Source organism: Chironomus tepperi, unplaced genomic scaffold (assembly GCF_022539635.2).
Source record: "Chironomus tepperi strain 1889 unplaced genomic scaffold, CSIRO-AGI_Ctep_v1 contig_445, whole genome shotgun sequence".
Taxonomy (NCBI): Eukaryota; Metazoa; Arthropoda; class Insecta; order Diptera; family Chironomidae; genus Chironomus; species Chironomus tepperi.
This window is the reverse complement of record NW_027226567.1, coordinates 4,042,023-4,100,259: the sequence shown is the minus strand read 5'-3', so window position 1 is coordinate 4,100,259 and position 58,237 is coordinate 4,042,023. Positions and strand designations below refer to the sequence as shown.

The 58,237-nt window shown below is 30.7% G+C and overlaps 1 protein-coding gene across 5 annotated transcripts; it reads left to right on the top strand.

The window, feature by feature from the left end:
• Positions 1 to 9,966: 9,966 nt before the first annotated feature.
• Positions 9,967 to 53,460, top strand: oc (homeobox protein OTX2). 5 transcript variants are annotated; one of them, XM_070650494.1, is made up of 4 exons: positions 9,967 to 10,522; positions 29,901 to 30,144; positions 44,589 to 44,743; positions 50,550 to 53,460. In XM_070650494.1, exons 2-4 carry the CDS (start codon positions 29,976 to 29,978, stop codon positions 51,525 to 51,527), a joined length of 1,302 nt encoding a protein of 433 aa, XP_070506595.1. In that variant the 5' UTR covers positions 9,967 to 10,522; positions 29,901 to 29,975; the 3' UTR covers positions 51,528 to 53,460. The 5 variants fall into 5 exon arrangements, with proteins under 5 accessions (XP_070506595.1, XP_070506593.1, XP_070506594.1 ...); XM_070650492.1 differs by having other exon boundaries at positions 44,574 to 44,743; XM_070650493.1 differs by having other exon boundaries at positions 29,901 to 30,153.
• The last annotated feature ends 4,777 nt before the right edge of the window (positions 53,461 to 58,237 follow it).

Genomic DNA, 58,237 nt, shown 5'->3' with positions numbered 1-58,237 from the left:
TTTATAGGAAACAATGAATGTATGTACACAGTGGACACTGGAAGAGGAAATGAATGATTCATGCAGTTTAAAGACCGTAAAAGTTGTGATTTCATGGTCAGTTTGATAGATTGTGAGAATAAGTTTGGAGTTCTGATAGAATTTTTTGGAATTGACAACAAATTTGCTGATTTTTGCATCAAAATCTATAAAATTCTCAACTTTATCAATCTGCACAGCTCTTAAACCCCCCAAAGATTCCAATAAAATTCAAATATTATTTTTATCCACAAAAACACACATCATCGTAATTCCTGTTAATCGCTCACTAATCCCAAAATAATCTTTTAACCGTAAAAGATTTTTTTTCGGCTCCTAATTCTTTCCCTTTGACAAATAAAACCACAGAAAGAATAAATTCTTTTAAAATCAGCATAAATACTCAGCTCATTTACCTTTTTCGTGGTGATTCTTCCAAGGAAAAAGTGTGCCAAAGATTTATGACGACACAATTTTAAGTAAATATATGATTTTATACACATATAGTAATGCGTTGCATATCTATACACTTTACACATATATCACTGAAGGTTAAAATAATCATTTTTATGGGATTTTTTAGGGTTTCTAGATTTCTAGTCTTCCCTGGGCTGCAAACAGAAGATTAAAGGTACATTTTGTCTTAATTTTCTAGTTGAGGCTTAACACTAAGGTGTGCCGTGAAAAATAAAAAGGTTGTACATAACTGAATTAAGTAAGGGTTATCGAGATCGAAACCAAGACTTCCCAATCTCGGTATTGAGATTTGTCGAAATTTAGACTTTCAAGAATTCCCTTGCAGTCGATCTTGATTATCGGTATCAGTCTGTGTCTTGGTCCATTGGTCTTGGATGAGTTTTGGTTTTTTTATCATCCTGTTTAGGTCTTGATATTGGTCTGTTATGCTCAATAGATTAGGAATTCTATGCTAATATGTTCAAAAAATTGTATGAAATTAGCGAAATCGAGCTATATCTTATTCCATTGAATAGGAATGAACAAGTGATAGCCAGAGGAGACAGGGCTAAACGGAGAAGACATTTGCTTGCATAAGAGACAGGGGCCCTAACAAATCCTTCTTTGGCTTCGAACCTAGGCTTAGCTTACTCATAGAACTAATTAAATTATCAAAAACTTCAGATTAAGACTGTATCTAAGAGATCTTCTTTTAAGGACTCAATATAATAAATTGACAGTAAAAAAATTCACCCCTGTTCCACCTCTGCTCAAACCCTGCTTCATAACTAACTTGGAAATGCGCCTTATACCTAACAAATCCACTAAAAAATTCTCCCAAAAATTTATTCTTTTTGGATATATTGTCATGTGCTTCGTGTGTTTAATCTTCGCATTATGATAATGCTTCTCTCACATTCACATTCTTTACCTTCTTCTTACCATTTAAAAAATATATATTTTTATTAGCATTTTTTTTTGAAGAATTGTGTTAGGTTATGATATATTTTTTTATTATTATTTACCATAGTGTCTCTTTTATTTATAACATTAATGTTATTATGCATTTAAAAGATTAAGCGTACTTTAATACTTGGAAGTTTGTCTGTGGTGCGAAACGAGAGGCAATAAAAAGTAGTAAACGATAATAAGAATATTATGTGGTTTTTTTTTTCGGTGTTGTATTGACGACGAGTTTTTTTTTTTATTTTTGTGTGTAAGTATAATATGAGCCTTTTTATGAGCTTGATTTCTTGATCCTATTTGTGAGAATTTTACAGCTATTTTCATCACTTAATTGAGCAGAACTGAATTATGAATGTTTTTTTGTTTGTTGTTAAAACTTGCGTGATTTTTGATGGCTTTTTATGTAAGTCGAGCTGTAAGTTTAATGAGTTTTTGGGGATATTTTTGGATTGTTTGTGAATTTAACATCAGATGGACATTCTGTGGCTTATACAATTTTCGTTGGTAGACATACAGTTTCAAAATACGGCTTGGATACGGCTTGAATACGGCTTGGATACGGCTATTTTTCACTGAAAATTCACAAACTAATTCAAACGTTGATTTTAGGTATCAAAGATCTTCAGATAGTCGTTTTCTCGATATACATCCATTTCTGCCTTTACTCAAACTCTTACACCTACTTCAATTTTCATGCAAGTTCTTGAGTATACCCCGGGTATGTAAAAAACAGAATCTAGACCGTAATTTCTCCCTAATTAATGGACATCACTTGTAAATGTTCCAAAATTTTTGGTGCATCCCTAGAGTACACCTCGGGTAGGCTTAGGAGTACTGAATTCGTAAGTTTTAAACAGAATCTAGACGAAAATTGATCCAAAATTGATGAGAATCACTTGTAAATGAGCAGAGCCTCAAATAGAGTATACTTTAAGTAGGTTTAGCGACCACAGTTAAGTATGAATCAAAAAAGCCTAGTCTTTATCCCAATTTCTCCAAAATGGACGTCAATAGCAATAACTCCTAAATATTTAGTGCACCGTGTGCCTCTATAGGATATTTTGGTTAGGTTTAAGAGTAAGGCAGGTAAGTATGGATCGAGAAATTGAATCCTGATCTCAATTTCTCTTACACTCTTACACCTATGGACATCACTCATGAATGACTCCCAAATGACTCTCAAAAAAGCTTCTTCAACAGGTCTATCAATAAGCAGCCCCAAAAAAATTAAATTTTGGTACCCACCAAAAAAAATATTTCAAAGTCAATCTTAAAATCAGCCCCCCAAATTCCAACAGACTTAATGGCTTTACGTTATAGAGAAATATTGAATAAAAACATCCCTAATAATTCACATTCAAATTTTTATAATGAAAAGTCAATTAAACCATATACCTGATGACATCCAGCATATAAAAATTTTATTACCTAAACCAAAAGTTTTCCATAAACAATCCAAAGAAAACAATTCGTTCATCTTCTGAGAATTATTAATTTATTAGCAAAATTTCTTTCAGTTTTACTTGCTAATTATAATTAGCCTTTTACTCATCATGAAGATCCTCGACTTCCATGAAGCATTTTTTTTTCGAAAATGAAAACAAAGCATCAATATTAATGAATATTGAAATAAGTAGAAAAATGGATCTAATATGCAAATTAAATACCCAGATAGGGTACAAGACAATAATAAGTGCATACAAAAAGTCAGCGGGGATGCTCAAGTGGGTGGATGTTATCCTTTTGTTCAACATTCAAGCAAAAGAAAACATGAAAATGGAAATGAAGAAAGTCGGAGGGAATAAGCAGCAGCAAGCAGTGTAGAGTGACAAAATAACAGAAAAATAAAGTTGAAAGAGAGAACATTGGAGATTGAGATTATCCTGCAAAAGATTGTGGTGAGATTAAAGCAATGCTGGAAATTTCTTTTATTCTTCTTGAGAATGTATTTGAGGACATCTAACTCTGGTTGAAGGATGTATTGGTGTTTAGGTGTTTAGGTGTTCGTGATTTGAGTTTTATTGAACTTTTTGGACTTGGCGACTTTGAATTTCTATTTCTAGAGCTCTAGATTCTAAGCTATTACCTTCGAAGCAATCTGAAATGAATTTTGAGAAAAAAAGGTCGGGTTTTGTTAAGGAATTAGGTCGAGAATGGACATAGTTGCACTAAAATGACAGAAATTAGTAAAATATGTTCAAAATTCGACCATCATTGTCCTGTTAACGGCCATTTAAAGCCTATTTTCCCAAATTCATCACAAATTGCCAAATTAGAACATAATGTCATGTCAATACCCAGTTGATGCCCGTAGTTCTAACGAATTCTCGTCCTCCCAGAGACTACGACATTGACAGAGTCTAGTTGATCCCTGTGTAGTTCTAAAGTATCCTGTTCCTCTTAAAGACTATGACTATGTTAATGTCCAGTTGATCCATATGCAGCTGCAACGTACTCTTTCCCTACCAGAGACTATCTCGAGCGATACTAATGAAGAAGTCTCTGCCAAGGAGCATTTAAAGCTAAAATAACCTATTTTAATAATACCAAATGGAGGTCTAACAGAGCCTTACAAGCATTTGTGTCAATCGTGTATGATTGTTAAAAAAATTTCACTGACAATTGCTATGTTTTCACAATTTTCACCTAAATTCGAACCTCATCATTTTCTATCCTCATCATAAAATAGGTAGCATGCCACAAAATCAGTAGCACCTTGAGAAACAATAAAAAGGATTCTCATCTCTATAATTTCTTCAACACACTAATAACGATTGTCGGTCACAAAAAAAAAGGATGAAAAGACAATAAGAAGAAGAGAAGATAGAAGCAAAGTCTAAGATGTCCTATGAAAACAAAAAAATTTTACAATGGGCGTTTTAAAATATTTATTAACATCATTATTCTACTACTACTTATCTATTGACATGTGACGATCGTCTTCGTGTGTGTTAAACGTCGGGAGCAGGCACAAAAATAAAATTTTCATCACATTTTGTGGTCTCAAGCAGGTCAAAATTCATGCGAAAAAATTGTTAATGAGAAATTGAGGTAATAAAAATCATAAAAATTCATCATTTTTCTATGAAATGAATGAAATACCAGCTAATTATGAATTATGGTTGACTTTAGTGCAAAAAGAGGTGTGGACGATGAAAAAATAAAATTTTTGACTTTTTGATGAATTTGTAACACAAAGTCATAAAAAGTCAACTGTTCAGGTAATATCGACGATGGAGGCGACTTGAGACACTTTTTATATAAAATTATTAAAAAAGCTAGCTTGAAATGGACATGAAATATTGAAATAGGAAGGAAACATATCGATCGTGATCGGGTTTTTAATCGCATAACAATGAAATCAGGGAACTACACAAAATGTCAAATAAATTATCAATAAAAAATAGTAACGAGTGGACAATAGAAAACTTTATGGACATTTGTTGTTGCGTACATCCTTTCTTTATAGGAATGAGTTGGGAATTTAGTAGGGGTTTGTGATTAAAGCGCATTTGGAAGGGAATTATTGATTGTGTGCATCTTTTAGTGATTTCTGATGAAGATTCTGGATTATTTTTTAAATTTTTAAGAGTTGTCAAATATGTGCAGCTGATCAATCATCTAAGATTGTGTTTTGATAGCTCCGCAAAGCATACGGAGTATGTTTAAAAATTACGAAATGTTTAGAGGATCTCAGCGCCGATCCAGCGTATTTAAATTCTCACTGCGCAACACCAGGAACCTTGTCTCATTATTACTAATGTCAGTACTTCCTGACAATCAGCCAATTTCTTACACAAATCCTCATAAAACTCTCAAAAATCAGCACACAAAAAAATATGAAATGATCCTTGAAATTTGATTGGAATCGACCTTTTTTCCATCCTTCCTGACTCGTCCAACATTCAACATGATTTAATAAAGAATTATTTTCAATTAAATGCTTCAATAAGAAAAGGAATTGTAACAATTCAGGTAGTGAATTGTGAAATAAATTTTTATCATATTTATTATAGTAAAAAAAAATGCACAAAGAATTTGGAGCACGACGAACTCAAGAGAAATAAACTTTTTTGTGTGTGTGGGAAGAATTCAATTCTCCTTTCAATTGTGAGTTATATGAAGAAAATTACACAATGGCATGGCTTAATAAGCAAGTAAAAAAGAGAGTCAGAGAACAAAAAAATTGTTTCTTGAATAAATAAAAGAAATGAAATATTTCAAATGAGAATTTCTAGTGAACAAAATAAAGCTACTGGAATTGAATTGAATTTTATGTTATTTCATAGAATGCAATATTTATTGAAGAATTTCGAGTTGTTGATGGCTGAATATTTTCTTATGTCATTCAATTATTTACAATTGAACTTGATGAAGGCTTATTTACCTACAATTTGTTTGTAATTGGCAATAAAAATGTTAAGAATAAAATGTTTGGGAAGACTGCAAGGACATGAGGATTAAAATTACTTATTTTTTTGTTGATTCTGTTGGTATGATCTGTACTTGATGGTATTAAGGGACTGAGGAATTTCTTAAGAATATTAGTAAAGAATCTTGAATGAGAACTTTTCGAGGAATTTTGACATTATTTGCATTTTGAGTCGTGGATTTAAGTGATATTACATATTCCTGATGGTTTGGTGTCTTCGGATAATGCCAGTCCTAACAGACAACGAGATCGCTTTTGGATACCATGAAATATGTTAGAGCAGATACCAAAAGAACTAAAAACGTGGCCTGGAGACTGCATTATGTCAGCTTGTGTCCATATTCACGCTGAATCTGTCAAAGTAACAGCCAGATGCAATTTATTTCTCGATTTTGCTTTTGTTCTATTTTAGAATTTATAGAATTAACGGGAAAGCAAGGCTTAATTGTTTGTTTTTAGGTCAGATTGTTACTTGTGTAGTAAAGTCAGAGTTATCAAGTGTAGGATACTCTTCTAGGACTGAAGCAATATTTTCGTTGCCATATAGTTCAACAGCAGTTCTGCAGTTCAGATTCACTTCAGAAACAGTTCAAAATTCAAAAGTGCACGACTTTTTGTGCCTGTTTCCTACCAAAAAACAATTTATAGTCTATTTATTAGGATGCTGTCGATTTCTCAAGGATTCATAGCATAAATGACGACATACAGGTTGTTTTAAAGCTATATTTCATAAGGAACATTCATCTATAAATTAAATTTCAATTAATCACAACTTCCAGCTTCAAAAAGTCCTTCAATTCTCACTAAAAAATCATATTATGACATCACTCAATCTCAAATATCTACACACATACACCTTTCACCTGACATTTCAGCTCCAAAATAAAAATCTTAATTGCTAAATTCCCAAGTGCCTAATCCCTAACTCAGGCTTCAAAAAGATTTACTTCTGCCAAAAATAGAACTCACGAAAAATCGATCAAAATTCCTGCTAACCTTAACTAGCTCATATCGTTTTCTCAGGTAAATATTAAGAGCAGTAGCACCATGGCAGATTATAGATCATAATATTGGTTTCATTTGTCGAGAATAAGAAGAAGAAGGAGGAAGAAAAAATCTTGTTTGCATTCTCAATTTTTTTGTGTTGTTTTTTTCTTGTAGTTTCATGCTAAATTTGTAAATTCATTGTTATTGGCATGATAATGATTCCCTTCTTTGTATATGCCAATATTGATCCTTTTTGCTTATGGCAATAATATTTGTCAGATGAGAAGCAGAGCGCATACTGAATGCAAAAAAAAAAGAAATGAAATCCCTGCAAATAAATCCTCAAAAAAGAAAAATAACAAAAGGCTTCAGGAGCTCAAAAGGCCACCTTGTGGCTCTTTTTCTCTATTTTTGTTCTTCACATCATGTACTATGTTAGTTGTTAATGCTGATCTGCTCCCCCCCAACAGGCAATATTTCAATCATCATTAAAAATAATTATGTGGTCATCACTTTTTAAATTTACCTTAAAAATTGGCTTCTTTTTGATGTTTTGCAGCACTTGAAAGAGATGTTGATAGTTGTGATGGAGATAAGAATCTGTTGGGCGGAATGAGATTTGGAATTGAATGTGTTGAAGTTTTTTAAGGGATTTATGAGGATGGGATTGATGAGTATCAGACTTTAAGGTGTCTTTTTGATGACTTTTTTCAAGATTTTCATGTTTAAATGAGGTAAGAATTAATAAAAATAGGAATTCAGGCCAAATGAAGGATCTTGCTGAGATACTTGAACAGATATATGCGTATACTCACAGAATTGAGCATGCTCTATTATATTATTTCATTATATTAATGAAAACGCTCATTTAGGTGAATATGCACATTGTCTGTCAAGGATAGTCGGCACAAGAAGGTCCAGAACTAGCAAATTGCCAATAAACCTTCAAAATCCTGCAAAAATCCATATAATTTTAAACAAAATGATACAAATAATTAAGAATTTTCACTAAGCAGTGTCAAAATCAGCAATAAACCTTTATAAATTCCAAGATTGACTTCAACTTTCCTAATTTATTGTCTCACTCACACCAGCATATCCACCATCCAAATTAAGACCCACAAAAAGTAACATCTTCAATCTAAACTCAAAATTTATAAGACCAAAATAAAAGCTGTTTATTTTTATGCTTTAATTCATTTTAATCTGAAAATATTTAAAGACATCTTGCATGTGTTTGTATTAAAAAAAGTTGACTTCTGGTCGATTTTAAATATTTTTTGTGCCTTTTCCTACCTGAATATTGATTGAGAATTTAATTAACTTGTTAAAGGACATTCTTCAATGACTTAATTGAGTTCTGATTAAAGGAGTCGTAAAGTTGAGGATTTTAGGTGATTTCCAATACATATGCAGGTTTATGATTGTGAATATTGAGTTACTGACTTACTGACTTGCTTATTTACTTGGTTATTTGCTTACTTACTTACTTACTTACTTACTTGCTTATTTGCTTATTTACTTACTGTAACCATGTCCCTATGTGGAGCTTAGGTTTTACCAAAATGTATTTCATCTGACTTTGTTGCTGGCTCTATAACCAACTCAAACAAGTGAAGAGACCGTTATTAGGTACCGTAGGGGTTTTTCAGCACCCTGCAAGCATATTCTTTGCCTGTTAAGCCAATTTTATATAAATATTCTGTCCGCAGATTGAGCTGAAATTCTTACATCACTGATCTGCATCAAGTAGCTTGTGTTCTGTGTTTGGAGCTCCTTACCGCCGTTTCCATTGCAAATTCCAACTAGGGGCGAGGTAGCAGACTTGAGATTCTGTCCCAGCAATGACATTCTCTCTGGCATTCTTGTATAGAAGTGTATGTCCCATCCAAAAATATTGACATCTCAAGCATCATCATCCCGCCGGATTCTCTACAATTCTTCAACACTTTCTTCAAAATCCACTCAAATCATCCAAAAAAAGAATCAACCAAATACCAAATTCAATATCATCAAATAAATGTCTATAATCCCACAAATAATTCCCAGTTACCACCCCACATTCATCTAAAAATTGATATAAAATTGTACACATCTGTCTGACTTGATAATTATCGATTTTTTTCATTTCCATACCAAAAACATTTTCAAATTAAAATAATTTTACAAACAAGCCATAATTAAGTAGAATTTTTTCATAGCCGCATATATTTTATAATTCCACAAAATGTCATTCACATGATGTTCATTAAGGATATTAGAGCGCAAAAATTTCACTAATTAATTAGCGATTTAAACTTAAATTTAAATTTCCAAGAAAATTAAAATCAAGTTAAAAACAATTAAAAAAATATATATTCAAATATTTAACAAAGCATAAACATCCCGAACAGCCTCTCAGCAATTTTTTTGATCCTCACAGAAGTAATTAATTGAAATTGGTTTCCAAAAAATAACAAAAAAGAATAACTTTATATCGCCTTGTCTGTGGACGAAGAGAAACGCACAAGCACAAGCTTTTAATTTCAATTCTTAATTACATTAATGCGTCATGTTGAACAGCAACAATTTTTTTGTGTTGAGGCTTTTTTTGCCATGAACGAAAAGAAAAAAAAAAGTCCTGAAATTTTTTATTATTTCTGCTGCTTTAATTTTGATTCTTTCTTTCTATTCCCTTGGCACTTCTCCATCTCACTCTCAATATCAAGTCAGTCGAGACGTACAAATGTGTTGGTAGCAAAAAAAAAGTAGGTTTGAATTTCAAGCATAAAATAACAGCAGAAAAAAGAAGACCACGAAATAAATAACATATAAAAAAAAGAGAAGTAACAAGAATGACTGAATGAACTAGACACATACAACAAACCAACAAATTGAATGGGCGTGAAAGAGACGACACGATTGAGTGCGCAGTGTATAATGAGCAAATGAGGGAAGAGAAGCCAATCCCATTCACATATTTACTAATACAGTCACAACTTTATTGAATACACACCCAAGCATACATTTGAACGTATCAACGAACCATTGAGGGTCATTCGTCGGATGGGAATATTGTTACGTGTTGTGTGTTTGGTTTAGTCGTTCCATTTGTTTCATCACGTCAAGTTCGTTTGCCACTGTGCTCGCACATACGAGAATATATTGAGAATATATACAAAAAAAAAGTTTTTTTGCTTATTTTAAAATAAATAAAAAATTTTGTTTGGAAAAAGAAAAGAAAAACAAAAAAACGGAAAAAAAAAATTTATTTTGTTTTGTTTGCCAAAAAGAATATAAAGTCGCGGACATCCATAAATGGAATAACAATCAAAGTTTCTATGGAATATTAAACGGAAAATTTGTGAAAATTTTGTGCGCGTTTTTGTGGATTGTAATCAAAAAAATTATCAAAAAACAAAACTCAGCAATCATTGCAAAAAATAAAACCCAATAGTGAATCAAAAGGATACAAAAGAAGTGAACCAAATTAAAGGATAATCAATAAGAATTAAAATATTGTACGGATACCAAAATAAGTCACACAGTGAAAAAGCGTGGAAGTTTAAAAATTATTAAAAAAAATAAAAGTTTTTGGCAATAGAACACAAATCGCTGCTGGAGTGGAATTGCGGAACTAATAAAAAAAATATAAAAACACACCAGCAAATTTATCAGAAATCGGTGAGTATTCCAAACATTATATCAAGTAAAAAATCAAGCACATGCAGTGTATAAATTGCCATGAATATGAGAACCAACATTTCACATATTGAGCCTGCCGGTCCATGTAGTTGCTAATTGAAATCAAAGATCAATCATATTTCTAATACGGTGCCAAAGGCTCTTGGGTGAAGAATAGAAAGAAGTAATAGAATAGATAAGATTCAAGTTTTTGTTTTTATGAACCTCAAAAGACAGAATGGAATGTCCAACAAAATGATAATAAGATGCCCGTAGTCCATTATGCCCTTATCTATTTTATGCATAATAATCACGTTGTCTTTGTTTTGTTGATGATGCCCGTGCGCCAAAAAACGTTTTCAATATTTCACATCTCTAGTCGGTTCCTTTTCTTTAAGTCATCACACAATATATTCCATAAAAATTATTACTTGTCGCTCGATTTAATAGCAATTTTATGGAAATTTTTTTCATCATGAAGAATATATTACCACAATCGCCAAATGTGGAGCTATTTGATGACTCTCATAATGGATTTTCCAATAGCATCTTCGTCTCTCTGTGACTATCATTAAAAAGTATTCAATTCTGTCTTTTAATCCCTTTTATCATAATTATTGTGGCTCTTTTTTCCTAAAGCTATCGCTGCTTTTTTTCCATGTCGATCGTCGCGAAAATGAATCCAACAACAATCAAGCATGAATATGAGAGATTAAAAATTATATGTGCGATATTGAATGTCTATAAAATGTTCAATTGATGTAGGTTGATAATAAAAATATAAATGCAATTAAGATATTGATGGCTTGATAGTGATTATGGTGGGTGAATAAAAACGCAGTTTTGAGCTTTTAAGGCGGAAACTTGGTTTTGTTAGAGTGATGAAATTGGAAGTAAATTGGACATTTGGACTAGATTTAGATATTGACTAGTCTATTTTAAAAGAAATTTATACTTTTATTGCTCAAATATTCATAAAATTTGACAAAAATAGAGTAAAAGATTTCATATTTTGAGAATTTTGACATTTAATTTGCAAGAATTGAGAATAAAAATGTAATAAAAGATTTCAATGAGTTGCTAGTGACAATCGTTGTCTGAATAATAACAGTTTGAATAGATATTTGATAGACTAAATGGAGTTTTATTTGGAATAATTGGAAAATGGACTGTAAATTCAAATTCTATCAAAAATATTGATGATTTCATGTTTTAAGATACAAATTTCAATTTTGAAGTTGAAAACCTTAGTAGAATAATGTAAATTTGACAATCTAAACTAGAAACATTGCAATTAGCTTAATTTATTTCAATTTAATTAAAGTTTGTTTAAAAAGTTAATTTTTAAAAAGATTCCATCAAAATTTGTTGAAATTTGATGAAATTTGTTAGATTTTCATCAAAAACTCTTCAAAATCCTTTAGTCCGTCGCGTTAAAAAATGGTTAACAATACTTATCATAATCTATTAGTGCTATTGAATCTATAGTTTTAAAAACAACCAAAAATTTATACAAATCACCTTAAATGATCCAAAAACTTGCAAAAATCCTTACAAATTATCTTAAAAATTACAAAAATCCTTAAAAATCATCTTAAATATTCCAAAAAACATCCAAAAACCATCAAAATTTCCAAGAATCTCAATCAAAGTTTCACAATAATAATTTAAATTAAAATTTCAACATTAAAAATTTTCCAATTTAATCCTCTCTGCATAATATCAATTCTTAATAATCATCTACATTAATTCACAATAGTAATCAACATTTTTTTAATTTCACGCCATTACCAATCGTCATTTAATTTTCATTAGAAGAGCAAAATGAGAAGTTGTAATTAAAAGCTGGTGACAATGATTGTGTAAAGTTTTTAATGTGTGAGCCAATAAGTATTTTTTTGATTGTTCGATTATGTAAAGCAAGGCAACATGACGAAATCAAGTTGAACATTCAAATTTTTATTGCAATTCACTTAACCTTTCGCATATAGATTTTTTAATTAACTGTTCATGATTTTTTTTAAAATTATTGTAAAGCTTTTAACAATTTTTGCATAAAAATTGCACATCAAAAAGAACTTTTTAATTGAAATTTATGTTTCCAGACATAAAGGAAATTGATGGTAAATTGAAATTTTATTAAAGTTGTTTAATAATCAATAAAAATCTGTGAAGTGGTTTGGATGGCAAAAAAAAAAATATTTCATAAATCCTCAATTGAGGCGTACTTTTACTTTTTTTAAATTTGATTACCTCCATTGTTTTAATATTGGAATTTTGAAATGTCACTTAAGTTTCAATGAGATTTGTGGCATGTTGACCTTTTGTTATGGCGAATTTGGTGGCATTAAGTGTGCTTCTTGGTGGGCTCATATGTGGGAAGGTCGATGGAAGTTGAAATTGAAATTCTTATGAAATTAAGACTTTTGGGCAACTTTAGAAAGTTGAATAACAATTTTGAGAATTTTCTCAAAAATTTTTGAATCATTCTGGCAATTCCACATCATCATAAATTCACAAGAACTCAATAACACATCCATTTCCACCTCATTATACCTCAGCATCCGCAAAAAAAGACCAAAGATCAATCTTTAGTCATTCTTATGAAATTAATTAAATTAAGCACACAATGATTCTTTATTTAAAAATGATATTTTTAAGAGTCATGCAAATCAATTTTAATTATAAGCAGCACAACTTTCAATTGTTGTCAATTTTTTACACACATAAAAATATATTTTTCTTATGAAATCAACATTTAGTGAAAATTGTGTACATTAAACGGTCAATTTAGAGGAAAAAAGAAAGTGATAAACATAAAAAAATCATGAACAATTAAGAAACTAATATTCATCTAACCTTTCGAGTCAGTCAGTTAAATCTGCGCAAAAAAAAGAGAAAAAATTTTCAAAAAAATTCACAAAAAAAAATCTTTTTAATTTTCGCTTAATTCAAATTAAAAATTCGAATCTTCGCTTCTACAATTAGCGTATATGTATGCTGTAAAGATCAAAAGAAGCCAGAGAGTGAGAGGAACAATAAAAAAAAAGACAATATTGGACCTCAACTTCATTTTTGTTATATTTTATTGTTCAACTCAATTCTCTTATTTCGCTTATAAAGCGTTCATAAAGATTAGCAGAAGCGATAATTTTTAATGGATCACTTTTTTTTTGGACAGATCTCGTGTATGTGCGACCGATATTACATTTTCATTCGGTTACTGCCTTGCTTCATATTAAAAATATTCTTTAAAATAAAATTCTGTCAATTAAGGCCGTTTTGAACATGACATTCTTTTAGAAGACCAGCCGCACTATGTTCAATCACACATGAACATCAATTCCACATTTATTCCTTTTTGTGAGATTTGTGTATCTTAACAAATTGATATTAGGCCATAAAATGACATAATAATGTTGTTTCACTCACGGTTCATTTGCTCTCTCGCCTTCTTTTTTTGGTTGGTGTTGTTGTTGTCTTGTGGACGGAGAATATTAAAAGAAATGATCGAGGAATTTTAGTAGAAGTTAACGGGGATGTGGATGAGATGGGTTGGAGGCGCATTTGGGGAATATTGTTGGATTCAGATAGCGCAGAAGATGCAAGTTGCTTAAGTTAGGTCTCATGTTACACTGTTGACTCTAAACTCAAGCTATTAACCCGATATACAACAGAATAGTCAATTTTAAGGGAATTGTGACCAAAATATACCAAAAATTCAACAATTTTCTAGTTCAGTAAGATGCTAGGAGTTGTCCTGGCCATTTGCAAGACTTCGAAGAATTCTGTTGTTGTATCTGTCTTGGTTTTGATTTCAATCATAAATATCGAGACTTTAGCAATCCCTATCAGACACCAAGTCAAACTATACCCTCAAAAATCCCACAATCATTCCAAAATTCAAGCTTCTTAAAATCCACTCTAACTCTTTAAGAACAATAAGAAGAAATTTCCATCTAATATCGACAATCTCCCCCAATAAACATCTCTCCTCATGTTCAATCGTGTCAAAGAAGTCCGCAGCAGAACACAAAAAAACTCATTTTTATTTGATTTTTCATATTTTTTTTTATAACAAACGCTAATTTTCGTTGAGTTTTTAAGAGAAAATTTGCATAAACACGCGTTTGCTGATAAGAAAATTGTTTTCTTCTCTTTACGAATCATCAACAGAAATAACAGAACTAAGAGAATGAAGAAAAAGGCAAAAAAAGCACACTTAAGAGATTTCTTTTAGCGGCATATATGACGATGATGACAATAATGTAATGTGGATTGAGGAGAGAAGAAATAATAAATGTTTAAATTTACAGATAAGAAAATGAGTTGACGGGAATTCTTTTATTTTTATAGATTTTTTCTTCTTACGAGACGAGACTATTATTATTATTTTTGTTTTGGTGGCTCCATATGAGTGACAATTTCTTAACATTATTGTATATCCAACTTGCGATTAGATGTGGGTGATCAATTTCTTATTTTAAATAAATATTTTAATAATTCTGGCTGCTTTGAGAATTGCTTCGTGTTGAAAGCATTTTTTTGTAGACCGACGCATGATTCAATTTGACAATCGGAGTTATTGTTTATTAATAAAAATGAATATTTTTTAGTGGGTTTTGAGAATTTTGATTTGTAATTTTAAAAGAATTGTTGAGTTTTTTGCTGGATAATTAATCAAAATTGTTGAATTTTATTGAATTTGAATTTGAATTTTAATTATAATTTACAATTTTAGAGTTGAATTTGAATTCAAATTTGTAATTTTAAATTCAAACTTTAAAGAATTTTTCAAAAATCTGAAACTAAATTCAAATTTTAAAAAATTTCAAAAAATATTTGGAAGATTAAATTCAACTTTTTAAGAATTTTAACAAATTAATCCTTATAATATTCACTTCCACAAACTCACAATGTCCATCAACTTACAAAACTCAATAACAACATTTTTTAACCATTTTATTCCGCTCTAAAAATTAATTAATTTTTTTTTACATCCTCATTTAAATTCTTGATGCAACAATCTTGCATGAACATTACAGTGCAAATATATATAAAAAAACTCATGCATTAAATACTCACACGTTATTTTACTTATCTTGATGATAATTGCAAACATTTTTATATTGATGAACATTAAAAACCAAAGCATATATAATTAATTTTTAAACTCAGAACCTGAAAAATTATGTAATAATTAGTTACATGCAAGACTTTTATAGTATCTGACTAGCTGATGTAGTTCTTAATATTCTTTTTCGTGCTGAATGATGGACAGAGTTTGGATGAATAAAAAGAGAAATTGTGAATTAATTTGAAAATTGTTTCTAAGAAATTGAAATTGTTAAATATTCAAAAAAATATGAAATTAAATTTAAAATTAGGTTATTTGTAGGTTTTGACATTTTATGGGTCTAGTCAATAGAATTTGTAAGGAATCGTTTGTTTAAAGGTTTAATCAGAACTTGAAGTCGATTTGAATTAAATGTGGAAACAAGTCGAGCTATAGGTTTGAAGTACGCTCAAAAAAACAACTTTAGCAACCACAAAACCCCCAAAAACCTCAACAAGCCCTTCAACCAACACATCCACCATCCACATCCTTCCCAAATCTCCCAAAATACCCCAACAGTACTATCACAAAAAAACTGTTAAGTAATTAATACAATAGAATTGATTGAATTAGATAACACAAAATAATTATCATTTAGACTTGCAAATGAGTTTCTAGCTTGAGGTCAAATTTAAATGAGTAGCTTCAGGCCAATCATAAAAATCAGAAGTTATTAGCTTAATTGCTTAGCTCTATTCGACAAATTTGAAGTCAATAAAGTGTCAGAAATGCAAATGTTGGCTTTGTAGAGTCGAATAGGTCTCTAAAGTCTAGTAGGCAAAGATCATGCTTTAATATTACAGAAGAACTACCTAAAAGCAGTCTCTTTGTCAGTTAGGGAATGCGACATAAGCCCTAAAAGGCAAAAGACCTCTTTTAGGTACCGTAGTGGTCATTCTGAACCATGAAAGCATACTCTTTGCCTGTTAGAGATTAGGCCTCAAAACTAATAATTTCATATCCACCTGATGAGTCATCAAACATCCTCAACAAATCCAAAAGCACCGAAAATGTAAAAATTTCTTATTCTTCAAGCTAATAACGACAAAAATTTTGACGCATGTCAAAAAGAAATGAGCAAAGAGAGAACCTGAAGAAACGAGTTTTTATTATTTCTTTACATTTTCAGACCATCATTAATTTATTTCGCTTATCAAAAATGTCTTTTTACTTTATTTATGTTTTTTTTTTATATTTCTTCTCTCCTTGCGTTCGTTCTTTCTTTTTTGGCTTGTTGCTTTGTTTGATCGGCTCACTCCATCTCACTCACGATATATATACACATTTTTTTCTGCTGCTATCTTCCTCTCCTCTCATCTGTATATTATTATTGTTATTAAAGTGAATTCTCAATAATATTTTTTTTAATAAATATTTAAATGAAAGTCCACTAAAAAATCAATAAGAAGGTAATGAGAAGAAATTTGGTAAAAAGGTAAGAAAGAATTAAAAAGTTGTTGAATTGTTGCCTTCTTTAAGCACAATCGAGAGAGATTTTTTTTTTGGCGGCGGTAGTGTCGGTTAATGATTAAAAATTGAATAAGTTAATAAATTATTGAATAAAATTTGAAGGGAATTTTTGAGGTTATTTTTATTTGTGAGTATTCGAGGAATGGAAGTGAATATTGTCGGAGTTGGAATGAGGTTGAGGTTGGGTCAATGTACGAGGTATGAATGGGACTCTGAGGTGAGGTTGACAGTGGACCAATTCCTAGAAATTAAAGCATTCTCATTCAAACTTTAAGCAGTAATTCTGATGACATTTCATCAAAATCCAAAAGCTAAGAAGCCGTCCTTAAAGCTACAAACTCAATTCTCCTCTGTCGTCACCTGAAGCCTTGAAGCTCACTTATACACAACACTCATAATGCAAAAAAAGTTTCCTATATGAAGCTCTAGAACTCGAAGGTCACACTTTGCTCACAACTAGTCTATTTTTTGTCATCGATCCATAAATTGACATTTGAAAAAGGAATACAAAATATAAATCTTATCCAAATGTTGTGCAATCAATAATTCTTGGTACTCATTTGTTCACTTCCAATTTTTCTTTGGTTCATGCATAATTCATAAATTCAGAATTGTCTTAATTGAACCGGAGTCACTGCATGTGAGTTAAATCAATTATCCATCAATAAATAATAATAAATATAGGCACAGAGAGAGTGCATTGCTTCTCCAGAAGTTTGATTGATTTTAGTTCCACTTCTTTTGCTTCACTTACCATACATCCAATTCATTAAAAAAATATAAAAAGTAAAGTTTAAATTTTTATTGATTTTTTTTTTTTTCTACTTCTTACTTCTTACTTGCTTACATATTGAATAATAAGTATTCTGCGCGCGGAAACTGAAGCGAACATGATTTTTCAATCAACGAAATTTCATGATTATTCAATTTTCCATTAGCTGCCTGATGAGCAAGTCAAGCGCTCTCATTTATATCCAACCATCGTCTGAATGGAACGAGAATTCAGGGAGTTCTAAAAAAATTAGACGTTTTTATAACTTACAAATCATATACGCCTGCCTTTACTGCCTTTTTTTCTCTTCTCATTCACATTTACTTAACGTCTTCCTTCTCACTCATACCTTACCTTATTTCCCTATGAATGCTTTAAATCCAATTTATGAAAATCATGAAATCCCATTAATTGCTAATCAAGATGCTGATCGAATGTTGTTTCTGCTGCTGTTTGGAAATATGTAACGAGTTAGTTGAGTTGAGTTTTTGATTGAGAAGTGATTAGGAATGGGAAGTTGGTTGTTCTTGGATGGAGTATTGAGGGTATTGAGTGGATGGTACTGGATTTGGATTTTTGAGTGGGTTTATTGGTGTTCCTGCAGCTTTTAAAGGTTTAGGTCGTCTATGAGAACAGATCAAGCACAAATATCACTCATACAAGGCAACCCCATCCACATCCATAACTAAAAACCTCAATAATTTAAATAACAACTCCCGTATCCATCCTCAAACATTATTTATGTTTCAATCTCTCGCCAGTCGACCACTAGAAGTGTAAAAGTACCAACCTTTAAACAATAAAATTAAAAATCATAGAAAAAAAAAAACAATAAAAAGCTTGAAAATGAAAATTAATTACACGCATAGTTGGAAAGAAGAAACTTCTGTATGTACAGGTCCACAAAAATATCCGATACAATTCGAAGAGAATTGAAATTTTGTACACTTGATTCTATTACACTAGATACGCGGCAACCAAATGAGAAGTGAATAACAACAACAACAAAATTTATTCATTCTCGGGATTCTCATGTCGGCCATTTATCATAATTTCGTTTCACACCGTGTAAATGCCTTCATGCTCATACACAAAAAAACAGAACTAAAAGAGGAGAAAGAAAAAACTTATAGTCATGGTCTTTATTGAATAATTGCTGATGATCATCAATGATTCTCTTTTTATATATATTTGATATGATTGCTGCCCACGATTTCGTTATGGATTATAAATAATTATGTCTATAGATAGAGGTTGAATTGTTTATTTTATTTATTGATGCAATCGTATGATATATTAAAGTCATCAAGCAACTGAATGTAATTAGTGGATGGACTTGTAGCTTCAGATTTTAAGGAAGACTTTTTGTGGATTTTTTGCAGTCATAAAAATTTGTAGATCCAGTTTTTGTTTGTTCAATGTACGAAATATTGATCATGCATAAGTTATTTGCATCCAAATCACACAACAAACCTCATTCTACCGTTAAGATCTGATTCCACACATCATCATCATCGCCTTAATAAGAATGCAAATCAATTTATTAACAATTTGCAAGTCAAATTTATTTACTTGACGTGAATGCACGACAAGTTGACATTTTGAGCAAAACTCATGACATTTTAAAGAGTCATCTACCTTGATATACCTAATAAGTTCTAGTATGTGCACTGAGAAGTCGGGTAAATTGTAAAATATGAGTTTTTTGACTCAGAAATCCTCCATGAACCATACCCGATTAATCTCAACATTTTTTATGACTGATTCGCTTCCTTTCATGTCTTCTGCAATCTAATTTAAATTAGTAATTAACAATCCGTCGAGTGGTAGTCATAATTGCAACCATAAATATGCAATACGATATCTTCATTATGATTAAATGTATACAATGAGTTGAGTAGCAAGTATGAGCGAGTGAGAAGAACCGTAAAACTTTAACAGCTAGTAAATTTCCTAATTTGCTTTATTAATTCAACCAACATATCTACAGATGTATTCACAAATTATTTCACTATATAAAATGCGCGATATACATTTATACATCTACCACTCCATGTTTGATGTGCGGCGGTATCGTAAAAGAAACAACTCGTAAAATTTCGCTTTTATGGAAATTCTTTCAAAAGAAAAAAAAAAGAAGCGATGTCGAGTGGAGAAGAAAGATTAAAATTCAATTTGTTTAATATAATATTAATTACTTTATGCCTCGTTCTCATCTCCATCTCACTCATCAATTTCGATCATGTCTTTTGATATTTTGCGCATAGGAAATTTTTATTTTTTGGCATTTACAGTAGCCAACAAGAAAATTAAAAACTGATGCAAATTAGATGACATTTTGCGTGTGGTAGCTTAATTACTTCTCTGATCTAAATTAACATATTTATGTGCGTGTGCCTGTGCACCGTCTCTGTATGAGTGCAATTATAAAATTAATAAATCGCAGTCAAGTTATAAGCAAGCACAGAAACAACAAAAAAGTCTTCAAACTAACAAATGGAATTTTTATTATTTTTTATTATTATAATGACCGGCAGTATATATTATTAGATATATACAAGAAAAAATTTACATGATTAATTAGCATTAGCTCGAGTTATAATCAATTAATTTATGCCCCGTAACGAAGCAACACATATACTCCAATCCATTACAGCAGTAGACACATATATTAACATCTAATGTTGCGTCATTTAAATCATAACACAGGAGGAAAAATTTGTTAGAAAGCAGGGAAACGTGGAGTGGAATAAGAATTGATTTTTATGAGAATTTTCTAACTTGTAAGTTGAGTTTTGGGTGGTTAAGGCGCATTTTTTTGGGGAGTTTCTTACTTGTTTAGTGTGTTTTTGAGTAAATTTTAATTAAAATTTAATTTAAAATCGTGGAAAACTCGGCAAAATTTGACAAAATTCCTAAAATTAAGCCACAAAACAGTCAGAGACCAACTACATATCATAACACTAACAAGAATGCTGCTCATATAAAAAAGATCAAACATGCAGCATCACAATAACAAGCAGCTAAAAAGCCCTAATAAATTATGAAAATGATAAAAATAGAGAAATAAAAATCTCCGAAAAAAAATGCCATAGAACATTTATTTACATATTAAAAATTCCTCAATGTCTATGACCACAAGAAGCTAGCAAGCTGTGTAAGTAATATCATAAATTTCATCTCTCGTCTCACAAATAATTTAACAATTTATTACTAGAAATATTTTAAAAAAAAAAAAAATGTTAATATTTTATTGTTAAAAAGTCAACATTGGTGCTTGGTGACGACGCTCGATCGCCTTTTGATTACGGCCATATGAACGCCGTTCTCTGTGCATATACATTTTAAGAATCTTGTCTTTATTATAAAGTCAACGATTTTCTTCAATTCTTTTCTTCCGTTAATTGTGATTAATTGGGAATGGATTTTTTTTTTTTTGTTGTGTCGCTTCTGCTTCTTGTCGTTTTTGTACATTACACGGGACACAGATCATTGTCAAGCTAAAAATGTTGTTGTGATTGGCAATAATAAAGAATGTTTTTGCTGCAATGTAGGATGACGTAAAGTTCTTCAGAATACAACATTTTTGAGGTACATCACGGGTGGTTGAGGTTGAGGTTGAGTTCTTGGTATCCTTGGAATATGAAAATTTAACTGTGCTGATATGTTAATGTGGATCAATGGGAGTCTGATGAGATCACTCTACAGCACTATAATAAATGATGTTCAGTTTTGGAATTATGAAGTCAATGTCGAGTGCTTAATCGAATTTTTATGGATTCTCCAAATTTTTATTAAAGATTCTAGTAAATTCAATAATAAGCATCAATATTATCAGCAATATTCAACTCTAACCTCATATCACAGACCATAACCATATAATACAAAAGAATAACCTCAAAATTCTCAGTACAAACCTCAAAATCATAACGATAAGCACACGTAACCTTACAATCTCAATATGAACCCCCATATTATCAATAATAACACATTATCCTCATATTTCCAAATATAACCTCAAAAAAATATTCATTTTTTCTTGCAAATTCATTAACACAATCCAATAATCAACCCGCATGCAAATGAAACAAAAGGAATCAAAAATTGAACTCAACGTTATCCCAAAAAAATAACAATAAAAGAATATCCACACAATCATGATTGTTGAATAAATTATAAATTTATTAAAAATGTATATTTTGATGTTTTTTTTGCTGCTGCTCTTCTTCACAACTTCCATATTAAGCACAAGAATTCTTCTTTCATATACAATACTCCTCAGCAGTTATGAGTTATTGTAAATGCGACTTTATTAATTTTTTTTTATTCCTTTTCTTTAACCGATTTTTTACGCACATAAACTTATGTCCGATTGTGAGCTGCTGTTGCTGATGATCTTAAGCTTTTTTTGCTTCTGGATTTTAATTTTTTTAAGCATTTTGCAAAAATAAAGAAGAGAAATTTTTTGATTTATCACAAAAACTTTTTTGGTCGCCCAATTAGGGTTAAAAAATCCCATTAAAATATTTTCGATTTTTTTAGAATTTTTAATCACGCAAAAAATTCTGCGCTAGCTCCAAGACCAACCTGTGAAGTATCATAATAATCATAAAGTTAAATCTGATTAAAATGAGACTCTTTTATCATATTTTTCTTCTTTTATTCTTCACTTCTGTATCACACAGCTGTATGCTTGGGTTGACTTGATATGGGAGCGGTAATATTGGAAGTTATACTTCAATATATGCATATAAATATGAAAATATATTAATATTTTTTTATTCATATTTCGTTTTCTCACTTTTTTTTTTTTTGAAACGAACAAAAAAATATATTCCTTTATAAAAAGCGCGGTGGCACATAACACAAACATTAAATAATTTTTTTTTTTATAAATTTTTATATTCTTGACTGTAAAGGAAATCATAAAGTAACAGAAGCAGTAACAGTCGTTGAGAAGTAGGAAAAAAGAAATGAAATGGTTTTTATTTCTTGATGTTTAGCATGATTATTGGAATATAATGAGCATTTTGACGGTTTATAATGAGGTATGGTAGCTGTGGGGGTTAGATTTTGTGAGACTTGCTGGTTTTTTGGTAGACTAACTGGATTTTTGGGTTTGAATTGATGGAATATGAGTCATTTTTGAATTTGGTTGGAGTTTTACTATTCAATCCAGTGATGGCAGGACTTTTGGAGTCTGAGCTCCAGTAAAGACATCAACTCTGGTCCATTCTTCAATAATCTCCAATTTTCTTCAATGTCCCTTCCAGAAACCCAAGCAAAAGACCCCACAAACCCTCAAATACTGACCATACCCCTCTACCCATCAAAAAATCCTAATCCTTACCACGCAGCACTCAAAACATTCCCAACTTGCTATCATAATTCGCAAAAATGACAGACATAGATGCTTCATATATAGCAACTTGTACACCATATCCATATATATAAATTATTTCTATACTATATTGCTTATAATAAATGAAATTTATGTTCAATCAAATGCCAAATGAGTTCTGTGAAATGTAAAATTATTGTAATTTAATGAGATATGGATGGTAAGTGAAGAAAATTTATGGTCATTGAACGTAAATCATTGAATATGTATTTTGTATAAAATACACAAAAGGGTAATAATCAGCTGGATTTTATTTATTAAGCTACAGTAGCACAACAAATTCTTCTTATTATTACATTTAATTGATTTTATATTTTAAACTCGTCAAACGAGATGTTGTCCTCAATTATTGGACATGAAATGAGTGAAGTTGACAAGTTATTATCAGTATGTGGTCGAGTAATTATCAAATTTGAGTCTAAGTTTGGATTTCAAAATGTTGTGACATGGAGAATTGGAGTGTTGACTAAATATAGTTTGGCAATAAATCCGCGGATCTCTTAAAATGGCAAATTGAGATAAAAAGTTATTTTAATTTCTTCATAAAGTAGGATAAGATGTCTTAAAAGCTGCTAATTGATTGTTAATATAGTTTTATGGAAGTTTGCTTTTATTTTGGCAGTTAGAATTGTTTTTGAACTTTTTGCTTCATTTTGAAAGTAAAGTTGAGAATTTTGCATCATTTTGAGAGTGATTTAGACAATTTTGCATCTTTTTGAACTCAAATTTCATTGATTTAGTCTCAAAAATTCAAATAAAACCGTTAAAAATTAAAGATGCAAAGCATTTTAGCATCTTTTAGAGCAAATTAACTTTAAATTCAAATTTATTGATTTATAAACTAAACAAAAACGCCCAAAATCAATAATTTCAAGCTCCCAAACTCAACAGCAGCCACAACACCGATCAAAAATAATTAACAAATTCTTTTTCATCCAAAACTTTTAATATTTTCTCAATAAATCATCAAATGTCTAATAAAAATTCTGTCAAAAATCTTAACGAGTGCCCGTTACAGTTAAAAAAGATTGATTTAACAGCTCACAAAAATTACTTCTTTTATTTGCTCCTCTCTCACACCGTTTCGCTCACTAAAAATTTTTTTACGAGCTCAACATACATTTTACGTCCAAAAAAATGCGACAAAAGATTGACTATTAAAAAAAAACTTCATTTCAATTTCGGTAATATTTTTTTTTTCTTGACTTGCTTTCGGTTTCGTATGGCACAAAATAATTTTTTTATCGCACAAAGTGGTATGATAAAAGCAACCCTGAGCTAGCTGTCCATTAACGTGAATATTGATCATTTGCATACCAGAAGCGAAACAAATTGGAAGACAAGTTTTTTTTTTTTTCATTTGCTTTATCAGCAATGCCGAGGCAAATGGACTTTTTTTTCTCTCCTCTCTGTGCTCATTTTTCCTTCTTCTTAAGAAATATACACACAAAAAAATGTGATTTTTTTTCTTTCTTTCATAATTTATCTGATGCGGTTATTGTTATGTCAAAATCGTTTCTTTATTTGTTTGAATCGTTTTTTGGGGATTTACATACACACGCATTTGACTTTCACTGATATTGTAGGAACTGAAAAAAAAAGGAATTCCTTTCTACTAAATTCACGGCTTTAACAAAAAAGGTGAGAGAGAACAAGAATTCAATCAAGTGAGATAAATCAGAAGAAGTCAGATGTCTGGACATTTGAAAATATGAATAGGGGAATTGAGTTGCTTTGGGGAAGTGCATAAGGCGCATTTTTTGGGGGGCTCATATAATTGAGAATTTTTGGAATTGCTCTAATTCTAGATTTTCAGGTATATGCAGCTAAGTTCATTAAAATCACGATTTTCCTGCCATAATTCCAAAAATTTGCACCAAATTCTCAAACTTAGTCTAGTGCTGACCAATCGCTTTATAAATACTTCAAAGTTTTACAATTCCAATGCAGTTACTAACTTAATATCCAACAATTCTAAGAAATCCATAAATAATACCCAAAACGCCAACCATCAAGACAAACTGACCACAAAACCCAATCCATTCCACACCAACAAATCAAGCTAAAATTCCTGAAGTACCACAAATTAAAAGAACTTTTTGCCGACAGCCGCGAAAGACAAGCGAAAAAAAAGTGTCATAAATAGAATGCGAGAATTCATCACAGGTGTGACTCTCCATCCAGCATTAAATAGCATGTGCGTGTATTGCGAGGCTAAATGGCAGATGAAGCTATTGATTGATGTTATGACAGTAAAATAAGAAAAATGGCCATTGACCAATACATATCATCAGCAAGTCATCTAGTAGCAATGACTCGTGCTGTGAATTTCTCCAATAATGTTATGTTGATGCCGCTGCTTAATCATTAATTCTTACCTATTAAAATGAAATTTGTGTCTTTTTTTTCAATTCTCTCTGTATATCCAAATTCCATTCAGTACTGAGACGGATGGATGATTCAGTCACAGAAATATGCCACGATACTTTTTACACTCTGTTTTGTTGGATATAAATATCTTTAAAAGTTCATTTTCATTTTCTTCTTTTTTTTATATTTGGCGGTATAAATTATGATAAAATTATTCAATCAGGTAATACAGCAGAAAAAAAAAATGTATAAATATATTTTAGTCCATAGCGATGATGATGAAGAGGAGAAGTATCAATAATCGAGTGAGCTATACACACCAAACTCTTAAAGAATCAAGCCGACAAACATTTATAATAAAAAAAGATGAATAATTTTAATAAAAACAATATTTTTTGAATGGAACTCGAAGGAACAACATCTTTTTTTGGACAGAGATGACAAAGAGATGAAGTAATTAATTAAATGACTGCACAAAAAAGGATGCTGAACAGTATGGAATAATGTTTAGTCGGGAGTAAAAAATTCGGATATTAATGGAATCAATAAATTATTGGCACTTTTGACCTATTAGTTATGAATGTGGATGTTCCGTTTTCATTGAGAATTTTTTGTGTCTGGAGTTATTTTTGGGAGATTGTTGAAGGTTTGAGTTATGGGATGAATTTGATTAAAAGAGCTGAGTTCAATAGTCTTGGATGAATTGAGCTGGATAAGGTGAATTTGTGAGAATAAGCTGAATCCAGTCGTATCTGTTGAACAAGCTCAATTCAGTCGTATCGGCTGATCAAGCTCAATTCAGTAGTTTCGGCTGATCAAGCTTAATTCAGTCATTTTGGCTGATCAAGCTCAATTCAGTCTTTTAAGTTGAACAAGCTAAATTCGACTGAATAAACTAAATTCAGTAGTTTTACCTGAATAAGCTGAATTTGGCTGACTCAAGCTTAAATTCATTAAATGCACATTTATAATCTTCATTCTTTAAGTCATAATCAATTGTCCAATTAATTAACAATTGTTAAACTTCATCTACAATGAGCCAAAACCACAATACAGTCACGACATCCAAAATTCTTTCAAAATATCTTCCCATTACATCACTGACCAATTCCCCATCTAACATTCTACTTAAAAGCTTCAAATTAATTACAATATATTCATCTCTTTAATACGTTCCAAATTGATCCATTGACTGTTTGCTCTAACTTTCACCACAGTTTGTTAAAGAACAAACATAAAAGAACCGAAAAAAGAATCCACAATTAATTCCACAAAGATCAGTACTTAAAGTAATTTCAATTCCAAGAAAAAGTCTTTTACTGTTGCTCCATAAAGTCCTTCTCCGCACATAAGCCGGTTCTTGTTCGGGTAAGGAGAAAGAAAAGCAGCAAAAAAAAATAATAATAAGTCTAGAGTAAGGCACAAGAATTTCATTACATTTTTTTCAATGAAGGAAGGATAATCCCAGATGCAAATACACAAAAATTCATTACGGGGCAACTTTAATGTACACAATGGGATGTGTCGTAGTAGTAGAGAGAATATTGAGAACATGCGAACGAAGGAGAATGCTTGTTAATCCATTGGACGAAATAGAAAAAATCATGAGAACAAAAGAGTAGGTCAAAAAATAAAGAAAGAACTTTTTTCTATGTGCAGTTCTGTTAATTGAATTTTTTTTTCTGTATGTACTTTATTTCCATTTTACACGATTTGAGTCGAGAGAAATTGTAATCCATTAAAGAGACAGTGCCGCAATGTGCAGATTTTTGTCACCCGAAAAAAATAAAGTTTCTCATGAATAGCTTTTCATGCACGCAATTATTTTACACTTGAACGAATAAAAAATTTTTGTGCCTGTCGTAGGTATAAACAGTACAGATCTTTTGTTGTGACACTCTTGGTGAAAGATATTTTAAGCCATATTGCAATTAGTTATGTGGCAGATTAACAAATCGATAAAGAGAAAATTGTCATTATTGTGTGGTATGGACACACAATGGGCTTACAAATTTAATGAAAAAAATATATTTTTACGTCATAATAATGAATTATTGGAAAGGAATCGGGTCATGATGTTGATGTTTTGAAATATTTTTGGGCTTATAATCTGATTGAGGCTGGTCTAGATTGTGGAGATCCTTAAAATTGTCTAAATTTGCGACTTTATCCTCTCTACAGACATGACGCCTATTGCTGACTCTATCGCTGACTTCCGTCTAAATCTAACCTCAAAAATCCATTAAATCCCCAACATCTCAACCTATAACTCGATCACCTCACCAAACAATCTCTCAAAATCCATTAATTCCCCATCTTTTTTATGCATTTCCAATCAATTCTCGATTTGGATTTTGTTTATACAATCAGCTCTACGCTTCAACACCCACGACATCACTTAAAGCATTTTTTTTCTTCATCCACAAACGCTGCCTCAATTTACAAAAAAATTTATTCATGAATCGATAGCAAATGACGATTAAATTCAAACATAAAAAAAAGAGTCTTTTCAGGCGGTCAACCACAAATAGACATCAACAAGATACCAAAAAAATTGACATTCTTGGCTTTGACCACCCAATTCTTGTTGGCTACATTCCTTAATGAGTTCGTCATGCTCGTGTTTTCATTTATGATAAAGAAATAGATGAAGGCACAACAGCTTTTTATGACACATTAAGGGCATTCGCATAAATATCACATTTAATCAAACATTCCATTTTCATGTATGAGACCTATGATGATGATTATGATTATTATAACTATTGTGACGATGAATATGAAGTGAGTGTTATGTGCTACTCAGCATTCCACTGTAGAATGTGATTGGGATGAAAGAAAGGTAGAGAAAAATGCATTTGATATTCAAATGAGGATATGTCTGGTATGGAATGAAAGTTAGGGCTTGTTTTGGAGATGATTGAGATGCTTTTTGGGATTTAATGGTCAAGAATTTTGATAGTCGTGCCTGCAAATTCCCACAAATTCCTTTAATTCTCCATTCTATTCACAAGTCTTAATAAAGTTACATAACCAACAATCAATGGACATTCTGTTACTGAAAATTGTATTCACATAGTGAGAAATAACACAAAAAAAAAGTTTCAATTAATAGAACTGTATGGCAAGAAAAGGGATTAGCTAAGCCATATTGAAATAGTCAACAATTTTCAATTCATTAAACTAATAGCCTTTGACTACATTACTTCTTATTTTATCTAACTGTGATATTATGTACGTAATAATCAACATTCACAAAGGTCGATCAAGCAGTGAAAGAAAAAAATGTATATACAAGAGTTAAAAGATTGAATTGCTCATAATGGAACAATAAATTATTAATTGCATTAAATTAGCGTATTTCTCATGTGTATGTATATATATATATCTGCATATATAGTTGACAATACAATTGTAATCGGGTGTGATATAAAGCACAATTTATTTGACGCATGAACAGCAACATTCTTTTCATTTTGCTCGGCTCTTGAAGCACTTTTTGTTAAAATTTTTAGCGGATCTTTTTGTTGGATAAGAATGTGTCCGGGTTGAATGTTTGCATCTTGCCATTATGCTGAAGGGTTATTGTTGAGTTTATAAGGTTAATTTTGAGTTTTGAGAGAGAAATTCGAAGAAAAAGTCTCGAAGTGAGGCAAAAACAAAATGGTCGGAAATTCAAAAAATTGATTTGAATTTAAAAAGTCCGTTGAAAAATTAGTCTACGCTAAAATTACAAAATTGTCAGCTTAACTCGACTTTATTGTTATTCAATCTCATTGCCTTACTGTCCACTTCTTATTCTTGCTCTATCATCGACATTCTACGTTCAATTAATGAACAATTATACACAAAAGAGCTATGCGACATGTCTGATTATATAATATCTCAAAAAGTTTATGAAATTAAGTTTTTTTTCTACGATTCACGTTTTTTGCATTCACATGGAGAGGGAGAAAAAAAAGGCAACAATTCAGGCAATAGAAACGTGTTCAAACAATTAACATTTGTGCATTTCCTTAGTGCACAATCATCATTGAATGCTTGTTAGGTAGAAGAACATAGTTTTGTGTTGATTTAATTTGTATTGTTGGGATCATGTACAAAAATATATTTTTTTTGGGTATTTTTTTGCTTTGTGTCAAGAATTTCTATTGTGAGGTTGATGTGCCTTGCATCTATAGTGGCAATTTATACATCAAAATATGACAACAAAAACTAACAAAAAATTCTTTATTTATTTTCATTTCAGCAAAAATTATTTTCATTTTGAATTTATTGACATAAAAACAAATTCATTGTGGCGCTGCATTCGACTGAAGCCCTAATGGCGGGCTTTCTTAAATCAACTGATCTCGGTGGACATCCACACAGTTATGGTGCACCACATCATCCACATCACAGTCATGGTCCACCATTACCGCCTGGAATGCCAATGTCAATGGCACCATTTGGTTTACCACATGGTCTCGATGCCGTTGGCTTCCCTCATCAAGGTATGTGGGGTAAATATTGCTTCCAATTTAGTATTCCCTATAATTAATTTATTATTATATATATTTTAATATACACGCATAATGTGCTAATGCTAAACATAAAAATTTTGATTGATTCGATTTATTATTTCCAATTTTAATCACATTTTTCACAGTCGTGATTCCAAAAATTTTCACTTTTTTTCACATCGCTTCCTTTAGTGACACATGATCGCATTAAATAATTGAATTAACCTAATAAAAAAAATTTAATTAGTCAACACTTTAATTTCTCTCACTAGTCAACTCTCTATCATATGCTCATGCATGTATATGTCTTTAAAATTGTGTGTGACATTGAGATGAAATCATTTCCCATGCCATTCATATTCAATTAATTCAAATCAACTGTAAAATGAAATATAAAAAAAAATTGTATGATGTGAGATTACGCGAAGAAGAGAAAATAAGGTTTTAATATTTCTTTTCATGAGAAGCTACTTAATGGTGAGCGAGTAGCTACTGTTGTTGATTGAATAGAGGTTCCAAATAATTGTTTGGAAATGAGGCAAATATTATTTTTGTGGATGCTTGTTTTGTTTATTTAATGGGATTTTTTGATTGAAAATGTGTCAGGTTTTGGAATTGGTGCAACTGTGGAATTTGTTGGTGCTGTCTATAGGGGTTGTCCATGGTTATTTGAGGGTTTATGACTAGAATCACCAAAATTCCACTTAGGGTCCTAGTTTCCTAATCCATATTAAGGATACAACTTAATCAGAGCCTGTCTAAACCAATATACCCCAATTTGAGTCAAACCTAACCTTGATACACCTCCTAACTCAATAATCCACAATCCTGCATACCATCACACCAAGAACCCCTAACTCACCCATCCATCAAGCTCCCCAATTGTCTCCATTTGTCTACTAAGAAGCATGAAAAATTGATCATGGAATTTATCCCAACATCACAAGTACACAGCAGCCCGAGATATGCATAATATTTATGTCTAAAAAGAAACACCAGTAGCACAAATAGATTTCATCAAAGTCAATCACGATAAATGAAGTATTCTGTCCGATTTCATTGTTCCTCTTCTTCCATCTCCCATCACATACATATCCAATTTCAATTCCTTCACACCGTCATCTATACATACATCTCTCTTATTGTGGACCGTCGAGGCTGTCAGTCTTTTGTTAAACAACAGCACTCCTTTATGCTATGCGAAGAGTGACGCGCAAAAAAAAGAAGTGAGAGAGAGATAGAGAGAAGTTTAATATAATTTATGATGGTATCATTGGCTTCATTTTAACTTTTGCCGACAATATAAATTGTATGTATATATTAAAGTAATATCACAAAAATATTATACGCATGCTGAGAGTGAGTAAGAGACCAAATGAAACGAGATGTGTGAGATGAGGATTGAGATATGACATGTAGGGAAATCATGTGATGGACTTTCTTACCTCTTTTATTATTTCTTGCCACTTAATAACAACTCAACTTTATTTCATTCTGCTGCTGTTACTGTTGCTGACTTTTTTTTTTCGTGTTTATAAAAATGATATAAGTGAGAAAGGCACATACATTTCAAGGCAAACAAATTATTTTTTGTGTATCAATTGCCTTTATATCTTCTTTTGTGACTTTGCCGCAAATGAAACTCACTGTTGGCTGCTGTTCATATCATTCTTATGTATATTTATGATTGATTGATTTATATTGTTGGATGGTGCTACTTCTTGTGATACATTTCGTCTATTATGTAGGAGAAAATTTGTAGATTAGAGGTTAATGAGGAGGTTAATTATTTGATTTATTAGTGTAATCAATGACTTTTTTGGAGAAATTGATGCATTGAGTTGTTTATACTGCTTAATGTTGTTAGTCATTGGATGCTTGCCACTTTTTTCTATGCAGTAAGCTTGAAAACTCAATGAAAAAGTTAAGATTTGAAGGAAAATTTTGAGAAAAACTTTTCGAGGTGGAGAAAAAATTCAATTTTTAAAAATCCGTTAAAATTTCAAAATGTCACAAGAATTGGAATTCTTTTGATTGAGTTAATCAAAAAATCAATTTTCATTCAGTAAGCCCAAATAAAGCATAATCTAGAAAAATCCTTTCAATTTCAAAGAAAAAGTCTCCAACCGAGAACAAAGAGGCTCATCCAATCATCATCTCGATGACATATTCATCCGTCCTATTCCATCATTGAAATCTTTTTATATTTTTATTCTCATTTCATCATTCTTAATGCGCAGCTTCCAACTTACCATCCTATACCATTCGCTAAATAATTTCTTCTTCATTTTGTATCGTCTTCTTTTTATTGAACTGTCGAGGCATGAAAAAGATGAGAGATCACTAACCATCGCATCAAGCATATCTAGAAAACAGAAAATTGACATGTGAAATGTGTAAGCTTCATTTATGTGCCGGCATAAAAGATTTCTTCTCCATCACACATTCCATCATTTCGCTTCAATAAATTTTTTCTCCCTTTTTATTTTCAATAAATTTTTGACAAAAATTCTTTATGTCATTTTAAAAGCATTCCACGATGATGTAATTTTGTTGTTGTTATTCTACATCTATACTTCATTCCTTTGACGATTTTAAATTCCACAATTCTTCTTCTCACTCCCATCCCATTGTTTGTGATTTTTGCCGAATATTGTCGATCGATTTCGATTAAAATTGTGAATGTTATAACAGTCTAATGAGGCAAGATGAATATCAAACATGGACAACTCATTTATTTATTTATATTCATCTCCCCTTTTTGCTCCTCATTTTTTTTGTTAAGAACTTGATACCTTTTTATTCTCCTCTTTATGGCTTTTAAAGATACAACAAATTAATCATAATTTCATTTTAAATGTGCCGCTGCGGCATATATTGGGAATGGGATCATGTACACATACGTATAGAAGAAAGAATATGTTGTTGAAGAGATAAGGGGAAGTAAGGAAGGCATTGGAAAGAGGGACATGAGACGCATTTTGAGAATTGAATCCATTCTGTGGTTTTTGAGGTTAGGGACTTGGTTTAAGCTATTATTTCCTGGTTATTGGTTAGTTTTTGAGCCCTATAACATCAAAATCTAACAGGTCAACTCGGATTTTGCATGGAAAAGTCGATTCGTGTCAATCTCGAGTTGACTTCGAGTTCTGTTGAGTTTTGAGCCTTTTTGAAATTCTTCGCTAATTTCCATAGCTTTCGAACCCAAGCCTTCATCGAAAATTCCAACATCCAGACAATCCGACCACCAAACATCCCCTCAACATTTCACAAAACCCAGCTAAACAATAAATATATGTATGACGATAATGAGGCTTAATGAATGCGGTTCTGTGCTACCGAATGAAGCCGACCCTTCAAAAAAACTGTATTGAAGAAGAAAATTCTATTTTGCGGTTAATTTGAATGTTTTTTTTTTATTTCTCTCTCATTTCGCGAGTCGTTCACACGCTCGGTCACTGGATGAAACTACAGTTTTACTCTATTAATGACTCTCATCGATGAGAGTAATTTAGCTACTCGAATGTCAACGTAATTTTCAATTTAAGAGTTTTTTTTATTGTGTTTTATTGTTTCAATAATTCAAAATTTTTCGATATTAGTGGCGGAATGATTTCATGGTTGAATTAAAGACAGAAGAAGGAGATGAAATAAGAAAATTGATATTAATGAATATGAGCGCACCACAAGTTCTCGTCTCTCTTATTGTTCGTTCTTCTAAGGCGGCATCGGCACCGGCGCAAAAAAAAAAAAAAAAAGTTTGAAACTAATTAAGGTGGTATTGTAAAGTGTCAAATAATTTATTGAATATCAATTCATTCAATCGCAATCGCTTCTTATATAACCTTCAAGCATCTCTTTACAATAAAGAAATTCTTTTCATTTTTTTTTTATTTCATTTCTAAAGATTTCAAAATTTTCTTTTTTTTGCTGCTCAATTCTTTCACTTTTCGATCTCATATTTGTTTTTTCTTTACTTCACAATTCTTCTTCTTACTTTTTTGAGACTATCTACTTTTTTGTGTTATTTCTCTTTTTCCTTTCACCGCACAAGGCACATTTGCCGACTCTTTATGATTATTTCTTTCTTATTAATTGATCACATCGAAAAAGATTGCTGTTTAGCGGGTTGGATGAGAACAATTGAGTGTTTGGATGTCGATTGTGGCTTTAGGGGCTTTTGTGGCTGGGATGTGGTATTGAGGGCTGTCTGAGGAATGCTTTTGAGTCCTAATGTTGTGGATTTTTGGTTGATTTCAAGCATTAAGCCTCAAAATTGCATTATTTGACCTTAATAAGCTTTAGAACCTACAAAATATCCAGATTCAGACCTGAAGCCACCATAAGCTTCCTAGATACCCAACAGACAATCCCCATCATCCCTAAAATCTGCGCCTTATTCCCACAAACCATCAAAATCCTTTCCCAACTCATCTACATCGACTACTGCATAGGTGATGATGAATCGCGCAAACATCTAGTAGGGAGATGAGAACAATTGAGCACTTAATAGAATCGAACATTTTCGACTATTCTCAACCTTTTTTTTCCTACCTCTTCTTCACCTTTTTTAACTGTTCAATAATCATTTATATTGCTCAACAAAAAATTTTCAATAGATTTTTTTTTTAATGTTTCGAATTCAAAAAAAATTTGTGTAGAAAAGAGACACAAATGAGAAGAAAAGAGCTGATGACTTCATTTGTTTTATATCGAATAGAGAGTATTCTTATCGTATCAATTTTGTGGATTTTTACTTCTTTTGTGTTGTTGTTGTTGAGATTCTTCTTTATTTGCTTCTTATCATTTATTGAATATTTTTTGTACTGTTATGTTTGTTGAATTTGGGAGAAAATGTTGAGCTTTTGATGTTTGCCGTGGATGGGACTGATGAGTGTGAAATTTTTGGGAGTTATTTGGGAGAATATACAGTTTAGATAGTTAGAGTTAGTCTATTATTGGGAGAGTTTTATTGAGGTTTTCACTAGTTTTTGAAGAAATAATTCAAAATATTCATTTAAAAAGACGCAAAACTATTAAAAATGATGCAATAATGTTGAAAAAGATGCGATTACATTGAAAAAGATGCAAAAGTATTGAAAAGGATGCAATACAATTAGAAATAGACGCAAAAGTATGAAAAACGATACAAATTATTTAAAAATGATGCAAAATAATAAAAAAAGATGCAAAATTGTTAGTAAAAGACGCAAAAAGATAAAATTGATACAAAATATTGGAAAAAGATGCAAAATATTATTTTATGGCTTAAAAATGTCAAACAAATGATGCAAATTTGCAAAATGAAGCAAAAAAGATGCAAATTAAAATCCATATAAAATATAATTGACTCAATTTATAAACCAAATTTAATTCCAAACACTAAAATCTTATTTGCTTTTCATGAAGCCAAAAAAATTAATTCACTTCCCACATTCATGGAAATTTTTCTTAATTTTATTCGTTAATTAACCATGATCAACACTTTGCTCGACACAAAAGAAAACTTTTTATTCAAAACTAATTCAGTGAATTTTTTTACGGCACTTAAATGTTTATACTGTAGACAATAGTGCTGAATAAAACACTTTCTTTCATAAAAATTTAATTAATTTAACCAATTTTAGTTCAATTGTTAAGAAGATCAAATTAACACACATGAGAGCTACTTACCAATCAATAGTTTCGCTAAATCGTCCCCAAAAAGACTTTTTGAGGAAAAAATTTCAATTTCCACGGTCTTAAAGCACTTTAAGTCATTATGCGACATGTATGGTGAAATCAACAAAAATTTTCCACCAGACATACATTTTATGTCATGGCACAACAATTTTCAATTAACAAGCCAATTTTTCATGCTCTAATGAGCGCAATTATGAACGCGAGGAGGTAATAAATAACAAAATAAGCAAGCATTGCTGTCTTTTTTTTTGAATGTTCACTTCTATGATGCTGTAATTTCCACTTCATTTATTTCCATAGAATATAAATTGGCTCAATTGAAATTTGATAGAAAAAGAGTCATGACATTCTGTGTAAGAAGGATTTTGTAGCAACTTCCACCATTTTGTTAGAATTTCAATTTCAATTGTAATGAAAAAATATAAATTTCTGCATGAAAAGATATTGAAAAAGTTTTTCGGAGCACACAAAAAATTGTGGAAAATAAGCGAAACATTCAGAATTATGGAGAATTGAAAAAGTTGTAAGAACAAGTAGGGAAGAATTTGGGTGATTGTGTCTAGAGCGCATTTTTTACTTATGACTATTTAAATCTTGTAAATCAATTTTTTGAACATAAAATTGAAGTTCTGTTTGATAAAATTTCATAACTTTGAATTAACCTCAAAAATCCGAATTCCTAACCTCAAAAAATCCAAAACACCAAACCTCAATTCTACGCAAAAATCTGACAAACCACACCACAACCTCCTCAAAATCAAGCTACACAAAACTTTTTGTTACATGAAATACGAGATGAAAAACTTTTTTTTCCATCCATAACCCCTCAGAATAGAGTCGATTCAGTAGAATTGTATTTTTTTTTTTTTTCATGCAATAAAAAGAAGAAAATAACAAGAAAATTTCTTTACGTCAGCCATTGCTGTATATAAAATAGGCACAATGGGGAAAATTTTATTCATTTTCATGAAGCGCAAAAAAAGGAAAAAAAAAAGTTTTTTTTCCGTACCGTACCCTGTCAAGTAGCAAAGAACACAAGGAGATATTGAAAATATACAACAAGCAGCATCATCATCAACGGTAATAGAAGGACATAGAGTAGTAAACACATAATGGCATGCTTGTTATATAGCATACACTTGAAATTTTTTTTTTTTGTATGTTTCCTCCCCGATAAGCGGTTTATCTTCCCATTTCACTCAACTGCTGTTACTCCCTTCGATGTTGAGTCACATATAGCATCTCTTGCTGTATCTTTCCACCCACCCCACTCACTCATGCTTTATGCTTGAAAAAATTTTCCCGCAATTTGCTGTTTGTTATGATGACTCTCAAATGCTTCTTTGTGCTCAGTACTTGGAAAAAAATAATTTTTTTTTTCTTTCTTGATTTTTCCTCATTTATGCTTCCTTTTTTACCCCATTTGATTTCAACTGAATGCTTTAGTAATGAAGGGGTTGTGGAGTAAAAATGGAGGAAATTAGGGGGTTGGATATAGAGATATGATGATGAATGAGAATAATTAGTTTACTTCCTGAAAATAAATGACTTGATTTTATATGAACTGTGTGAGTTTGGGAATGATTTGGGAATTGCTGGATGTTTGGTGTGGATTTTGATAATGGATTTGAAAATTTAGAGATTTTATGATGTAATGGGGGATGAATTATTCATTATTATGTGATTTTCTGCAAAACAATACAGATTTAAGACAAAATTGATGCAAAAGATTCAAAATTTGATGCAAACTGTCAAAAAATGAAGCAAAAAACTGTAATTTAACTCAAAATAAGGCAAAAATGAGATGCAAAAAGGTCAAAGTGACATAAAGTGAGGCAAATAGAGACGCAAAAATTCAAAAACTGATGCAAACTGTAACAAACTGCTGCATAAGTTCAAATTATTGATGCAAAACCTAAAAAACGGTTGCAAAAATTCAAAAAAAAAATGCAGAAGATTTAAAATTGATGCAAAAATTTTACAAATTGAAGCAAATGCTAAAATAAGAAGCAAAATATCCGAATTTAACAAATTTATTCAGAAAACGGATCCAAAAAAAGATGCAAGATTCAAAAATTCAAATTTACCCGTCAAATATTGATGCAAGAATACCTAAATCAACCACAAATCACCAAATCAAAATTCATTTTCTTCAAAATTTGACTATAAAAATCATCAAACCATATAAAAATCCATCCAACCATCAAAACATCCTCTTCAAAAAACCTAATTTCCTCACAAAAAAAAATAACCTCCATTATTCCATTCTATCCAACAATTTCAATTAATTCATAGTCATGATGAACATTTGTCTCTGAATAACTTCCATTCCAATTCTAACAACAACAAAAAAAAAGTGCTTCCTCTTCGTTATAGAAATGATAAATTTCCACATGGAATAGAATCTGCATGATGCTGAAATTGTATATATATATTAAAATGTGTGCCTGCACATATACACAAGCGAGTGAGAGAGAGAAGGAACAAAATTTATTCATAAATGTATTTTTTCCGCTTACTTGCCTTTTTTCATCTTTCCTTCTTTTTTTTTGTGCTGTTACTTCACCCATCAACACAAAAATTTGTAATAAAAATATAAAATGAAATGTAATAAGAGGGGTTGTTGCGATGCAGTGTATATATATGTATACACATGATGATTACTCTTTGCTGCATAAAATGTGCCTCTCCTTCTCGACTCGAATGTTATTAAAAAGGCAATAAAAATTCATTAACAAAATGGTGAACGCAATTTACTTTCAGCTGTTTTTCCATTTTTTTTTCTGTTGCTTTACAATGACGATGTTAATTCTTTTGTTGCTTATTTTTTTTTATTCCTCCACTCTGTACAGCCTTTCTTTTTAACAAATCGTAAATTTCATCATATAAATTTGACATAGAAAAAGTATAAAGTTTATGATCCACTCAACAGCACAGATATACTTCACATAATAATTTCTCATATTATTTTTTTTTTGATGTAAGAACAACGCGCACAACACTTTAATTATTGCCATTATTAATTTTTATTGCCCACCGTTGACTATTAAAAATAATCTGATTAAGTTTGATATACAAAAATAACAAAAAAAAATGTTTGGTTTTCTTGTGCGATGTCTGGCTGGCTAATAAAAGATATTCTTTTGGTGAAATGAAAAATTAACGACTTGTTCAGTCATGTCCAAAAAATGAGGCATCATATGAAGCTAGGGATGAAATATTTTGTGAATTTGGCTGTTTTGATGGATATTTTTGAGATAATCAAGGATTTTTAAGTTATAGAGACTTTTATTGGCGTCTATGAAGCTTATCATAGCTTATCATAGCGCCGTAGATTTATTATGGCTATAATTTTCATGGACAGGTATTGGATAGAAGGCAATAAAGTAGAATTTATGAGTTAGAATCGCTCAAATGGCTGAAAAGGTGCAAAATTAGTTGGAATTTTAACATTTTGATTGAAAAATGTTACAATTTTCTCTAACTTACCTAGTTTGCTACCAGTGGACTTCCATGGACTGCCTCAGATGGTGCCTAAATCAGGCTCTAACTGACTCTCTAAATTGCATTAAAATTTCATCAAAAATCTTTTAAAAAAATTCAAAAAATGCTTCAAAAATCAAAAAACAATAAAAATCCTCCAAAAAACCAACAAAACTTCAAGCCACAGCACACCAACTGACCACAACTTGTTTCCAGTTGCAACAAAAAAAAAACTACAGAAATAAACAAAGCGAAAAAAAAAAATTAGCAAAACCACCTCATTAATCATAAATGCAAATTTAATTATGTTTCATAAGAGACAGTCGCTCGAAAGACATTGTCATATACAGTCGCGCTATAAAGTGGTAAAAAAGACAGTCATTTATTATAATTGTAATGACATAGGAGAATTTATTTTGTGAAATTTTTTATTATGCCGCAAACACTCACAGCTTCTTCTCTTTAATTATACCTTTCGTCTTTCTTGCTGATTACTGAAAACACACAGGAATCAGCGATATTTTGGTAGCCGAAAAATATTAAAAAAAATAAAATTTCTTCGAAAAGAAACTTGTTAAAAAATGTTTTTTTTTTTGTTCATCGATTCTTAATGTATTAAAAAATTTTATGAAAAATTCTTTTCTTTTTGTGGACGAGAGTAAAAAAAATATATAAATTTTGCTATAGAAACATAAAATCGATTTGCTTCTTTTAATGTATGCAAATTAATGTCTAAAGAGAAGTTGTAAGAAGAAGTGAGACGTTGGATGGAATGTTCTTTTGAGGAATATAATCGATAAGTTATTTAATTTTCAACAGATGGTTTGAGTAAATGAGTTGGGAAGGGCTTTGAGAGGGTCTGAAAGGGTCTTAGACGCTTGATGGTTGGCAATTCTTCAATTTTATGGATTATGGAGGTTCATTCTTGATTTTAGATTGTCAAGGTTGTCATTTTGTAGCAATAATTCATAATTGTAGCTCTGCAATTTAAGATTCCCGAACAGATAAGAAGCATGCAACACAAAATTTAGCATGTTCTATTAAATTCATTGAGTATACTCATTACAGCGCCCATTTAGATGAGTATGTTCATTGTCTGTTAGAGATTAACGGCAATCTAAGTAAAATCCATCAAAATTACCTCACAATCTTCAATAAAACCTTCAAAATCCGCTCTAAATCCAAACTTTTCATTCCTAAATTTCCCAAAATTCATCTAAAAATTTGACAAAATGCTCCTAATAATCCTCAAATCCATAAAACATGCCAATTTAAAATATTAAAATGTGATATCGCACAGAACAAAAAAAAAGCTTTTATTTCTCTAACGATAATAAAATTGATACATACTTAAAAGAAATCTCCATCCATGGACACATAAAGAAAAGAAGGTCCTCCCGGGTAAGTGATTTTGTTCTTTTCATCCACATCGCATTTTTTTTAATGTTTGGATATATATTGGAATCAACGGGCGAGAGAGAGGACAGAAAAATCATTTTGTTTAACTCTTTTTATGGCACGGCACGTGCTATTAACCAAATTGAAGATTTCTCTTCATCATCGTCGTGTTTTTTTAATCTTTATGCCACAAAAATCTACCCGAAAAAAAAATGTAAAATACAAACAAGGCAATCGAAAATTCGATGAAGAATTATGGATTCCTGGAGACGACAGAGAACGAATTTGAGGCTCTTTGGACGAAAAGAAAGAAGTGAGATATGAAAAAAATGTTAATTTTTTTTTGTGTAGCGTCCAAACTTATCTATCCAGACGAACAACGACGACGAGATTTTATGTGATTTTATCGAGAGATATGCAGATTAATGTGTTGATAAATAATCTTTTAATACTTCAAAACTAGCTACTGTATGAGCTTCTTAAAGAGAGATGAATAATTTTTTTTTTTGTTGGATGTTTGGGATCTGTTTGTGGTCTTTATTTTGCCTGGATGAACGGTAGTGCTTTTGGTGAATTTGCTACTGTGGATGAAGATGTTGGAATTTTCTGAGAATTTTAGGGATTTAATGATTTTGTTCCTGTATTAAGACGTAGAAGCATATTGACACTTGCTGGACCCAAAGTGATGCCAATTGACAAGCTAAGAAACCTAAACCAACTTCTAGAGTCCTTCAGAGCAATTGATTCAAGAGCTGGTCGTTCATCAGTTATGTCCATCGAAATTGAGATTTGATGAGCTTCTTCTCTCTTCCCAGATTAATATTAAAGGCATCTTAAGCAATCTCATCATCAATATTACCAAATAATCTAGATCTCCCTCTTAAACCATGACCATCACCAACAAATGTCCCCAATTCAACATGCAATTATAAATTCAAATTTCATTTCCTTCACTATCAAATCCAACAAATTGACACCTTGACTTGCATTCAGCAACAAACAAAAAAAAAAATCATCATCCACAAGTCAATTCATTTAACTAATTAATCAGAACTGTTTGAAACCCAAAAAAAAAATATTTGTTACAGCAATAGCTGTCAACTGTATCCATTCACCATCTCGTGTACACATTCATAATCCTAAGCATTTGCACAATTCAAATTAAACAAACAAGCTCGTTGTTTGCCATCAAAATTGCTAATTAAGTGATAAATATTTTTTTTTTTTATTCCTTCTTCATCTCTCAATTTTTATACATTCGTGTATGCTTCTTTCTATCCACAAGCATATGCGTGTATAAGCAAGGTCCATATAAAATCAAAAGATTAATGATCAATTGACGATTATCAACGTGATGTGAAGGTTAATAAAGAAATTTTCTTAAACGTTTATCTCATTTTATGCAGTCATGATATCGACTTACAAATTTCATTTATGTCACGTGTCAATAAGTAAATTTGTTATGCATACACACTTGGGATATATCAAATTTGAGAATGAGGTTATATCCGTAAAAGCAGTAGGTGTGCTGTACAATGAAAATATTTACTTTTCACTTGTCGAGGGAGGAACGAAGGAGAAAGAATCTTGAAACTCAATCGACAAAAAGTTGATGACAAAATTGAATTAATTTGAGCACCAATCTAGCATCTCAAATGTAACAAGATAAACATAAATTAAATTTAGATACATTACGCTACTTTTATTTCCACCCTCTATGGTAAAAGGCTGATAATAGTGAGAAAAAGAATTCAAATAGCAAATAACACATAATGGGCCCTCGAGCATAATAAATACATAAATTATCACTTTATATAGCCATAAGGAGCATTCCCTTAGAAAAATAACATTTTTCTTCCCTTTTTTCATCAACAACAACATTTGAGGCGTTGGTGTTTCTATGACTTGCTCGTAAAAATAACAATTCATGTACATGAATGGTTAAAGCAGAACTGTAGGATGGAAATAGAACATTTTAATTCAATTGAATTATGTAAACATGAGGAAAATGAGAAAAATTTGAACGAGAGGAAAAATTCATGAATTTTATTAGGAACGTCTGTTAGTTGTTGATGTTTTTCCCATGAAAAATGAGAGCTGCTGGGTGCGAAAAGTTAGGGGAAATTCCAGAAAATTGATTTTGAAAGTTTTAAGGATTCAAAAGAATTTTGAAAAATCAAAACTTTGAAGATTTTAAATCAAAATTCATCAGCAATTTACTTTCAAATCCAGCAGACTTGCCATTTCGAACTACCCAACCACAACAATAATATCCATCTACTTATCATTAAATCAATAACTTTTCACTGCTGAACACATAAAAAATCCATTTTTCATTTTATCGTCTCCGACGTGACTCAAATCGAGGCCAATAAAAATGGTTAATGGATTGATTGCAAGTAATTTCATAAATCTACATTACCCCGCCATTTATACAAAAAAAAAAGCTTTACCCTATATCAATCCATAAAATATTGTTTCATTAATAATTTTATTGGCAATGAAAGTCTTAAAATGTCATAAATTTGTATTAGAAGTTGAAATGGATAAAAAAAAAGCTGAAATTATTCCCTCAAAAAAATGAATTTTTCTTTTGTTTGCTGTATCGTAACTGTCATATCAATGATACCCCTTTTCAAAAAACTATTATAGTCAGTCACACACTGAAAAAAACAGTTGCAAAAAAAAATTCTTTTGTTGAGGCAAAAAATTGATAAATTTTTCTCATTCCCCTCGGTCCCTAGATTATGACAATCAACTGTGAACAGAAATTAATTGAAATTTTTTTTTAGATTCCATAATCACGCCTTTACAATTTCTAATAATAATCATGACAATCATGTGACGATGAGTTTCTTTTGCATTGTTGCAATTTTTTTTCGACATCCATAAATACATGAAAATGAAATTTTTATTGTTTGAGGGGTTGAAATTCCAACCAATGTTTACATTTCGGATCAAAATATTTCACAAATGGGCTGCGCATAGATTCTCTTTTATAGACAAAAATAAACACATACATTCGATAGAGTGAGTAGAAAAAAAGGTGTTAATAATACCGATTGTGATGCTTTTTGTGATGTTCCGGGGCTTCGACAAACAACACACCAAAAAAATCCATATTTGATTTATTGACACAGTTATGAAATTTTAAAGGAATATTGACAGAAGTTTAAATTTAATTAAAATTAATTGATTATGTTCCTCTTTTTGGAGGGAAATTAAAGTAATAAGGAATATTAATTGAAGTTTTATTAATGTTAATGATGAGGAGAAATGGAAGGACGACTTAATATTGAGGATTAATTTAAATATGATAAATTGAACAATTTTAAATTTAAATTCTAGAATTTAAAATTTTTGGACAAAAGAATTTGAAAAATAAATTCAAAATTGTTAAAAGAAATTAAGGAATTGATGGCAAAAGCATAAAATTCTAGAATATTATTGAAATTTTGGTTCAAATTGAAAAGAAAATGTTTTAAAAATTCGAAAAAAAAAATTTCAAATTCAAAAATTCATTCAAAAATCAAAAATTCAACCAAATTTCAAACCAAATTCAAAAGTTCAATAAAATTTCAAAAATTCAATCAAATGCAATCAAATTCAAAAATTTAATCAAATTTTAAAAATTCAATCAAAATTCAATAAAAATTCAAAATCTTAATTCAAAAATTAAATTAAACTCAAAAGTTCAATCTGAATTCAAACAATTATTCAAAATTCAAAATCTTAACTCAAAAATTCATTCAACATTCAAAAAAATCAATCAAAACTCATAAAAATCAATCAAAATTAAAACAAATCGCTAAATAGCACATAAATTTACCTCAAAAAAATGCAATAATATCTAACAGATCATCTATTTACAGGCGTAAATCCAAGAAAACAACGCAGAGAGCGAACAACATTCACAAGAGCTCAACTCGACGTTCTCGAATCATTATTTGGCAAGACTAGATATCCCGATATTTTCATGAGAGAAGAAGTTGCACTGAAAATTAATTTACCGGAATCAAGAGTTCAGGTATGTACATATATTCGCGATTTTAAAAGGTTTCTTTAATGAGCAAAAAAAAAAAAAAGAGAGAATTTTTAATTGACCGCTAAAGTATATTAAGTAACGATGATCATAATTTTATATCCGCCATTTTACTGGTCAAGATCCAAAAAAAGAGAAGACTTAAGAAGAGGAGATGAAAAAAAATATAAAAAAAATGCGATTCGTGATACCAAATGAAGCTGAAACAATCATTAAAAAACCATTCTTGTTTTGTGTGTTTTTAAAGCAGAATAAAGCAAATAAACATGAAGAAGATATTGATGATCAATTTTTTGTGTTGTTTAAGGCACAGTGACTATACAGGAATATAAAAAAAAAAGTATTCGTTGTGTTGTTAATTCATTTGGCAGACGAAAATTCACATAAATAACATCAGACTTATATAAATTTTATACATTTTGTGTCAAGACAGAAGGAGAAAGAAAATCATGAGACCTTGACCACTTTCATGGCTCAACAATAAGCAGCCAAAAAATACCAGCATTTAATTCCATTCGCCTCTTTTTTTATCCAATTTCATAAATCAAACATAAATTTTTTTATTCTTTTCTTGGACTTCCATTTCTATGTTTTAATGGAATAAATTTTCATAAATTTGCTGTTGTTGCCTCTCTTCTGGTTGTCCATAATTCGTGTAAGGCCATTGTTTGTGAGCAAAATTAACTTGAATATGTATGAAAAATTTCCTACTCAGACATTCGCCTTTTAATTTATAAAATATTAAGTAAATACATTTGTGGCAAGTCTACTTTTACAAACAGTGAAAAATTTGTATAAAATGCCATTAATTATAAGTCTTGACTACATGCTTAGTTGTTTGTTTCGGGCGCTAATAAATTTTCCCTTAGTTATGGTAATTAATTGTGTGGTTCCGTCATGATTTTTTGAGGAATTTTTTTCTCATTGAAATATTTCTTTAAATTTTAGAATTTTTTTGAAAATGGAAGCAGAAAAATTGGCTTGAATAATTTTTTGAGGTTAAGTGAAGTTTTGAATTTGAAATTGAAAGTTCTGACCGGTTCTGACATGGTTCTGACTGGTTCCGACTTGATTCTGACTTGAAATTACCGTAATTCATTTTCCAATTTTACTGAAATTCACACAATTTAGAGAGTCTTGATTTAGTTCCGATTCTCAAAAGTACATAAAATCCCGACTATACCTTGAAAAATTCTCAATTTCAAATTCCAAAATACCAAAAAAATCTCAAAAACCTTAACTTCATTTCTAAGAATCCATCATCGTCCCTAACCCCCCTCAAAATCACAATCGCAATAAAATTTTCATATAAATCCCAAACCCAATGTAATTCCAAAAAGGAATAAAAAAAAAGTCCTTCTGAAATATAACACAGCAAACATTATGAGATCGAAAACAGCTGTGATTTTTCACTTTTACAAGATTTATTTTTTTGCGCCATTCTAGAGTGAGAAATAGAAAGAAAAAAAAAGTTTGTTATTTACACATTCAGCTAGAAAATATATTTTTATTGATGTTTGTCGAGGACAAACAAGGAACCCGAAATTGAGCAGAAACAATAATTGATATAACACGAAGTGTTTACTTTACAAACATTACATTTCTGTTAACAAAACAGCAACGAGAAGACGGAGAATATTCTTTTGGACTTCTGTGCTGGTTATTTTGCCGACGGCGAACTGAAATGTGAAGCAAGAAAGGAGAAAGGCAAAAAATGAGAATGTTGTGTAATTGACACTCACTTACGAATGTGAATGTAGATGTTTGTGCTATAATTTAATTATTGAATATTTCGTTGCTGTATTTGCTTAATGGATTTTCTGTTTCTATGCTTGATATTGGAATAGAATATTCATGTAACTGCCAAGACATTCACAAGTGATGTCTTGCTAGGCATATAGAATAATATCATCAAAATAACGGACATCATACCTGAATACCTGAAAAAAAGTCAGTGACTGGAATCCCAATAAATGCATTTTACTGGCTGCAAAAAGGCAGAACATCAATATTGCTTTCTTTAACCTATTTTTTTTCGTCAGCCGCCTTGCCATGCCATTTCATGCATCATATAACATTACACAAACATAAAAAAATCAATTGAACTTCTAAAGTTTCACGAATAAGAAATGCACATTCAGTATAAAGGAATCCTCAAATTACCTGATATTGCAGTACAAAGGTGTTGACGTTTCAATAACCACTCGAAAGTACTCAAAAAAAGGAAATTTTTGTTAAGAAATCATACAAAAAAAAATCACAACAAAAATATCAAATTACAATTTTCTTTTACCATAATTGCATGTCTTTTTTTGGGTACATACAAAATATTATTGATGATCTGTTGATGATAAGGAGCTAATTGAGAAGTAATTTGAGTGTGGAATGCATCATGATGCACACATAAATAGAGACAAACTGTCTAGGGTATAAAGATATAAAATAGGAAAAAGGCACAATTGTTATAGCTCAGGAATGTCGAAGAAAGGATAAAAGAAGCAGGAGAAGAAGAAGAAGTAAAAAAAAACTCGTTTTTTAACAGACTTTCAGGTTTTTCTCTCTTTTTTAAGCAAGAAGAATGAATTCATTTCTCATTGATTAAGATTCAATCAGATGTACAGCAATAATAATAAACGAAAGGAATTGAAAAACCAACAGTTTTGGGCATCATAATAAAAAAAAATGAAATGCATTCAATTTCTATAATGACGTCTGTTATAAAGCAATAAATAATATGAATCTGTCTGATTGAATGAATTTTAATGAATTAATTAAAGGATATTTGAAAGATAGATGTCTATTCTGTGGATGGATACGGGTTGTAAAGAAATTGTTAACTAACTGTAACTGGCCATGAATTGAGGATGATGTTAAGACTGTAAAATAAAAAAGTTTGAAGGATTTAGATGAAGGAAATGAGACGCATTTTGGATGCTTATCTGAATTGATGCAAAAAAATGACAATATTTGATCCCATAGGAACAGATTTATAGAATCTGATTGAATTTTGAGAATCGAACTCGGAAGTTTTTGGATATTACTTCAGTCACGACTGTGCTAATTGTAATGCCATGGACTATATTATAACTATGAATATGATCTTGCAAATACTCATATATATTAAGTCATTCAATTTTATCAATCCAAGCCAAATTACCAACCAAAATCTCAGACAATAAGACAAAATTCTTCAAAACCTCCTCCATTACTTCCCCAAAAACTCCTCAAACCCTTCTACAATTCTTCACAGCACCATCCAACAATATCACAACCAACAAACATAAAATAATAATAATCAATATTCATCCACACACATATGATATCATAAATCATAAAAGTAAACAACACAACACCCTTCCATTCATCCCTCAATCCACTGATGATGATGATACACAAATTTTTTTATTTGATTTTATTACACAGACAATGACTGACTTGCATTTGATATGCTTGAAATTAGATTTTCTATCTCACGATTTTATGAATTTCTTCCGGAATTAATTAGATGTGAATGGTTTGGTAAAAAAGAAGATTTGAAAGTCTCATAAGGGATTAAATTTCATGTTTAAAGGACATAAGCAGTTCCAAATGAAGGTCAATGAATTTTTAAAAAAAATATTTTTTAACAACAGCTGAATGTTGCGGCTGTATTTACACAAAAAAACTGACATAACATTGCAGAATTCTTTGGGCTAGTTTTGGGTTCCAAAAAACTACAAAAGAAATTCTTTTTGTGTCTCTTCTTTACTATCCATTTTCGTATTCGATGACAAATCGAAATGTCACATTATTTACATCATTGATGAAATATTGATGATCTTAATGGACATTCCAAACATATGAATAGAAGAGAAATTTCTCTCTATTCTTGATAAAAATGAATATTTAAATACTTGAGATGAATAGAATGAGAAGAATGGGAAAAAGAAGAAGAAGTGCATTTGTACGATACAAGATCCATCATTAAAGTGGAAGAGATTAAAATTCTCAAGGGCTTCTCATGTCGAGTGGCATATAACAAACAATTTTATTTATTTTTTCTATGTGGATTAAAATATCCTCCTTACTTTTTTCCACCAAGCCAAATACAAGATATGTCTCCAAATAAGGAAGAGAATAGTCGTACAATGTATATATGTAAAGTCCTTGTATAATTAACAATAAGAAGAATTGCAATGGCATGGATTAATGTTATTTCATTTTGTGGCTGCTTACAATAGAAACATAAAAATTGTTGAGGATTGTACACATATTGAGACATTGCCTTTTTTGTTAAAAACATGCGGGGATGAATCTTGTAAAGAATTTTTCTTTACAGAATGGAATTAAGAGATTTTTCCTATTGTATTTAAGGTTTTTCCCCCTTTTTTCCGTGTCTTTTGCATTGTTTATTTAACTTCTTAAGCATCAATATGGCTTCATTTGATTCGGGGATTTTCATACATGGAATTAAAGTGTTGAGAGGAGATTGGGATGGCTTTAAGGATGTTGAGGATTGATATTTTGGAAATTAGAAGGTGGATTTAATTTAGAAGTCGATATTTGGGGTTGATTCTACAGTTTATGTAGCTTATCATACAGATTGTAGGTTTATGGACTCAAATTTGACAATATTTAGAATTTAACTCACTTTGGGCGCTTCAAATTGATCCTAAAAAGACAAAAGTGCAAAAGAACCAGAAATTGACTTGACCCTAACTTACCATCAACTAACTAATCATCATTCCCATTAAATACCAAAATATGGAGTCCCAAACCCCCAGAGTCACTAATCAATTGTCAAACCATTTCAAAAATCAATTACAACAATGCACAACTCCCAAAGCTGTCAAATTTTGCATAAATAATCCACTCAAAAAGCGCATAAATGTCCATAAAAAACCCACAAACATCAAGCTATAAGAAATCTCAACATGACGTTAATAAAAAGTCAAATGAACATCAAACAACTGAAATTCGATACGCTCAATTCAATTTTGTTCTGGGAGAGAGCAAAATAAGGAAGAGATTGTTAATGGATTTTTATTATGTCAGGTTCTTTATGTAAGCAAGCATGAATGAAAAAAGGGGGAAAAATGATGATAATGAATATGTAATTGGAAAAATGGGAAAAATCAAAGTAATTTTCCCTTCCTGACAAATTGCATGCTCTTCCAACAACATTTGCTTTACTTTCCACCCTCAATAAAATTTGTGGATAAAATTTCACAACAATGGTACGAATCACTTGTGCTGCTGAATAGGGGAAGAATTATTTTAATGAGTTTCCTTAACATGTGCCACATTTATGCTCATCTCTTGTCTATCCTACAGCTATTTCACACTGAAAGTTGATACTTTATTTTTTTTTTGTATTTAAAGAATCTCATTGAATGCGAAAATTGAAATTTAATTTACTTTTTTTTTTATATTCATCCACTCTTTTAGTCATTCACAAATAAAAAAGAGTGAGTGGGAAATGAAATAAATATAAAAAAAACTGCAATTCAGTGTGTTTATTTGATTACACAGAGATTTTTTTTCCTCTCTGTGCCATTTTCATGCCCAACAAAGCGAATGATATGTTTATTTCGTTTGATGATAAAGTCTTCAAAATAGGGGATTTTACTTTTTTTGCGGTTTAAAAAAGGGATGAAATTAATTTAAAAAAGCGAATCTATTCAATAGCAGCACTTGATTGTCTTCTAAGATCTTTAAGTCGTTAATAATTTAATTCGAATCTTTTTTTGCTCAATTCAAAATCAATTCCAATAAACTTATTCTAAATTTCTCAATCTTCCACCCAATCCAGGTATGGTTCAAGAATCGCCGAGCCAAGTGTCGACAACAATTGCAACATCAAACCTCGTCAGCAACATCGAATCTCAATAGTTCAAAAACAACATCGGGTTCAGCAAATCGTAATGCAAATTCCACCTCAACATCATCATCATCATCAAGTAAAACAACAAATACAACAAGTAATTCAACAAATAATTCATCAGGCGTTTCAAAATCGTCACATATAAAAGTGACACCAACGCACGCACTGTCAGCAAATGGAAATAATTCTGGCAATTCTAATAATAATAATAACAATAATAATAATTCATCAAATAGCACGAGTGCATCATCGAATGCTGTCAATAATAGTTTAGGTGCTTTAAGCACAGCAAATCATCATAGTACATCATCGCCTATATTACCAATAACACCATCGACATCTGTGAGTCCACCAATTAATGTCATATGCAAGAAGGAGCTGCCATATCATCATCAAAATGGTCTTGGTAATCAAAATATTAATAATGGTACGATGGATATAAAGCCAGGTTCAGGTGGATCATCTGGATATGATAGTCTCAAGGATAGTGATTTGGGTATTACATCAGTACATCATGCATCATATCTTAATATTAATTCACGTTTGAGTCAAACAGGCGGTAATTTAACACCGCTTGGATCAAATTCATCAATCATGACAACACCATCGCCACCAATAACACCACAGGCGAGCGGTCCATTATCATATGTACCAAATCATGAATCCTACAATTTTTGGCATAATCAATATAATCAGTACAATCCGAATAATTATAATACACCATCATATTATACACAAATGGATTATTTTAATAATCAAAGCCAATCGGGATACAATATGAGTCATACTGGCTATTCAACATCAAATTTTGGCCTCTCTGGTGGTGCAATGAGTGGCGCAATGGCCTCACAAACATTCTCGCCTGATTACATGACACAGCAAGATAAATATGTGAATATGGTATAGGATTAGGATTAAATGTGTTAATAATCACTTTTTTTTTTCAATATACATAATAATCATTAATTTCTTGTATGTTCTCATCATATCGTCTTCAATTATTTAATGTTTTTTTTTAATTCTGCTTGGTTATGTTGAGATTTTTAAGAGTCGATGGATATTTTAGTTAGAAAATGCTTGAAGCTGAGATAGTTTTTTTATTTCGTGGGATTAAATTGAGTTAATTTTGATTTGGGGGTGGTCTTGGGGTTGGCGGTTGAGATTTTGTGGATTTTTTGATGGAGTTTGACCTTAGAAATCATGCAAAATTGGATTTCCTTTTAATTAATTCAAAAAACAATGTGAATTTAAGGATAAAATTGATTGGAATCTTCCAAAGTACCCCAAGCGGGCAGAAATACATTATAACTAGTTGAGGGCAACTTAATGTCCAGTTGATGACTAGTTCTAACGTATTTCTGTTTACTCGAATATCTTTAGGACATTCCGGCATAAATTGCAAATTCAAAAAGTCAAACTAGCCTCAAAAAATCCACAAAAATTCAACAAACCCCCCCAATGACCTCTAAATACCCCCCTTCATACTCATTCATATCATTTCAATTTCCAATCTAAATTTTGCAACCACGCAGATGGAATGTAAAAAAAACTGTGAAGAGTTAAATATAAAAGCTTAACGATGAGTGACAACGAATAAAAACCACACGATAATTAAATTAAATTTGTATAAAAAAAAGATGATGATAAAAGAAAAAAATTTTAATTAAGTTAAAATAATTAATAATTGAGAATAAAAAAAAATTGCTTTTAAAGTGACCGATGGTAAAAAAAATATAAAGAATATATCAACTGAGTTCATATCATCAATAATTGAGACAAAAAGTGAAGATTTAATTAAGCTTAAAAAATTTGTTATTTATGTCCTTCAATTTTTAATTCCTTTCTTAAATTTAATAAATTTATATCAATTTTTTCCTTTGCCATAGACACATGCAGGGGTGTAGCCTGAATATTTTAAATTAAATTTAATTAAAAATGCAAACAAAAAATTTAAAAATAAAAAATACGTTACAAAATAAATAGTTTTCTAATTCTCGGAGGGATGCCCCCTTAGCTGCACCCCTGACCACATGCCTTTCCCTTACAAAATCAACAATTTATTTTACTGAATAAAAAATGGAAAACATTTTTTGATGTCAAAAGAAGACAAAAAATTTTCCAAAAATGAAACCTCACGGCAATCACAAAAGATGGATTATATTTTCACTTCAAAGGGCATTTTTCGAGACTTTTCCTTTTCATTTTTTTCTCTCATTTTTTCTTTAAAGCTTTCCTTTTTGTCGTGCAATGATTTTCCTTTCCTTAAAAATATACGAAAATTGCGAATAAAAATCTCTTTTTTTATTCGAAAGATTCTCAAAGTTGCTGTAAGGAAGATTCTTATTTTTGTATAGCAAAAACACAATGTTGAATTCATTTTTTTAAAAAATTTATTATTATTAAAAATTTAAGATGACTATTTTTTGAGAATGGAAGCTGTTTAAAAAGTCTTGGTTTGGGTCTTTGATCTTTGGAATTTTTTTGACATCTATTTTGAGAGCTGTAGGTTGACATAACAGAATTCGATGTGATGAAACTAGCATGGCACCCTCAAAATTACTAAAAATATCAATTTAAGCCGATAAAAGTCACATTTTTAATCAATTTGCTACAATTTATAATTTATAATATCAAAAATGTCATTTTTGTCGGCTTTTTTTGACTATTTTTAAGCAAATAAAACAGAAGTTATTTTTAAATTTCTCTAAAATCATCAGAATTATTTAAAAAAGTCTCAAAGATCAAACACCCAACCCAGAATAATTTATAAAAAATATACAACGATGCCGATTGATGTCCCTCCTTAGTTTCCAATCTCAAAAATAATCTCAAGTTGAAATCTCTTGAAAAAAAATGAACAAAATAGAAAATAAATAAAAATAAAAAAAAAATCCTTTGATAAAATTGATATAAAAAATTGTGAAATATTATAAATATGAAACTAAATAATATTAATAATTATGAATAATTATAAATTCTGTAAAATGCTAAATGAAAATTCTTGAAAAATTATAAAAATTGAACAAAGAAGATTTAAAATGAAAAATTTTCAAAATAAAAAGTGAAAAATTATATCAAAAAAAAAGGTATTTTCATGCAAAAAAAAATTGTAGACTAAGCGGAAAAAATAACATAAAAAAAATTATTAAAAAATTAATTATAGTTATTATCATGGAAGGAATTTAAATGTGTAAGGTGATTAGTAAATATAAATTATATTTAATTTTAAATAATGAGAGAAATTTTTATGAAAAAAAAAATTATTAAAGTATAAAAAAACTCATTTTATTTGCTCTTATACCGCCCCCACTTGTATGAACAAAACAAAAAAAATTTAAGGAAAAAAAATTACAGAGAATTAAAATGGATCAGCGTAAATAATCGTTAATTAAAACAAATCAATATTTAACTTTAAATTTGTAAATAGAAACAATGAGAAAAACTGAAAATGAATGATTAAAAAATTGAAAAAAATTATAAAAATTCTGTTGCATTTATTGAAAGAATTCTAACTTTTCAGGACTTAAGCTTAATAGTTCAAGTTGTCAAATTGTATTTAGCTCTTGATTATTCAATAATTTGATACTTGTAGCATTTTTAGGCTTATTTGAATAATTTTGAATTTTCAGCTACAATATTTCATTCAAATTGGTTAAAGTCGTATGATTAGTAGCTCAACGAGTATGTCAATTAGATGTTAAAACAGAGAATTTGTTCAAGCTTCGTGATGACCGAGCGACACAAGGAATTAGGCTTTGACACTGTGGTACCAAATGAAACCGTCCTCGTTTGACAGCTAAATGGACGCTATATGGAGGCGGCTTCCATTTGTTATTAGGAAAAGAGATTTAGCGGATACTTAAAAGCTCCGTAGTGGAGACTTTTTCATTTGTATGGATCGAGCAAGATTTCAGCATTCAAAAAAAGATTCTGAAAATTGTAAACTATTTGCAATTTTTGTTGAGTGTCTAAACCATGCAATAGAGTCAGATGAAAAGCCAGTTGTATAATCTAGGCTTCAATTCGAAGCATGTTTGTTTCAGTAAGTAAGCAGCTCAGCAATGGTGCGTAGCTCAGTAACCTCACCAATCCATAATGATGCGTCACATTCCTCGTTAACAACCAAACCTCAATTTTCAAATCTCCTTGCATCAAAATATTTAAAAAATTAAAATTAAAATATTTTGTCTTCTTTTGTTCTCAAATATCTCCCGACCGACACAAAAGAAGAAGACAAGAAGAAGACATTTCATCCACATTGCTGCCTAATTTGAGAAAATTCCATTTGATTTTAATTAATGAGGTTTAGCTGAGCCTTTGAAGTTCCTTGACGAAGCCTGCTTCAATTCATTGGCAGCGAAAAACCAGCATTGGAATAACGCTTAGAGTGTCAAACTACCTTCTTCATTTGCGTCGCTCGGATCTGCAGCATCAACAAGCCTTTATGTTTCATAATTTTGCCGAAAACAGAGAGAAAAAAAAGTATCATAAAAAGCGATACAAAACAGAAGAAAACAAAGAGAAAAAAAAAATGTTGATGATGATTCCTGAAACCAAACCAACTGGTTATACAGCCTCAAAATCTCCGGGGTCAAGAAAATTTCTTATGATGAATTCAACTTTTTTTCTGTCTTTCCACTTATGAGACTTTAAAATACGTACAAAAAAAAAACATCTCTGACTTCATTTTGTTGCATGTTGCCATTCCTGTTCTGAAAAAATTATTTTACTTGCTCTTTATGTCGTTGAATATTTTTGTGTTGCTGCGCAGAATCCCCCCAAAAAAAAAACGCTCCCAAATGCTCATAAACAATCTCGTTTTGTGCTCTCGGATACACACAAAATTTTTGGATGCCATTAAAGTTTTTCACGTCTCTCGCATTTTAGGCATTAAAGATACAGCACACAGAAATATATTCGAAATGAGGAAGAATATTCAATCTCATGGCATGGCCATAATAGGTAGCAGTCAAGCCTAAGCAATTTAAAATGAGATATATGAACAATACGAGAAAAACAATAAAAATAATAATTTTGAGGCACAAAGTGCTCTCAGATTTGTGTGATATACAATAAGCCCACATTACGCATCTCCATTGGTAATTTTTTTTTGTTATTTTTTTCTTGTGATTGTTGCCCACCGCACAACTGTAAGCAAAGCTGTAATTATCATAACCATTTTGAAGCGTAGAAGTTTTCATCTTTTTTTTTATTATCGCCAGCACCATCAATAGATCTCGATATCGATTATTTTTATCTTCTTCTCTTCTCTATCTCTTCGTCGTTTACTTGCTGCTGTTGCTGTTTGCCTTTTTTTTTTGGTCGGATATTATGTATCTCGTCCGATTGTGAGAAGATGAAGAAACAAAGAAAAAAAACACAACACAGCAAATAAAAGAAAAAGATGAGTCAAAAAAGACATCACGATAAGATAATTTTTCTTACTTCGATCAATAGACACGCCTTCTCATGTGTGTATGTCGCGTTATTGTGGCTTTACTTCTTTTTTTTTATTATCATGCAATGCACGTAACAAACTTCAAGTTGTTGAATTTGTGTGGGATTAGAAATGAACTTTTTTTTTGATGATTATTTTTCTTTTAAGGAATGAATATTGTGTTGATTTGCAGTTATGGATGTGAATGTTGGGGAGTTGATTTTGTCTGAATTGTGAGATTTTGGGTTGATTTTCTTGGTAAGTTGTGTTACACTTGGAACAAAATGATTTATGTTTTACTTACTTGCTTACTTACTTGCTTACTTACTTGCTTACTTACTTGCTTACTTACTTGCTTACTTACTTGCTCACTTACTTGCTTACTTACTACTAGCTGGTTGTACAGATCAATTATAGTAAATGGCCTCTCTTAGTTGATGTCTGAATGTAACTCTTTTGCTGACAGTCTTTTGAGAATTACCAAAATCAAATGCAACATTGTATCTATCAACAGCCTCTTTATAAGTGTCCTTTGGTCGCCAACTGGTGTCTAAGACTTAAATGGAATCTTAAGTTTTAAGTCATGTGTAGAAAAATCTGGCAACGCAAGTGCAAGGCAACTATGGCCCTATAGATAAGAATTATATCGAAAATCCGTAACAATTGTTCTGTTATAAGGATGTAGGTTCGATTCTCAACAGAAATTAGTCTCTCATTTCATTATATTGAATCTTGTCGTGAGATTAAATGATGTAAAAATTACGAAAAGTCAGGCGCCAAGCTTGTGTGACGCAGACCACCCCAATAGCATAAGTCAGTTAATAGACAGAGTCATACCAAGCTGGTACTGGATTTTGAATAAATCTATCGACTTGTTCTAATTGGGTCATTTACAGTGAAATCCAACCTCAGGCCAGATTCAAGCCGTGTGATTCACAAAACAAGCATTTACAAAGAAACTTGCCTCATTTCCTCAAGCTAAATTTCATTCAATTCACTGTGAATATTTTTCCAAATTTGATACTCATTTCAGCTTCATTCTGATCCTAATACATCTCATATTAATTTGCAAAACCCTGAATTGAACCCCATACATAGAACTATCATCAAAAACACTTTCATTTTCAATAATTCTCTCATATTCATTTATGATTTTCTATAAATTTAATCAAGAGAATTATTATTGGCATTATTACTACTAAGCCTATCAGCCGATCTCCTTCTCAATTAAATTTTATGAATACAATAGATGGAATCATTTCCGCTCCAAAAAATTTATTTAATAAAAATTATTATTTTATATCCTTGAACTCTTAAAATGAAAAAAAAAATATCGATTTTTTGGATGTACCTCATTGCTTCACTTTCATTTATGGACACAAAAAAGTCATTGAACAATGAAAATATTTTTTTGATTTCATGGGAATCGTGAAACTTTCTATTTTACTTCAACTTCCTAAATCAATTTTCCTTTTTATATCAAATTTTATAGAAAAATGTCCTTGACATTTCTTTACCGCACCGTTTAAGATGCACTTCCGTTCAATACTTTTTGTACACTGGCCATAAAATGCACTTTGTTGTCTTCAAATGTTACATAATTCACTATTGTTATATTCGTTCCATGTTAGGACATGGCATAGCTTACTTTGAATGTAGGTACAAAAAAAAATCCGTTCAGAAACGCATCATTAAGAACGGACAATGCTGTATCATAAATGTGAGGTGTAAATATGGAATTCTATAGTAAGGAAGAATAAAAATTGGTTCCTTAACTTCCTTTTGACTAACTTTTTTATTGTACTGGATGTGAAATTTATTTTATTTGATATTTCTTTGATTTGATGATCAAATTTTGATCCTTTTTTGATTCATTGGGATATGAAATGGAATTTATTGAATTGAATTGTGGAAGAGTTATGAGTTGATGGTAAATGGGAAGGTTCAGGTAAAGGAATTTTGATGATTTTGTGTAGCTTGACTGCTATAGAATGTTCTTGGATGTTGGAATCTGAATTAGAATTTGAATCAGTTTGTAGCCAAGCTAAGACAAGCAATTTTGCGAATTTAGGCAATGTGTTATGTTAATTTTACTTCCATCTGACTCTTTTGCTGGCTATGTCACCTAGTTTGTACAAATTCTCTATCCGCACGTTGAGCTGACATTCTTTCATTACAG

What these genes read in the sequence shown, in the direction of transcription:
- oc (XM_070650491.1), top strand. Translation starts at nt 29,976, where the DNA reads ATGGCGGGCTTTCTTAAATCAACTGATCTCGGTGGACATCCACACAGT. An exon ending in CCCTCATCAAGGTATGTGGG is followed by an intron (nt 30,154 to 44,573) that starts GTAAATATTGCT and finishes AATATCTAACAG; the next exon opens with ATCATCTATTTACAGGCGTA. An exon ending in TACCGGAATCAAGAGTTCAG is followed by an intron (nt 44,744 to 50,549) that starts GTATGTACATAT and finishes CACCCAATCCAG; the next exon opens with GTATGGTTCAAGAATCGCCG.